The sequence below is a fragment of the Salvelinus fontinalis genome, chromosome 34 (assembly GCF_029448725.1).
Source record: "Salvelinus fontinalis isolate EN_2023a chromosome 34, ASM2944872v1, whole genome shotgun sequence".
In the NCBI taxonomy this organism is placed as follows: Eukaryota; Metazoa; Chordata; class Actinopteri; order Salmoniformes; family Salmonidae; genus Salvelinus; species Salvelinus fontinalis.
In genome coordinates this window covers 27,875,357-27,947,445 of record NC_074698.1, presented here as the reverse complement: position 1 = coordinate 27,947,445, position 72,089 = coordinate 27,875,357, and the positions used below count along the sequence as shown (strand labels likewise).

At 44.1% G+C, this 72,089-nt stretch overlaps 1 protein-coding gene across 1 annotated transcript; it reads left to right on the top strand.

The window, feature by feature from the left end:
• The first annotated feature begins 25,291 nt into the window (after positions 1-25,291).
• Positions 25,292-50,649, top strand: LOC129833660 (protein mono-ADP-ribosyltransferase PARP14-like). Its single transcript, XM_055898376.1, has 17 exons — positions 25,292-25,475; positions 34,938-35,041; positions 35,373-35,406; positions 38,231-38,506; positions 38,629-38,853; positions 38,940-40,657; positions 43,947-44,177; positions 44,412-44,633; positions 44,798-44,873; positions 45,715-45,861; positions 47,068-47,145; positions 47,497-47,664; positions 47,896-48,168; positions 48,436-49,041; positions 49,357-49,496; positions 49,857-50,031; positions 50,346-50,649. Exons 1-17 carry the CDS (start codon positions 25,292-25,294, stop codon positions 50,627-50,629), a joined length of 4,941 nt encoding a protein of 1,646 aa, XP_055754351.1. The 3' UTR covers positions 50,630-50,649.
• The last annotated feature ends 21,440 nt before the right edge of the window (positions 50,650-72,089 follow it).

Below are 72,089 nucleotides of genomic sequence, written 5' to 3'. Positions count from 1 at the left end.
ACCTGTCTGATTAGGATGAATAATATCTGACAAAACTTTTTTTATTCTATGCGCCAAGCATTTTGCTAGGATTTTTGCATCACAACACTGAAGTGTAAGAGGTCTCCAATTTTTTAAATGGACTGGATCTTTATATATACCACTTGGGTCCTGTTTCAGTAATAATGATATCACACCTTCTTGTTGCGTGTCTGATAATCTATCATTTATATAGGAGTGGTTAAAACAAGCTAATAGTGGTCCTTTGAGTATATCAAAAAAATGTTTGTATACTTCCACTGGTATGCCATCCAGTCCTGGAGTTTTCCCATCCTTAAAGGCCCCAATTGCATCAAGTAGTTCCTCCTCTGTAATTAGGCCTTCACATGAGTCTTTCTGTACAGATGTTAATTTTACATTATTATTAGGGAAAAAATCCATACAATTAGTTTCAGTTAGTGGAGATGGAGGAGCCTGAAACGAAAATATATTCTTAAAGTACTTTACTTCCTCTTTCAAAATATCATTTGGTGAATCATGCGTGACTCCATCATTTGTAACAAGTTTTAATACGTTTTTTTGGTAGCATTTCTATATTGAAGATTGAAAAAGAATTTGGTGCATTTTTCCCCATATTCCATCCAGTTAGCTTTATTTTTGTAATATATTACACTGGATCTTTCTTGAATAAGTTCCTCCATTTCTTTTTGTTTTTCCTCTAACTTATTCTGTGCCTCTATAGTACCGTTTTTATTGTTATCTAACTGTACTGTTAGTCCTTCAATTTCCTTTGTTAATATGGACTCTTTTGATCGAAATTGCTTTTGTTTTATAGATGAGTACTGAATTGCATGGCCTCTAAAGGCACACTTAAAAGTGTCCCATACAATATGGGGATCTGCTGTACCTATGTTATGTCTAAAAAAGTCAGTTATAAATTCTTCTGTCCTAGTTCTAAACAATTTATCATCTAGTAGGCTTTGATTAAATTTCCAATATCCTCGCCCACGTGGAAATTCTGTAAGAGTAATATATATGCCAATTATGTGATGGTCCGACCGCATTCTGTCCCCTATCAAACACTTTTTAACTTTTGGTGCCAGAGAGAATGATATAAGAAAGTAGTCAAGGCGACTAGCTTGATTAAGCCTCCGCCATGTATATCTCACTAGGTCAGGGTATTTAAGTCTCCATATATCCACTAATTCCAATATATCCATGACATTCCTGATTTCCTTAAGTGCCTGAGGGTGATAGTTTGTAGTGTGATTTCCTTTCCGGTCCATAGAGGTATTTAAGACCGTATTAAAATCTCCCACTATAATAATAGAGTCTAGTGTTGCTTGTAGAGTTGATACATTCTTATATATATTGTCAAAGAAGCTTGGATCATCATTATTCGGACCGTATAGGTTAATAAGCCATATATGTTTATTGTCCAATAACATATTTAAAATAATCCATCTACCTTGAGGATCTGTTTGGACAAGTTGCACATTTGGATCAAAGTTATTATTAATTAAAACCATCACCCCTTTTGAATTTCTTTGCCCATGGGAGAAATATATTTCGCCCCCCCAGTTCTTTTTCCACAAAACTTAATCTAAAACTGTTGAATGGGTTTCCTGTAAACAGTAGATATTATAATCCTTCTCTTTTAGCCAGGTAAATACTGATCGTCTTTTCTTATTATCTGCTAAGCCATTACAATTGTAACTGGCTATACTTATTTCACCACTTACCATAATGAGACACACCTTTCAATTATTTTTATCAAAATATATGTTTGTAAACGTCCTATTAAAAAGTAACATAATGATTGAGTGTCTATATAGTTGTACCATGACATTTGCATCTCCACTAAGCAAACCTCCAATTGGTCCCCACTATTCCACCCGCCAAAAGCCCCCATCTCGAGTTGGGTTGTCATCCCAATGCCCGGTAGACCACCCCCGACCCCGCGCATCGCACAGCCCCGGACCGACTGGGATCCATCCTTCGAAAAGTGCACACAGCACCATCCACCGAACCGAAGCAGATCCATTGCCAAATGCATTTCCATCGCCCTCACCTCGATTTTTATTACATATTGCTGTGAATCATCCTCTATAGTCCCTAACATCTTTTACTTCTTCCTTCGCAACAGTTGTGGGATACACACATACACCCACACACATTCAGCCCTTACCCCCACACAACCATAAGCTCACCCTCTCAACAATTGCACCATCCCAGAGCCCAACTCAAGATGGGTCATGATTTACAAATGTACTTGCAGTTGCAGCTGCATGAGAAGGCCTGCAAGACCGCGCAAAAAATGAGCATAAATGTAGAGATTTATTTACCATTGTCACATCCTAGATGATGGAGGTCAAATGTACACCTTCTTCCTGAAACACCCACAATACGGTCATCCATTTTGACCATGTTCCCAAGCCTCTCCATGCAGTCCGATTGGTTTCGTGCCACCAGGGCCACAATAATATACCCCCTCTCTGAATGTCCGAGTGTGACCCCCTCCCCATGGGTTACTGCAGCTAGTGGTGCCAGCACTGCCACTGCCTGGGTGGGGGCACCCCACCGGAATCCCCACCGGCTAGGTACAAGGTCATCAAGGTTCTCATTAGCAGCTTTGAGAATTTCCTTGTTTATTATGCTCTCCCTTTAGGGGGCTTTGGCTTTGCAGGACCAACCCTGCCAAGCAGGCTCAGAATCTTAAGGGGGCAGTGCTGCTCTTGGTCCCTGACCTCATTTTGGCTGCATACAGACCGCATACAGCATGCACATAAAACAGTTAGGGACTTCTCCTTAGTATCTGGGCTATTCATGTGGGTGTCTAGGGTATAGGGCCATGGACCGTACCATTAAAATAGGATAATAAATAATTAGATATAATTTATTTAAAAAATGTAGTTCCCCATGATAGGACAATAAATAAATAAGACGTGTAATTCATTATAAAAGTATATCCATCATCTGAACAACATTGAAAGCCCTCTCATACCCGGCCCACAGCAATACACTGGCTCTGGGATATGCAACTATTTCATTACTCACTCACTCAACTTTTCAAACATAACAAATAAAAATAAACACACACCACACCATCCACACATACTGTGCCTTCTGTTTACTTAGTTTTTATCTTCACTATATAGAAATAGTGCTTGTGTTCAATTAGTTATATGTGAAGATTTATAGAAAAGCTATATTTTGTATTGTATTGTTACAATCAGTAACCGGGCTTGAATTGTGTTTATTTTCCTCATCTATGAGAACTTTGTAATTTTTAAAATATCCATGGAGTAATCTTTGTGTCTCTGAACAACTGGTTATCAATATATAGTTTATCAACGACGAGAGCTACTCGTTTCGCTTTTAATCTATTTTCTTTGAAAATTGGATACAGAACTTTGCGCCGTTCTGCAATTTCTTTCGGAAACTGATCATTCATGCCAATTTTGGTCCCAGCAAGTCTTTTACCCAGGCTTTTAACCATTATTTTATCTTTAAATGAACCAAATTTGGCAACGATTGGGCGTTCGTACCTCTGCCCTCTCTGTCCGAGGCGGTGTACACGTTCAAGTTGGATCTTATCGATAACTTCGTGCGGTATCTGAAGCGCTGCAAAAAGGAACTCTCTAACTTCAGATTCAGGAACCTCTCCTTCTTTCTCTTGGATACCTGTAAGTACCAAATTCTCTCTCATGGATCTAGTTTGTATGTCCAGTAAGCATTCCTTCAGAACGTTGTTCTCCTTTTTAAATTCATTCATTTCGGTTTCAATCTTATTGACCGTCCCTTTTAGCGCGTGTGTTTCCTTCTCCAAAGCCGCAGCTTTTTCATCACTCATCTCTAGGCTTGCCTTCAACTCTTTTATATCTTTACTAACTAATTCAAGTATACCCAGTTTGTCATTTATTGATTTTAACAGATCGGTTTCGACCTTTACCATTGCCGGTGTTGAGAATATTAGATCATCCGTGTCGGTTGAGGAGTCACGTTTTCGTTTTTGATTCGGTTCCCCTGTCTTATTCTCCGTCATGTTTGGGTGTTGCTTGTTTTCGTAATATTTGTCGATAAATGTCTCTAGTCTTAGGATTTGTTTTGTGTTATTATCCAGATTGAAGGTTATCACCCACCAGATTATTTAGTGCTAATATTTTAGTCTAATTTAGCAGATATTTCGAATATTATGTTTTATCTTGAGGTGCTCTACATAACTTCGTTCAGTCCGCCATTACCTTTACGTTACCTTTATGTCCGCCGTCTACGTCCCAGTTGGCTTTTTTAGCACGTCCGGTGAACAGGTCAGGGTTCCATAGCCGCAGGCAGAACAGTTGAAACTGGAGCAGCAGCAAGGCCAGGTGGACTGGGGACAGCAAGGAGTCATCATGCCAGGTAGTCCTGACGCATGGTCCTAGGGCTCAGGTCCTCCGAGAGAGAGAAAGAAAGAGAGAGAGAAGGAGAGAATTAGAGAGAGCATACTTAAATTCACACAGGACACCGGATAAGACAGGAGAAGTCCTCCAGATATAACAAACTGACCGTAGCCCCCCGACACATTAACTACTGCAGCATAAATACTGGAGGCTGAGACAGGAGGGGTGAGGAGAGGCTGTTGTTTATTTCAGAATACACCATCCAACTTCTAGGGATTTTTTCACCACTCACAAGGTCTTCCTGAAATAATGGTGGTGGCAACTTCTTCCATCAATCTCATTCCTTGGGAAAACAAAGTTAGGTGGTACCTCACTTGGTCCTCTGCAAACTAGTTGTGTCCAAATTCTGTCAGTCAGAACTGAAGGCCATTCAGCAGGGTCTGTAGACAGTGGTTCATCCTCATCAGCAGGATTTGGTGGGGATGCTGCTACAGGCATTTCTAATAGAGAGCACATGGGCATTAGTTTACACACGTTATTCACAGCATTTACATGTATAGTGGTGTAACATCCCACATACATACCCAGTAATAATACAATCATCATTGTTACCCACAATATGGAAAATTTAAACTTTGCAAAAGGGAAATTATTTATTTTGTTTATGTTATGCAGGAATGCACACACACACACGTGCGCACAAAAACAACTGAAGAACCCTGCTGGGGAGAAGTGGAAGCAAATCCTTATCCTCAGGCTCAGACAACATTTATGAAGACACTTGTGTGGCTGAGGAGGTGGATGGCTCCTCATCCTGAAGCGCTGAGATAATTTATGAAGAGGCCTGTGTGGCTGAGGAGGTGGATGGCTCCTCATCCTGGCCAGTGCCAGATGGTGCTCCAAAATATTTCAGAAGTGCCCCTGAATTTGCATTGAAATACTGTATAGGAGTCTGACACCCTAAATACATTTGTTGCACAATAAGTATACATGTCATTATGCACAATTTATCAAACCTTTACCAAATTAATTTACCAAATGAACCATAAAACCTCCTTGGCTAATTCTAGGCATAAGACACCCCAAAAGACTCAATATTTCACAGAAGATACAAATATCAGCACAGGAATACATCCAAAACAAACACTTATACAAAACACTGGGATGTACCCAAACAAAAGAGCGAGGGCAGACCTCGTAGAAAGACACAGGACGAGACCCGTAATACACAATGCACAAAACACGCAGCACAAAAGCTGAAACAATGCATAGGTACTCACACGACCAACGGACATGGGAACAATAACCGACAAGGACAATGGGGAATAGAGGGCACATATATAACGTACTAATCAGGGGAAATGGGAACCAGGTGTGCGTAATCAGACAAGACAATCCGGGGTTGATGATAATGAATTCAGTTCAGTGAAGCCTAGAAGGCCGGTAACATCGACCTCCGGAACTGGTGAACAGAATGAGCAGCAGTACCGGCGCGATCCGTGACAGCATAATATAGACGTCTTTTAAGTTAGACTACAGCATTGGACATTTTTGTCAATACAATCGCAGAAAACCTTTATGATGTCACCTCAATGAAAGTTAACCAACTCAATAATATGCTAGTTAGGTTGTAATCGTTTTGCTGCAGGCTACACACATTATCATGATGAAACTGTGTGAAATTATATCCAATGTTATGTAAGCTAGTTGGACAGAAAACGGAATATTGTCTCCTTATGTGTAATAGCATAGCAAGTAACATAGCAACATAGCAACATAGCCTAACAAACATACACTTGAAGTCGGAAGTTTACATACACCTTAGCCAAATACATTTACACTCAGTTTTCACTATTCCTGACATTTAATCAGAGTAAAAATTCCCTATCTTAGGTCAGTTAGGATCACCACTTCATTTTAAGAATGTGAAATGTCAGAATAATAGTAGAGAGAATGATTTATTTCAGCTTTTATTCCTTTCATCACATTCCCAGTGGGAAGTTTACATACACTCAATCAGTATTTGGTAGCATTGCCTTTAAAATGTTTAACTTGGGTCAAACGTTTTGGGTAGCCTTCCACAAGCTTCCCACAATAAGTTGGGTGAATTTTGGCCCATTCCTCCTGACAGAGCTGGTGTAACTGAGTCAGGTTTGTAGGCCTCCTTGCTCGCACACACTTATTCAGTTCTGACCACAAATGTTCTATAGGATTGAGGTCAGGGCTTTGTGCTAGCCACTCCAATACCTTGACTTTGTTGTCCTTAAGAAATGTTGCCATAACTTTGGATGTATGCTTGGGGTCATTGTCCATTTGGAAGACCCATTTGCGACCAAGCTTTAACTTCCTGACTGATGTCTTGAGATGTTGCTTCAATATATCCACATCATTTTCCATCATCATGTAGCCATCTATTTTGTGAAGTGCACAAGTCCCTCCTACAGCAAAGCCCCCCCCCCCCCCCCCCCACAACATGATGCTGCCATCCCCGTGCTTCACGTTTGGGATGGTGTTCTTCGGCTTGCAAGTCTCCCCCTTTTTCCTCCAAACATAACGATGGTCATTATGGCCAAACAGTTCTAACTTTGTTTCATCAGACCAGAGGACATTTCTCCAAAAAGTACGATCTTTGTCCCCATGTGCAGTTGCAAACCGCAGTCTGGCTTTTTGATGCCGGTTTTGGAGCAGTGGCTTCTTCTTTGCTGAGCGGCCTTTAAGGTTATGTCGATATAGGACTCGTTTTCCTGTGGATATATAGAAACTTTTGTACCTGTTTCCTCCAGCATCCAGTAACAAGGTCCTTTGCTGTTGTTCTGGGATTGATTTTCACTTTTCGCACCAAAGTACATTCATCTCTAGGAGACAGAACGCGTCTCCTTCCTGAGCGGTATGATGGCTGCGTGGTCCCATGGTGTTTATACTTGCGTACTATTGTTTGTACAGATGAACGTGGTACCTTCAGGCATTTGGAAATTGCTCCCAAGGATGAACCAGACACTGCTGGCAGTGAAATAGTTAATTCAGCCTCATTTACTGCCTTTTTTAAAAACAGACCCTTTACTCAGTACTTTGTTGAAGCACCTTTGGCAGCAATTACAGCCTCGATTCTTCTTGTGTATGACGCTACAAGCTTGGCACACCTGTATTTGGGAAGTTCCTCCTATTCTTCTCTGCAGATCCTCTCAATCTTTGTCAGGTTGGATGGGAAGCGTCAATGCACAGCTATTTTCAGGTCTCTCCAGAGATGTTAGATCGGGTTCAAGTACGGGCGCTTTGGAGCAGGTTTTCATCAAGAATCTTTCTGTACTTTGCTCCGTTCATCTTTCCTTCGATCCTAGTCTCCCAGTCCCTGCCGCTGAAAACATCCCCACAGCATGATTCTGCCACCACCATGCTTCACCGTAGGGATGGTGCCAGGTTTCCTCCAGACGTGATGCTTGGCATTCAGGCCAAAAAGTTCAATATTGGTTTCATCAGACCAGAGAACCTTGTTTCTCGTCGTCTGAGAGTCTTTAAGTGCCTTTTGGCTAACTCCAAGCCTTTTACTGAGGAGTGTCTTCTGTCTGGCCACTCTACCATAAAGGCCTGATTGGTGGAGTGCTGCAGAGATTGTTGTCCATCTGGAAGTTTCTCCCATCTCCACAGAGGAACTGTAGAACTCTGTCAGAATGACCATTGTGTTCTTGGTCACCTCCCTGACCAAGGCCTTCTCCCCTGATTGCTCAGTTTGGTCAGGTGGCCAGCTGTTGGAAGAGCCTTGGTGGTTCCAAACTTCTTCCATTTAAGAATGATTGAGGCCACTGTGTTCTTAGGGATCTTCAATGCTACAGACATTTTTAGGTACCCTTCCCCAGATCTGTGCCTCAACATAATCCTGTCACAGAGCTCTACAGGCAATTTCTTCGATCTCATGGCTTGGTTTTTGCTCTTACATCAACTGTGGGACCTTTTATAGACAGGTGTGTGCCTTTCCAAATCATGTCCAATCAATAGAATTTACCACAGGTGGACTCCAATCAAGTTGTAGAAACATCAAGGATGATCAATTGAAACAGGATGCACCTGAGCAAAATGTTGAGTCCCATAGTAAAGGGTCTGCATACGTATTATAGAAGGTATTTCAGTTTTTCATTTTTAATACATTTGCAAACATAAAAAAAACGTTTTCGCTTCATCATTATGGGGTATTGTGTGTAGATTGATGAGGAAAATGTTTTTTTTTAAACCATTTTAGAATAAGGTTTTAACGTAACAAAATGTGGGAAAAGTCAAAGGGTCTGAATACCTTCCGAAGACCCTGTATTCAATCTTTTCTGAACAATGGTGTTGCATGTGAATGTTTTTAATTTTAAACTTGGAAAAGAGACCCTTAAACCCAGGCTTGGACCACACACCCTCTCCACTAAATAGCAAACTAGTGATTGCTTTGAAGCGCTTGCAGTTAGATTTTGAGGTGACGTAGTGTCCCCATGAGTTACAGAACACTGAGACAATCACGGCCCAACTAGAGAACATTACCAACCCAGGTTCCCGCGCTTCAGCCGGCTCGTCAGGTTCCCGCGCTTCAGCCAGCTCGTCAGGTTCCCACGCTTCAGCCAGCTCGTCAGGTTCCGCGCTTCAGCCGGCTCGTCAGGTTCCCACGCCTCAGCCAGCTTGACAGGTTCCCGCGCAGCAGAGGCGACCGGTCCACTCCTGATCCCCGTAATCGTCCCTTTGGTCAGCGTCCTGCTGCAGGAGCCGTGCATCAGGGAATGGGGTACTGTCACATATACTCCCTCTCTGGCGCTCTAGGTCAGGTTGCTCATTATTATGCACACCTGTCACCATCGTAACACGCACCAGCGCTTCATCAGACTCACCTGGACTTCATCACCAGCCTGATTACTTTCCCTATATATGTCACTACCTTCGGTTCCTTCCCCAGGTGTTATTGTTTCTGTTCTGTTGTTTCATGTCTGTGCGCTGCTCATGTTTCTTGTTTTGTCCATGTTTGTTTATTCATTAAATTATTCCCTGAACTTGCTTCCCGTCTCCCAGCATACACGTTACAATATGTTTCACACTTTTTCTGTTACTACATGATTCCATATGTGTTATTTCACAGTTTTGATGTCTTAACTATTATTCTACAATGTAGAACATTTTACAAAAAAAGAAAAACCCTTGAATGAGTAGGTGTTCTAAAACGTTTGACCGGTAGTGTATATTATTTTATAATAATACAATTTCACTTCTTTTTTTTAGGTGCACCTGTGTAATGCTCATGCTGTTTAATCAGGTTCTTGATATGCCACATCTTTCAGGTGGATGGATTCTCTTGGCAGAGAGGCTCACTAACAAGTACTTTCGATTGCAAAATGTCCTTCTACTGGGTAACATTCATGATGCCTTTGACCATAACAAGGGCCCCAGGACAATAATAAATGATAACTATAATAATAATAATACTTTTACAAATAATAATAATAAAACACTATAATAATTTTCATACAAAATACAATTATATTAATATAATAACACCATTGCAATTATTCATATTATCATTATTAATAATAATACATTTTATGATATGGGGGTAACATTTGCATTAGGACATAGACAAGAACACTACCATTCCCTTCCACACTCCATCCCCAGGTGGCAGCACCAACCGGGTCACAGGCTTTGCCAGGAAGCCTAATAAGCATAATAGGTGGTAGCAATCAGGATGATTGGCATCCTGTGAACAGCGGCCTCTCCTCCAGCCAGTGTTTGGTGTTGTTTTTTTGTTACTTACCCTCTTTAGTTTAGCCTCTTTGTTGTTTTCTTTTTATATACACTACCATTCAAAAGTTTAGGGTCGCTTAGAAATGTCCTTGTTTTTAAAAGAAAAGCACATTTTTTGTACATTAAAATAACATTGAATTGATCAGAAATACAGTGTAGACATTGTTATGTTGTAAATGACTATTGTAGCTGGAAACGGAAGATTTTTATGGAATATCTACATAGTTGTACAGTGGCCCATTATCAGCAACCATCACTCCTGTGTTCTAATGGCATGTTGTATTAGCTAATCCAAGTTTATCATTTTAAAGGCTAATTGTTCATTAGAAAAAACTTTTGCAATTATGTTAGCACAGCTGAAAACTGTAGTTCTGATTAAAGAAGCAATAAAACTGGCCTTCTTTAGACTAGTTGAGTATCTGGAGCATCAGCATTTGTGGGTTCGATTACAGGCTCAAAATGGCCAGAAACAAAGAACTTACTTCTGAAACTCGTCAGTCTATTCTTGTTCTGAGAAATGAAGGCTATTCCATGCGAGAAATTGTCAAGAAACAGAAGATCTCGTACATCGCTGTGTGCTACTCCCTTCACAGAACAGTGCACACTGTCTCTAAACAGAACAGAAAGAGGAGTGGGAGGCCCTGGTGCACAACTGAGCAAGAGGACAAGTGCATTAGAGTGTCTAGTTTGAGAAACAGATGCCTCACAAGTCCTCAACTGGCAGCTTCATTAAATAGTACCTGCAAAACACCAGTCTCAATGTCAACAGTGAAGGGGCGACCCCCGGGATGCTGGCCTTCCAGGCAGAGTTGCAAAGAAAAAGCAGGCGCTCTGATGAGGAATTTCTGAAGATAGTGATACCAGAACTGCGTTCTGATTAAGTGTTTGAGGACTAGGTCCTTATGAAATATTACATGGTTTAGAATCGTAAGATGTAATTGCATGAGCTATGTGATTTTAGGACGGGGTCCTGAGGTAGAAATACACCTGCAGGTGAGAACGATCAGATACTGATCAATGATCAGGGAGAGGAGTATGTCGTGGATGGGAAGTAGTTGGGCATTGTTATAAGAAATATATAGTAATGTGTATTGGGGAAATTACTGTGTGGAATCAGAATCCTCCATAAAATATACAAAGTATTATTTTGAGGGTAAAACAACACCCCCCTTTGAAATTGGAAGACGTACCTAATCAAATCTGGGTTTTTTTGTGTATTTTGAGTGTGCGTGTGTAGACAGAGTTTCACAATGGGAGCCAAGAGCGGTAAACCTGAGAAGGGCTGCCTGCCTGACATGCTGACTGGACCAGTGAAGGTAATGGTGGATAAGTGGCGCAGGGACATTCTGGAGCAGGTACCATTGTGGCACGAGGTAGCTGACTTCCCATTTAAAGGCACATTGAGTGAGGCTTTACTAGCAGAAATTACAGAATTTTGAAACAACAAAGAAAGGAAAGGCAAGCAAGATATACTGGGATGTTTTTAGGAAGTGGGATAGAGACTGATAAGAGAGCAGATAAGAAAATTAAAGGTATTATGGTGAAGGAAAGTCAGAAAGAAGGAACAAAGACAGAAGAAGAAAAAATTACGAAAAGAAATAGGGATGACGATGAATGACTTTCCACCCCCCTACTGTGCCCCACATCAACTGCTCTGGCACCACTAGTCCTACCAACACTTCCTCCACTCCCTCCTCCACTGCCAGCAGCACCAGTATACCCGAGAGAAGACCTTGACGACCTCATTAAACGCATGGCAGACAGACTGAGTCCCCGGACCTCTACGCCAAAAAATAATGACAGAGGATCTGGCCCCTCTTCCCCCACCACTGGCGGCAGCACATCATTCAGTGTGAACAACCCAATTTTTGAAGGGGTGCCACTAGGGACCAATTTTGCTACATCCTTTCCTTCCACAAGAAGCGGAAGGAAAGGCAACCCTAATGACAACATGATTGGCAGCCAGTAGTCGACATCCAAAGACCTGGAGAAACAACGAAATTAAGGACATGGCCAAAGATGTCACGTTCCTGACCTTATTTTCCCTTATTTTGTATTTATTTAGTATGGTCAGGGCGTGAGTTGGGGTGGGTTGTCTATGTGTGTTTTCTATGTTGGGTTTTTTGTGTTCGGCCTGGTATGATTCTCAATCAGAGGCAGCTGTCAATCGTTGTCCCTGATTGAGAATCATACTTAGGCAGCCGGGGTTTCACGTGTGGTTTGTGGGTGTTTGTTGCCGTGTTAGTGTTTTTTCACCACACGGTACTGTTTCGGTTTTCTGCATATCGTTTATTGTTTTTGTATTTCAGTGTTCAGTTCGGTTTTAATAAATCATCATGAGCACTTACCACTCTGCATATTGGTCCGATCCTTCTCGCCTCTCCTCGTCCGATGAGGAGGACGAAATAGACAATCGTTACAAAAGAACTCCCTGACCCTACAAAAGATGCAGGCGGCTTCACAACAACTCCTTAAACTAGTACGGCTGTACAAGCCATCTGCCGCCCACATCTGTCGCATCAAGATGCAGTTACAGTGGGCAGACGTGGAAGGGGGATTTGATGAAAACTACTTGTGGCAAGGGGAGGAATGATACCACACACAACTGACTGAGTTGTGTGACCACGTAAATGTACATTACCCACCCATTACCTACTGGGCAGCTATTCATAGTTGTACGCAGAAAGATAAAGAATCATTGGAAGATTACAGGCACCGGCTGGAGACCTGTTTCCGCAAACACAGTGGCCTTAAACCAATTAACAATGGCCAGTGAAATAATGACTATGACAGTCTTTAAGAAGGCTGCCCTCATGAATGGACTTCTACACGCTCTGGGTAAGCAGGTAAGACGAAGCGTTGTTGAACACTGTAAACATGCTGAAAGGCAGCAACTAACACAGGAAGAAAAAACTAACAGAAAACGGAAAAAGAAGGGGTGAAACTACAAGCTGCACAACTGGCTTTCTACCAGGGACATGGTCAGCAACAGCAAGGGCGTTTCCCAGACAATAGCCAGCAAGGACATGGAAGGGAAAAGGAAGAGGACGAGGAAGAGGAGACAACAGTGGATCAAGAGATAGGGGTAGGGCATGTTACACCTGTGGAAAAGAAGGACACTTTGCAAGAACGTGCAGAGAACAACCAACCCGTGGACAGGGAGGTGCAGTAGGTAGTGGCTGGACGAATGGACCCCCTCCACAGACGACTCTTTACATCCCACATACTGACTGACATGAGGAGGAAACAGTTGATGCAATCGGCCAACACTTAAGGATTTTTTCCAGTCCCCGTGAAAAACCATTGGTTCGTCTCTTCGTCAATGGTTCGTCACTTGATTTTCTAATAGATACTGGTGCTGCAATGTTTGTCATAAATACTGGCTCAATGTTTTACCCTCCCATGTCCAATGAATCAGTCAGCACAGTAGGGGCCTCGGGAACAAGGGCGGAGCCAGAGGGGTGTCCGGGGTGGCACTGGACACCCCTGACATCTGATTGACCACCCCGTGTGCCACCCCAAAATTTCATTCGCTGCTGGCAAGTTTGATGCTGATTGACATCTTATTTCACGTCTTGTTGAAAGAATCATTTATTTTGACATTTATTTTGACGTTATTTCGGCGGTACATTTTTCAAATCGAGGACGAGGAACACAGAATCTGTTGGCTGCGAGATACAGAATAAGAAGAACATACAGTTGAAGAAGAGAGAATATTTCCACAACTCCACAAGCTCTTTTCGCAATTGGCGAAAGCATCATATTTGAAGTAAGTTTTTAAGGTTTAGCATCGGGTTTAGGTTTCCTGAACAACTTTTACAAAAGTTGAGTCGCTGTGTAAGTTAACGTTAGACATTTGACTCCATTAACAGAGAGTTAATCAGATAAGAGAGATCGGTTCCCAATTTAGTCTAGCATTATGTTTACATCTGTGCTAGTTTTACACGCATATACAGTGCAGTGTCGTAAGTTACAGTATACAAATGTGTTCAGCAAGTTAACATTCAGCAATTTGAAATCCATTAAACAATGTACCATTCGCAACCCTGCCACTCTCCTGCCAACAGATGATGATGGTGAGTCCGATGACTGTGCTGTCCTTGTGGATCAGGCCTGTAGGATACACCCTGATTTATCTGAAGGGCCCCTTTCCAGTCCTGATCTGGAAATGTTTGTTGATGGTTCAGCTCAGAAATCACCTCAAGGTGAACCCTTGGTAGCTTGTACTGTAACTACTGCTGCTACCGCCCTCGAAAGTGCCAAACTTCCACCACACCTCTCAGCACAGCCTGCAGAGCTGTTTGCTCTGACCAGAGCATGTATTTTGGCTAAAGACAAAACAGGTACCATCTACACGGACAGCAGATATGCATTCGGGGTTGTGCATGACTTTGCTACCCTCTGGAAGCGCAGGGGTTTCCTCACATTGTCTGGAAAAATCTCACATTGTTAAAACTGGTTGAAAACCTGTTGGAAGCTATTTTGCGCCCAACCTCCATTGCTGTTTGTAAATGCCAAGCTCATACTAACTCCTCTGACCCCATTTCTTAAGGAAATGCTGTGGCTGATAATGCTGCTAAAGCAGTGGCAACCTCAACTGTCTCGCTCACCCTACAGATGGTATCACTTTCCCTTTCTGCAGAAAACATGTTTTCTTTGCAGGATGTTTCTGATCTTCAACTAAGGGCTCCGCCTGAACAAGAAACGGAAGTGGAAAAGGAAGTGTTCTTTTAACACTCACCAAAATCTGTGGTTAGGCCCCAATGGCCTTCCTGTGTTACCACGCTCTGGTTTCGCTATGTTGCTAAATGAACATATAATTATGGATTTCATTGAACTCACGCACTGCCTGGTAGTGGTTGAGGCCTTTTCCAAATGGATAGAGGCGTTTCCGTGCAAGAGAGAAACAGCTATGGTTGTTGCAAAGAACCTACTAAGGGAAATCATTCCTAGGTTGGGCATGCCATCCAAATTTACGTCTGACAATGGCTCTTATTTTGTGAACAGTGTGATCCAGAACATCTCTGAAAGCCTACAGTTTAACCTGCATACACACTGTAGCTACCACCCTACCAGTGGAGGCCTTGTGGAGTGAGCCAACCAAACGCTGCAAATTGAACTGATGAAATTGATGGCTCAGGCTGGATTGCCATGGGTAACTGTTATGCCCCTGGCTCTGATGTACATGCGCGGAAGAGCACATCGTACCACTGGTTTAGCTCCTCATGAGTTTCTCACAGGAAGACCGATGAGAATGCTAAACACCCCCTTCCCTCAGAACAGACTGACACTGACAGGTTGTTAGGATCAAATGGTAAGCTACTGTGCTACACTTAAAAAAGTATATCTTTCCCACGGTAAAAGCGGCTTTGCCTGAACCAAAGGGAGGACAGCTCCACAAGCTACAACCAGGTGACTGGGTGGTCATCAAGGACCTCCGCAGAAAGACTTGGCACCAGCAGCGTTGGACTGGTCCATTTCAGGTGCTCCTAACGACCCAGACAAGTGTAAAGGTCACGGAAAGGTCTACGTGGGTACACGCCAGTCACTGCAGGAAGGTGCCCCACAACCCGGACGAGAATGTATCAGCTGATGAATCATCATAGGCGACCCCAGTGGCCATGCGAGGACCAGGACCAGACTCTACACATCATGTTTGTTGCTTTCGTGGTCAGTCTTCTCATTGCAGCTGTGATATGGGTCCTGGGAGGAGCAGAACAACACAGAGCAGTGAAAGAAACCAGTCCAGATGAAAGAAACACCAGCATAGTCACTTAAATAACATCTGCTCCAGCTTGAGCCAACGGAAGGCTCAGGATCGGAGTCCAGCAAACAATTGCAGCTCCACCGCAAGATGAAATAGACGATCCACCCCAGGAATAACAGTAATCAGGCAGCAGGGCACTCTGGGAGAAGTAGTCTCACTGAAAACAGCTGGTATCAATTCATCAAGTTTATGTTTGACAATTGAGTTCCCCAGAATGTGTCATGTTTTGTTTGTGCTGAAGTTCCTAATGCATCCACAAAACCATATTATTCCTGTAGCCTTGCCCAATGAGGAACTTTCATGCGGAATGATAGCATTAAGAGCTTTGGCTAAGCATTGTGATGGTCCAAGTAGTGTTGAGTGTTGTGTGAATGCTACCCAAGCCCTCCAGGACACCGGCATAGAAGCTAATGATAAAAGCAGTGAGGGTGAAAGTTTAAACTGTACAACCATGTGTTACAATCTGTTCTCAGGTGTAACCACCTGAAAGGGCTCTCGCCCAGCGCTGCTAACTGTTGAAGAACCATCCTCGCCTCATGCACAGTACGTGTGCTGTAGTGTTACTGATACATCATATCTTTGGTGGTTAGGTCAGTCTCGCTGTCAAAATTATTCACATGGGTCTAACCCTGCGGATTGTATTGCCTGTAATATCACCATTAGATATGGGCAGGTTAAGTCCTTCCCCATTAGGTTCAATGGCCTTAATGAACAGACATTGGCTCTGCGGAACAAATGTGTGGCCTAGTCTTCCTCCTGGTTGGTCAGGATGTGCACCCTAGCGAGACTAAACACTTCCCTTATGATAATTCCAACGCAGCAACCAAACCAATCTCAAAGGAAAAAAGAAGTTTGAGCAAACCCAACTCAGTTACCCTAGGCCATAGGCGATCAACCCTTTGGGACAAATTCATCAGCTCGATCTTTGTCCCCATGTGCAGTTGAAAACCGTAGTCTGGCTTTTCTATGGCGGTTTTGGAGCAGTGGATTCTTCCTTGCTGAGCGGCCTTTCAGGTTATGTCGATATAGGACTCGTGTTACTGTGGATATAGATACTTTTGTACCCGTTTCCTTCAACATCTTCACAAGGTCCTTTGCTGTTGTTCTGGGATTGATTTGCACTTTTCGCACCAAAGTACATTCATCTCTAGGAGACAGAATGCGTCTCCTTCCTGAGCGGTATGACAGCTGCGTGGTCCCATGGTGTTTATACTTGCATACTATTGTTTGTACAGATGAACGTGGTACCTTCAGGCGTTTGGAAATTGCTCCCAAGGATGAACCAGACTTGTGGAGGTCTACAATTTTTTTTTATGTCTTGGCTGATTTCTTATGATTTTCCCATGATGTCAAGCAAAGAGGCACTGAGTTTGAAGGTAGGCCTTGAAATACATCCACAGGTACACCTCCAATTGACTCAACTGATGTCAATTAACCTATCAGAAGCTTCTAAAGCCATGACATAATTTTCTGGAATTTGAAAAACTAGTTTTAATTACTCCAACCTAAATGTATGTAAACTTCCGACTTCAATCAATTGTCTAAACTGTGGCACAAATGTACTATATTTTCGTAGATTAATGGAGGTGTTTTTAGTCTGAGAGTCTTTCTTCTCTGGCACTAGAGCCCTGCATCAGACAAAAACAAAAAAACTGTTGGTGGTCCTGGAGTTAAGAGAGAACTTGGGTAAAGAAACGGAATGAAAGACTCCAGCGAGGATTTGTCAGCATAAAGCTGAGTGACTCACTCATTCATGGCTTTGGATCAAAATAAATAAATAACAACATTCTTTCTGATAGTCTTTAACAAATAAATGTTTTGACTGTTTTTACCAAGTTAATCTGTTCATGTTGTGTGTGTTCAAATTATTTGTGACATTGTGGTTACAATGAAGAATGTAAACAAAATAAATCCTATTCATAATGAATAATCAAATGCGTGTTGCAAGCTTTATTTTTCCTTATTCTTTTTTGTACTCATTTATTTTATCTCCAGCTCCCGCACATCACTCTCCGTCCCATGGCCTCAAACTGCACCATTTTGTTTCTCTCTGTCGCCCACACACACTATAAACATTTGGATAATAAAGCATTTAAAGGCTGACATTGGTTGATTTTAATACTTCTGACAGCCAAAATTCTAACTCCACCCATAACTTTTGGACTTTTTAACATTCCCAGAAGGCATGGATGATTATAACATACTGCAGGTCTAAAACCTATGGGTTTAACCTTCCGAATGAATGATTATATTGAAGATAGAAGCCACCTCTTAATGAGTTCCGATCTGTTATCCAACGATTATTATTATTATTATACATTTTTAACTCAATATCACAGACCAGATTAGCTCTAACGAAAAATGCTCCTTAGATATTAATTTAGAATCCTCCAATCCTCTAAATTTAATTCGATCTACAGGGACATTTTGTTGATCTGCAAGTATTTTCATTTAGAAGCCGCCTCTTTATGAGTTCCGAGAGCAGTATCATACCAATTATTATTGGATTATTCACCACTTGTTAGTATAAAATTGAAAATTATGTGCGTTTACATTTTTTTATAATAATAATATATTTGTACCACTGTAGATGCTGTCTTTTTATTTACAGTAGTGCTAGAGGCATTTTGTTTTTCACAAGCGTAGCAGGCTGTGAATTCTGCAAACAATGTTTCCATGGTGGGCTATTAGCAGGTGTTGTGGTAATTTCCTGTATTACTCAATAATAAGAGCCAACCACACACAAGTCAGAGTTATATTATAAAGTCCATCTTTAATATATATATGAGCTTCACCATAGCCCTATTTGACTCTCAGATCAATTCAGTGTCTATAAATGAATTCTCTGAGAGTCCTTACAAAACAATTCTTAGTTTCATTTATAGCCAAGATACACCCCTCTCAACTTACAAAGAATCCTTTACCCGAATGAGGAGTATCCCATAGCTAGACAGCATCAGCTATAAATCATCGTTCAGTTTGGTCTCCCAAGACGAGGTTTCAATCTCATGCTTGGTACCACAACATCACCTCATCCAATGGCATACATCAATTGTCAAGTCTAGATACTCCCATCCAAAATACAACCCCTCCTGGATAAGCTCAGAAAAGACAGTGAGCCTCTTAGGTCATATACCAGATCAAGATAAGGGCAACCTCAGAGGGGACATACAATGGTTCCAAACACTGCCTTACTCCTTACCCCCATGAGAAAAGTAGGGAGTGACTGGCTTACAGACATTGTATGAGATAACTAACTGGTTCCCCATTAATAACGCCATCCCTTCACATGGTTTAGGAATAGTTACAGACACATTCCCGTAAGAAGACAATGTTCCATGCTGTCCTCCTCCCCTTCTGATATTCTACATAGCACCACATGGTTTAACAGATACATTGACATATGAAGACAAGCCTGACCTCTCCCCTCTCTGGGCCCCAAGTGACTAAGCCCTAGCTCAGAAGGGGAAAATGCACTGCCAACCCTATAGTCCAAAGGGCACCATTCTAATGACAAGTATCTCACAAGCATATGATGAAAATAACATCTTATCTATCTATGTTACCTAACTAATTATGATTCAGCCACGACACAGGACAATAGACTCTTCATACATTTACAAAAGGATAGTCTAATAGCTCAGCTAGGTGTTCCCCCCCAACTTGCAAGCATTAAGTATTCTAAAGTTTTACATTTCTAACTCCAAAACCTCATGCAACCGCAAAATGTCGGGTAAAGCACATACTGTACAGTATTTGTTCATCAACATCTTTATGCTTTCGTTAATAAAATAGTGATTAAAATACTCTTTCAAAATGCATATGTTTATTTCAACTATCAGCAGGACAATAGACTCTTGCCGAGTTTAGGGACTTTAAATGTATTAATGGATGTTTGCGAGGCATGTCACTTCTCCCATCTCCCATTCGCCCATCCCATTCTCTGCACTGTTTTCTAACCACATCTGGATGGAGCCGTAACGAATTACTATGGGAATAAATATCACTGAATGACATGGGGGACTGGTCTTAATAAATCAATCAGATTTTTTATTTGGAAATGTTAGGATTATTTTGCTCCTCACTATCACAGTATTAAAAACGTTCAAATGCATTCATGAATTAAATCGCTTTAGCCGACATGTTGCTGTTCATCTGATGAAGGTGCACATGGATCAGATTCAAACTTTGAAGACCGAGATCGAGTCGTTGAAGGCCGACTAGCAGAAAGAGAAACATTCTCCCAGGCCAGAGATACGGGCAACAGCAGATGCATTGGTCCAGAGCCAGGCGGTATTGGCGGAGATTCAGGCAGAGAATGACGCGTTGAAGAGGGCGAGGAACGAGATGGAGTCACAATCCATGCCAGACACAACTGTGAGCTCTGGAACTCCACCTCTTGTTTGTGAATTCTGCAAACAACGTGTCCTTGATGGGCTAGAAGCCATCCACCCTTGATGGGCTATCAGCAGGACAATAGACTCTTGCCGTGTTTAGAGACTTTAAATGTACAGTATTAATGAATGTTTGCGAGGCATGTCACTTCTCCCATCTCTTTTGCATAGCCCATCAAATGCACTGTTTTCTAAACACATCTGGATGGATCCATAATGAATTACTATGGGAATAAATATCACTGAATGACAGAGCATGGGGACTGGTCTTTATAAATCAATCAGATTTTTATGTGGAAATGTAATGATTATTTTGCTCTTCACTCACAGTCACTTAGTAGCCCAGGCCTTCTCTAGACCTGTCACGTTGTACAGCGCCATATTTTCCTAACAGAAACCCTTAATTAAATCGCTTTAGCCGTGATTGTAAAATTAATCGAGGCTCCCTTTGTTATTCAGTTTTATAACTGAAATTTAAAGACTTGGATGACTTGTATGCTGTGTGATGACATGCACAAATTAATGAGTGATTGATTGATGTGCTGTATATTTAAGTAGGCCTTTATGCCAATAAGTAAGTTATGCTAAAACAGCTACAGTAACAAATGCATTTTCGTTTTTCTTGGAATAGAAACACGTACAGTGCCATATATTCCTAACGGAAACCCTTAGGCCTACCGTACATCGGCGACAGTAAGAAAAAGAAAAACATAATATTCATCAAATTAATTAAGATACATTTCTAAAAATCAATCCCATACAGTATGTTCTATTCAAGGCTCCCTTTGACTCTTAGGCCTACAGCTCCATGTCATTGTCACGAATACTACCGAAGGTGGCTCCCCTTCCTGTTCGGGTGGCGCTCGGCGGTCGTCGTCGTTGGTCTACTAGCTGCCACCGATCCCTTTTTCCTTTTCGTTTATGTCTGTCTAATTGTTTTCACCTGTTCCTTGTTGGGGTTTTGGGATGGGTACTATTTAGGTTCGTTTTGCCCGCTAGTGTTTGTGCGGGCTTATTAGTTGTTACGTGTGGTGATGTTACGTGTCTGTTTTTGGGTTTCGCTGTCCAGTGTTGGTAACAAGGTTTTGTGGTTTTGTGTTGCGCCAGTGTTTTGGGCATTCACCCATGTTGGGACCTGTTACTTTTTTCGAAGGACATTAAAGCATTTTTCCCGTACATTTCGCTCTCTGCAGTTGACTCCTCATTCATTACACTCACCCGTCATTACAGTCATTTCAATAACTTCTCAAAGATGCCCTCTGGTGGGCAAACTAGCACTAACTACCATTAATGGCAGCAATGGATGACACTTAAATAACGTGCCATAGAATTTTGCGTCAACCCGCAAGCTGTGCTGCAGTACGACATAACTTTTAAAGGAAGAACCACTGTCTGTTCCCATCATGATCTCACACACCTGCTAAACTGCCACGTAGACAAAGGTCATAAAAGCTGAGACCCAACTCTTGTTCGTTGGGCTCTTGACTGTTGCACCTGTTGTGCGATTGTTAACCGCTCCAGAACTGCAATTCTTATAATAAAATAATTTGTTTAAAGAATCTACAGTCTCTCTCTCCCTTTCTGGTTAGAATTTCCACCACAGCCCCATTGCTCATCTTTATACCAAAATAAGTGACATGGACCCCGTTTTCAAATATCAGAATGTGTCTTTAACCTGAGAGGGAATTGTTTCAAATTCCTCTCCCCTGAAGTAACAATTTGATATTATACTAAACAGTCCAATGTCTGTGATTTTATTGACTAATTTCAAACTTTGAAGCTTTATTACAAGGCAAAAGTTTTTTTCTTTTCCACACACAGCGAGGCAGAGGGTTCTTGAAAAGCAAGAACACAAGATCAAGTTGGATCAAGGTGAGCTGAAACTGATTGTTCGTCTACCATCAGATGAGGTCCCAAGCGCACAGGTGAGCTTGCATTACAGGCTGACAATATTGCAGACATCATCATCTGCGCAGTGAGGCATCAGATTGCTATATCATATGACGTTGTAAGCTGATATCTTCAACATCCATCAAGTAGTCACCCTGGAATGGGGCCACTATCCAAGCATGCATTTCAGACCCTATAACAACAGCAAGGCCACATTTACTGCCGCTGTCTTTTGTTCTGAATTGTATATACAGCAGTGTGATTTTGACAGTAAATTGGTTTTCCTGAAGACTTGCTGGATTACATGTGTGTTCTATGGACAAGCCCCATCAAAGATAAAACTTAACACATGATTTGTATGTTTAGAAAATACCATCTGCTGTCAACTCAGGCAAACAATGTAAGTACAAAACATTTAATTTGAGGTCAATATGGGAGAGGTTTAGGGTTATTATAAATTATTGTATTATAAACTGGGTGGTTTGAGTCCTGAATGCTGATTGGTTGAAAGCAGGGTTATATCGTATACCACGGGTATGACAAAAAAATAGTGTTGGTTACCAGTTTATAATAGCAATAAGGCACCTCAGGGGTTTGTGTTTAATGGTCAATATATCACAGCTAACGGCTGGATCCAGGCACTCTGTGTTGTGTCATGCTTAAGAACAGTCCTTAGCCGTGGTATATTGTCCTTATTGCTTAATTAGAATATATGTTATTGCAAGAAAATGATGTCATCACCTTTTACAAAAAATTAACATGGGGTCTCTCATGTGATATTATGGGAGTGGTTGCCTTACTGATATGCCTGTTGTCTGGAATTTAAGGTCTGTCCACTCAGATTTCTTATATCAGTTATAACAGATTGAGCCAAGGGTTATTCAATAGGTCTCATTCAACTTTGGACAAATAGACAGATGCCTAGTGTAATATTCATGTACACTGACATTTTTTTTAAGTTCAGTCAACTTTTTAAAAAAAGGCAACCAGCTGCAATACAATTTGTAGTTTACTCAACTTTGTGGTAGGAGAATTCTACAATAATACACTCCTGAGTTGTTTCAACACATTTGCCAAAGTTGAGCAAACTAGAAAATCGTATCGCAGCTGGTTCCCAACATTCTGCTCCATGTTCTCTGTGTCATTGCCAAACAATGAAACAACGTGTTAGGCATTTCAAGGTGTGGCAAGGAGGGGAATGTTAGCACATAAAGACTGGATTTTCCCTGGCTGGACCAGACATTGGGTTCTATCAAATCTGTCCTGAGTAACTTCAGACCAGATAAACGGTGGCAAGGAGCGGAATGTTATGAAAAGACTGAAATGTACTGGGGGGGGCGGGGTGGTCCAAAATAGGGGAGGGTTGTCAAACTTATTTTTTTTGCTTTGAGGAGGTTGTGTGTTTTGAGGGGGCACAGGGGAGGGTGGTATGTTTTTTACCTGGTTTACATTCACTCTTCTGCTCATATTTTCCCGATAAAACAATGGCTTGACTTAATTTTGATACTACCCTAGTAAGGTTTAGAAATGTTTGTGAAGGTTTGGTATGGTGTGGCTATTATTAAGCTTTAGCTACTTCAGGCCTATGATATGAAGACAGTGCGCCCCGGCTCTCCAACGGACTGCGACAGTTGAAGTTGAGGTGAAGAAAACTGTTTCAGGCCTACCAGAGTTATTCCTATAACCTAACAATATAATGCTTATCTTTATACAAAATAATCGGATTGAAAATGAACAAATTACCCTCCTGTACGTCTATATCTATATAGCGGAACACCTAAGATTATAGGCCTTTGCATGCAATGCCCTGATACATTTAGTTCTCAAATCTCTGACAGCTGAACCGTGAGGTGAACAATTATTGTTTTAGGAAAGAGGCATTAAAATGCCCCCAATAATAGGCTATAAAGTTTTGTGACCGACCGCCTCGATTCGGTCTTACGTAGCAAATGTTGAAATTGAGTTTTTTACATTGGATAAAAGTAGAGACTCAGAGCTAGAAAATGTAATATCACACACTGTGGTTGAGGAACAAAGGGAAAGTAAATTCTGCTTTGAATGTTGATAAACTTGTAACCCCACTTTTGAGAAAATGCCCGTTGAATGTTTTGGTACACATACTGGAGAGCTAATTTTTGTCTACACCCATTCAGCATTGTTCACACCCTCTTCAGCCTTAGCCCCACCCATCTCTTTAACCTCTCTAGGGTAGCGGGCACTATTTTCACCTCCGGATGAAAAGTGTGTCCAAAGTAAACAGAAGCTGGGATATGCATATGTAGATTTGGATAGAAAACACTCTAAAGTTTCCAAAACTGTTAAAATAATGTCTGAGAGTATAACAGAACTGATCTGGCAGGCGAAAACCTGAGAAAAAATCCATCCAGGAAGTAGGAATATTTTATTTTTATAGTTTTCTATTGAATGCCTTTACAGTATCCAATGACTTAGGACTCAATTTGCACTTCCTATGCCTTCCACTAGATGTCAACAGTCTTTAGAAATCGGTTCAGGCTTGTATTCTGAAAAATGAGGGAGTAAGACCAGTCTGAATGAGTGGACACCGCAGTGGCCTAGAGATTTTTCATGCGCGAGACCGCCTTTCTTGTTTACCTTTTATATTGACGATGTTATTGTCCGGTTGAAATATTATCGATTATTTAGGCTAAAAACAACCTGAGGATTGATTTTAAAAATCGTTTGACATGTTTCTACGAACTTTACGGATACTATTTGGATTTTTCGTCTGCATGTTGTGACTGCGTTTGAGCCTGTGGATTACTGAACAAGACACGTGGCACCGTCCTATGACAGTGCCACGTTGAAAGTCACTGAGCTCTTCAGTATGGGCCATTCTACTGCCAATGAGTGTCTATGGAGATTGCATGGATGTGTGCTCGATGTTATACACCTGTCAGCAACAGATGTGGCTGAAATAGCTGAATCCACTAATTTGAAGTCGTGTCCAAATACTTTTGACCATGTAGCGTATGAATGACTTGTGCCTTTGTTACATTTTGTTCTCATCATTTGAATAGAGCAATAAGCAAAAGAGAAACTAGAAACAAGACCTACACCCTGCAGTAAATTTGTTCAGTTGGTGTCCAGCAGCAATGGCAGAAGCATACTTATTTGCCATGCTTGTCGAGCTCGAAGGAAACCCAGATATTCCTAAACTAAAAAACAAGTTGGTTAAATATTTTCAGAGTAAAAAGTCATCTAACGGCGGTGATTGTCTGGTTGAATATGAAATCTCAAAAGGACAAGGAGCAGTTGTGCGGTTCCGGACTGCAGAGGGTAAGTTTTAAGAAGTTATGTAAATCAGTATTTTTGTTTTTTAAACTACTGCAAGGTATGATACTGTTCTTGTAAAATAAAAGTTTGTCAAAACACACTAACATTTTTCACATGATTTCAAAGAAAAAGTGAAACTGTGTTTAAAAACAGTTTAACTCGCAGGGTGTGGTGTGTTCTTTCTAGTTTAGCTTTGAGTGTACTTGGCAGACCTGTATATCATGAGCTCCACTTTTTTAGATTGATGGAAACCATGATAAACCCTGAACTACAAGTTGTTAAGATATTGTATAAGGTTTGTGAGGGGGAAATTATGTATTTACCTGCTTTGTTGTTTATATCTGTATGAATTTTGATAATTAACAACTATGTGCTTGGCAATAGTAAGAGATCTCTTACCCATGATAACAGGATTTCATAACAACCAATGCTGCATTTCTGTTAAAGGATGGTTCCCGTTTAGTTCCCCGCAGCCGGTCTGGGCGTATAGTCAAGGACATGGTGCGACTCGAGAAAGAGATAGCTTGAGGAACAGAACAAACCTGTTATTGTTTCTAATAATTTTTGCTCCTGAGAAACTAACCCGGAGGGGGGTGGGGGTGGGGGGGGGGGGGGGGGGGGGGTAAACAACACCCGGTACACATAACCACAAGAGGAACACATAGTAGCTTATGATGCCCCGATCTGCCGGAGAGGGGTGGAACCAGCTATGACTAAGCATTTTTAGGTCTGCTATATAAGACCTCTGTATTTCTGTACTGTTTAGCTCTCAGCCTTCCACTTCAGTGTATGGTTGACCAGCTCCATTTTTGAAATTTTTAGTAAATAAAAATAATTGTTTGAAGAAATGACAAAGTCTCTCTCACTTGGTTAGAATTTCCATGAAGGTTACATTGGTAATTATTAAGCCAGCTGCTGACTAACCTAAGATGAACTTGGAAAATTAAAGTTGCACACTTATCTCCTTGTGAACTTCTAATAGGTAACCTAATTTTTCACAGATTTTTTTTGTCTCTGATAATATATCAGGTACAAAATTATTAGCACCCTTGATAAAGATGAGCAAAAAAAGACTTTAATACAAGTACCGAGCTATAGTGTATGCTCAAAAAATTGGGGAAATTATATTATTTCCTACTAATACAATTGCTCAGAGATGTTTTTTCTTCTCAAAAGGATAACGGTCAAAACTATTGCCACCACTGTTTTCCTTTCAATACCTCACCTTCCAAAGATAATGGCACTGACCCTTTTTCTAAAATGTTTTATGAGTTTAGAGAAGATATTAGGAGGGATCATAGACCATTCCTCCATACATAATATTGATTTTGTGTTCAATTATCAATTTCCTTCTGGATTTTGATGTGTGTTTGGGGATATACATTTTTTAAATCTTTGCCACAAAAATCACATTATGTACAGTTGAAGTCGGAAGTTTACATACACCTTAGCCAAAAACATTTAAACTCAATTTTTCACAATTCCTGAAATTCAATTCTAGTAAAGATTCCCTGTCTTAGGTCAGTTAGGGTCACCACTTTATTTTAAGAATGTAAAATGTCAGAATAATAGTAGAGAGAATGATTTATTTCAGCTTTTATTTCTTTCATCACATTCCCAGTGGGTCAGAAGTTTACATACACTCAATTAGTTTCAGGTAGCAGTCCACAAGCTTCCCACAATAAGTTGGGTCAATTTGGCCCATTCTTCCTGACAGAGCTGGTATAACCGAGTCAGGTTTGTAGGCCTCCTTGCTTGCACACGCTTTTTCAGTTCTGCCCACAAATGTTCTATAGGATTGAGGTCAGAGCTTTGTGATGGCCACTCCAATACCTTGACTTTGTTGTCCTTAAGCCATTTTCCCACAACTTTGGAAGTATACTTGGGGTCATTGTCCATTTCGAAGACTCATTTGCGACCAAGCTTTAACTTCCTGACTGATGTCTTGAGATGTTGCTTCAATATGTCCACATAATTTTCATTCCTCATGATTTCATCTATTTTGTGAAGTGCACCAGTCCCTCCTGCAGTAAAGCACCCCCAAAATATGATACTGCCAGCCCCGTGCTTCATGTTTGGGATGGTGGTCTTCGGCTTGCAAGCTTCCCCCTTTTTCCTCCAAACATAACGATGGTCATTATGGCCAAACAGTTCTAACTTTGTTTCATCAGACCAGAGGACATTTCTCCAAAAAGTACGATCTTTGTCCCCATGTGCAGTTGTCTGGCTTTTTTATGGAGGCATTGGAGTAGTGGATTCTTCCTTGCTGAGAGGCCTTTCTGGTTATGTCATATAATATAGGACTTGTTTTCCTGTGGATATAGATACTTTTGTACCGGTTTCCCCCAGCATCTTCACAAGGTCCTGTGCTGTTGTTCTGGGATTGATTTGCACTTTTCGCACCAAAGTACGTTCACCTCTAGGAGACAGAACGCGTCTCCTTCCTGAGCGGTATGATGGCTGCGTAGTCCCATGGTGTTTACACTTGCGTACTATTGTTTGTACAGATGAACGTGGTACCTTCAGGCATTTGGAAATTGCTTCCAAGGATGAACCAGACTTGTGGAGGTCTACAAAGGTCTTGGCTGATGTCTTGATTTACCCATGATGTCAAGCAAAGAGGCACTGTGTTTGAAGGGAGGCCTTGAAATACATCCACAGGTACACCTCCAATTGACTCAAATTATGTCAATTAGCCTATCAGAAGCTTCTAAAGCCATGACATCATTTTCTAGAATTTTCCAAGCTGTTTAAAGGCACAGTCAACTTAGTGTATGTAAACTTCTGACCCACTGAATTTGTGATACAGTGAATTATAAGGAATTAATATATTCATATATATTCATATAATAACACCATTGGAATTATTATTATTATTATTATTAATAATAATACAATTTATGATATGGGGGGAAATTGACCATTCACCAGAACACTACCATTCACTTCCACACTCCATCCCCAGGTGGCAGCACCAACCGGGTCACAGGCTGTGCTCTGCCAGGAAGCCTAATAATTGGCATTCTGTGACCAGCGGCCTCTCATCCAGCCAGTGTTGGTGTTGTTGATTTTTTTGTTACATACTCTCTTTAGTTTAGCCTCTTTGTTGTTTTCTTTTTATGTATTTTTTGGGGGGGCTACGACTTTGAACAAATAATAATCCACTTGGACTGGCCGACCAAGAGGTCAAGAAGGAGCTGGCTCTGGACTTAAGACCTCACATTTATGCACACACCCAATCAGGTTACAGACCATGTAGCTAGGCTTAATAATAACAATAATAATAATACAATTAATGCAATTATACTATCCCTAATGGGTTAATACCATATACACAAAGCTAGAAAGATCTATAAGAAATATATTATGGAATTATTATGGAAATATTTATAATTCCCTTGTAAAACAGTGATAAGAAATCTTTCAAGATATCCCTCATTCTACATAATATTATAAACATGGTTAATACTGTAATGACCCGGCTGGGTCATAAAGGGAAAAGAGACGGACTCTAGGTGTGCAGGTCAGAACACAGGTTTATTCATAAACTGGGCTATTGTTCCGGCCACAACCCACGCCGCTAAATGCCGAACATACACAATGTTACCCTGTCGGGTTAAGAGTCACTCTCTTAGGAACAGATCAAGGCCCGAACAGAAGAGAAAGAACAATGAGACAGTAATCCCTATTTATGCATTTCCAAATCCCGCGGTATTACCCATCATACCCCCCCAACCTTTCCATCTGTCCTGACATATTTAACCCCTGCTAGTAGCCATGAGAACCATAACACACCCACAAACACAGAACACAATACCGGGTCGTTACATAGCCCCCCCCTTTCTAAACCCTAGCCCCTAGGGTTACACAACAAAATCCTTAAAACGACCCGGAGGTCGCATCAGTCTCTTGGGCCTCCCTGTGACTCTCAGCGGTGACCCCCCAGAACGCTCCTCTGCCCCAATGTCATTTCCAGCGCCCTCCGAAGAAGCAGCCCCCTCCCCAGGCTCAGGTTGTGCTAGAGTCTCCTCGTTAGACTGTTCCCGTGGGCTCACATCAGAGCCCTCACTCCCATTCCCTACCGTTTTCCTCCCTCTGTAGGGTGCCAATCGATCCCGGTGGACCACCACCTTCCTGCTCCGTGGGGGAACCTCCACCCGGTACGTCACCTCCCCCACTCTCTCTATCACCAGACACGGCCCCACCCATGCACTGTCCAGCTTTGGGCACCGCCCCTTCTTGCGCGTGGGGTTGTGAAGCCACACACATTCTCCCGCTCCAAAGTGCCTCCCCCTAGCGTGCGAGTCGTAGTGGCGCTTTTGGCGCACCCCTGCGTTCTCGAGTTGCTCTCTCGCGAAGGTGTGAGCCGCTTCTAACCGGTTCTGCAGACGACACACATAGTTCGGGCCAGGCAAAACCCCGTCGTCATTATCAGGAGGGTGGCCAAACGTCAGTTCGGCTGGGGTGCGCAACTCACGACCTAACATTAGTAGTGCTGGGGAGCACGCAGTCGATTCTTGAACAGCCGACCTACACGCCATAAGAATAAACGGTAAGTGGGTGTCCCAATCTCTCTGGTGTTTTGAGGTAACGATGGCCAGCTGCTGTGCTAATGTTCTGTTAAATCTTTCCACCAGCCCATCACTCTGGGGGTGAAGCGGAGTAGTGCGCGTCTTCTCCGCGCCTAACCGCCTACACAACTCTGAGAACACCCGTGACTCGAAGTTTCTTCCCTGGTCGCTGTGAATAGACTGTGGCACCCCAAACCGACTGATTATTCCCCCCACCAACGCATCAGCTACTGTCTCCGCCTCCTGGTCCGGGAGAGCGTAAGCCTCCGGCCACTTGGTGAAGTAGTCCATAGCGGTTAGAATCCACCTGTTACCGCTGTCTGTGATTGGAAACGGCCCTACTATGTCTACCCCCAGTCTCTCCATGGGCTCCCCTACTGGGAATTGTTGTAGGAGGGCGTGTGACTGACCTGGAGGTCCTTTTTTAGCAGCACACTCGTCGCACTGCCTACAAAAGTCCTCAACATCCCTCCTGTGCCTGGCCCAATAGAAGCCTTTACGCATGCGCTTTAACGTTTTGGAGACCCCAAAATGCCCTGCGCCTACTCCCCCATGAAGCTGCTGTAACACGCTCCCCTGCAGCCTTTTGGGCACCACTACCTGCCACGTAATTTCTCCAGTCGCTGGCTTTTTCCACCCCCTCTGGAGCACTCCCTCAGCCACTCTAAGGACTGTGAATTTAGCCCACAGTCCTTTGGTGACTGGTGATAGAGGGGCTACTTCCCCCCACGGCGGTCGTCTTCTCTCTTCCACCCACCGCAGCACAGGACGCAGCTCTGCGTCCTCCTCCTGGCGACGCCTCCACTCCCCAACGTCCACAGCCTCCAGCTCCCGGCACTCTGTCACCCTCAGCTGACTCACCGTGGCGGTGACTCCCTCCTCCCTGCACAGTTCTCTCTCTCGCTCCACCCGTTTGGCGCAGTACCCACAGCCATCCTCAGCACACGGGCGGCGGGACAAGGCGTCTGCATTGCTGTGGCGAAGGCCGGCTCTGTGCTCCACCTGGAAGTCGTAGGGTTGCAGCTCCTCCAGCCAGCGGGCAATCTGACCCTCTGGCTCCTTGAAGGAGAGAAGCCACTGCAGGGCGGAGTGATCCGTCCGGACCACAAACGGCAGGCCCCCCAGGTAGTACTTGAAATGGCGTACTGCTGCCACGACAGCCAAAAGCTCTCTCCTTGTCACGCAGTAGCGTTTTTCAGCCTTATCAAAAGTTCTGCTGTAATAAGCCACTACGTGTTCCCCATCAGGGCCACGCTGAGCCAGCACAGCCCCCAAGCCCTCATTGCTTGCGTCGGTGTCCAGGATGAACGGACAGTTCGGGTCTGGTGAGGCCAGGACAGGGGCCTCCATCAGGGCACGTTTGAGGGCCTCAAACGCCCGCTGGTGCTCTTCAGTCCACTGAAAAACAGTGTCCTCCTTGAGAAGGTGGTTCAAAGGAGCCGCTACCCCCGCAAACCCCTTCACAAACCTACGATAGTAGGATGCCAGACCCAGGAAGCTCTTAACCTCTTTTTTCCCCCCTGGGACTGGCCACCCCCTCACAGCCTCTACTTTGTCTGGCATCGTGCTGATGCCCTCACCACCCAGCTGATGCCCCAGGAACGCCACCTCCCTTTGCATGAAATGGCACTTTCCCGGATGTAATTTTAGCCCCGCCCCCGAGATCCTCTCCAACACTCGCCTAATTGCCCCCAGTGCCCCCTCAAACGATGTGCCGTGCACCAATATGTCGTCTAGGTACACAACACACTCGTCTCTCGGAACCCCCGCCAGCACTCTGTCCATGAGCCTCTCAAAGGTGGCAGGAGCATTACAGAGCCCGAAGCACAGCACTTTGAACTGCCAATGGCCCCTATCTGTGGAGAAGGCCGTTTTTTCACGTGCCCCTGGCGAGAGGGGCACCTGCCAGTAGCCACTGCGCAGATCAAGGGAGGAGAACCACGAGGACCCTCTCACGTGGTCTAGCGACTCATCAATCCTCGGTAGGGGATAAGAGTCTTTAGTGGTGACAGAATTTAGGCCCCTGTAGTCAACACAAAACCTAAGTTTACCCCCTTTCTTAGGCACCATGACGACCGGCGCGGACCATGGGCTATCTGATGGCTCAATGAAATCAGCCCGCAACATGTCAACAATAGCTGTGTCTGCTGCTTCCCTCCTGGCAAGGGGAATACGACGGGGCCGAATTTTAATGGGTCGGGCGTCCCCAGTGTTTATTTCGTGCTGGACTAGGTGCGTTTGTCCTACCTCATCTTCCCCCCAAGCGAAGCTATCTTTAAAGTCCAACAGCAGCTGCTTTAACTGTCTCTGTTGTCCCTCATCCAGACCCTGACAGTTCTTCAGCCACACAGCCTCGACGGCGTCGATAGCTTCCTCCTTCCCCCCGTCGGGCTGATGGGGTGAAGGAGCCAGTGTGTTTTGGGCTACTGGGCTGCCTGTGTTTGCACCATGATGGGGAGTGAAGGCCGTCGCCGCCGGAGACAGCTGCTGGGATGGCACAACGACCAAGGGAGCAGCCGGTATGACCGGTGGAGTCTCTGCAAGGTTGGAGGAAGACGGAGGGGCAGCCCTGCCCCCTGCTGGCCCTCCCGAAGGCGACATTCCCACTGTGGGCCCCCCCGACAGCCTCAAAGTGCCCGACGCTAAGTCCAACTGAGCCCCACAGTTTTTCAAAAAGTCCATTCCCAGTATACAGGGGTCCTGCACCGCTGCTACCCACACCGGACACCCCACAGTTCTCCCCCCCACAGTCACAGATAGCTGACACTTCCCTAACATGGGGGCTAGCTCCCCCGTGACAGTCCGTAGCTGGACAAGTGTCGGCTCCACCCGCACCCCAACAGGTAGTATGTCTGGTCTCACCAGGGTTACTGTAGAGCCCGTGTCGACCAGGGCCAAACATTCCACCCCCTCTACCTTGACGATGACATTGCAGAAGTCCCCAACGGTGGTACGTCCCACCACAACTACCGGACTAGGAAACACGGCGGCAGCTACACCCTGGGGGGGCAGGTCCCCACCCTCCTGTCTGCGCTGCTGGGTACCTCCTTTGCTTACAGTGGGTTCGGGGGCGGGGGGGTGGGTCCGCGCTGCCCCCTGCGCGAGAACCCGCTGTCGTTTCCCTGGTGACGGGGGAATCTGCCACACTCCCGCTGAATGTGGCCAGGCTGGCCACAACCCCAGCAGACAATAGGAGTTGAGCTGACACTGCGACGTTGCCTGGAGCCCCTCTCCATGACAAGCGAAGCAGTCTTGACTAGCCCGCCCAGCTCGTCAACCCACTCTGGTTTTGTGACCCCTGGCACCCCAGCCACCGCTGCTCTCACCTCTGGTTGACTGGCGACTTCCACTCTCACTCCATCACCCCAGATCAGCTCCCTCTTCCTGGCTATCTCCACTGCAGCCCGCAGAGATGGTGGGTCCGCCATCTGAACATGCTTACCCAGTTCGGTGGAAGAGAGCGCTCTAATAAAACTGTCCCGTGCCAGCTCGTCTTGCACCCCAATCGGCATAGTTGCATAAGCCCGCCTGGTCAGGCTCAGAATACCACTTGCCAACGCCTTTAATGATTCCCCCTGAAGTCTCTTTTTGTTACACAGTTCAATCCGCAGCATGTTGGGCTGCGCGTCGCTGCCGAAACGGCCCCCCAATGCCTCCACTAGCGCACCGTAGTCGCCCCTCTCGTCCGGGGCTAGCGTTAGCAGGCATTCCGACGCCTCCTCTGCCAGGCTCAGGGCAAGCTGTAACGCTTTCGTCTCGTCAGACCACCTCCCGGCTCTAGCCAACAACTCGAATTGAGTGAAAAAAACTTCCCATTTACCTTGTCCATTGAACTTTGGTAGTTTAGCCGCTACCGTGGCTAATGGCAATAGGTCGCTGCCATCTCTGTTTACATAAGCAGGCCCAGCCATTTCCGCACCCGGTGACGTCGATATCCCCGTCGCCGTGACGTCAGCTCTCGAGCGGTGTGAAGGAAAACCCGCCAGTTCTGCCATCTTGCTGACTGACAATTTAACTCCCGCCATGTGGCTCTCCAGCTTCCCTACGGCAGTCGCCGCCTGACCCTCCCGACCGGGTACCCCCGAGCCCACAACGGACACTTTGTCCGACTCTTCCTTAATTTTCCGCCTCGCCCCAAGCGACATGACCGTAGATGCGAGTCACGCTAAAGCCAACCCGGCCTATACTGAACAGCTAACTCGCCTAGTCACGATCCCGTAGTTCGAAAGCACTTCTGACACCAATGTAATGACCCGGCTGGGTCATAAAGGGAAAAGAGACGGACTCTAGGTGTGCAGGTCAGAACACAGGTTTATTCATAAACTGGGCTATTGTTCCGGCCACAACCCACGCCGCTAAATGCCGAACATACACAATGTTACCCTGTCGGGTTAAGAGTCACTCTCTTAGGAACAGATCAAGGCCCGAACAGAAGAGAAAGAACAATGAGACAGTAATCCCTATTTATGCATTTCCAAATCCCGCGGTATTACCCATCATACCCCCCCAACCATTCCATCTGTCCTGACATATTTAACCCCTGCTAGTAGCCATGAGAACCATAACACACCCACAAACACAGAACACAATACCGGGTCGTTACAATACTATCTGTTGGATGACTCTGTCTTTGCATATAGAATGCTGTCTATGAATTTGAGAGGGGTTACATTTGGCCCCATTGCTCATCTTTATACCAAATCAAGTGACATGGACCCCGTTTTCAAATATCAGAATGTGTCTTTAACCTGAGAGGGAATTGTTTCAAATTCCTCTCCCCTGAAGTAACAATTTGATATTATACTAAACAGTCCCGTGTCTGTGATTTTATTGACTAATTTCAAACTTTGAAGCTTTATTACAAGGCAAAAGTTTTTTTCTTTCCCACACACAGCGAGGCAGAGGGTTCTTGAAAAGCCAGAACACAAGATCAAGTTGGATCAAGGTGTGCTGAAACTGATTGTTCGTCTACCATCAGATGAGGTCCCAAGCGCACAGGTGAGCTTGCATTACAGGCTGACAATATTGCAGACATCATCATCTGCGCAGTGAGGCATCAGATTGCTATATCATATGACGTTGTAAGCTGATATCTTCAACATCCATCAAGTAGTCACCCTGGAATGGGGCCACTATCCAAGCATGCATTTCAGACCCTATAACAACAGCAAGGCCACATTTACTGCCGCTGTCTTTTGTTCTGAATTGCATATACAGTAGTGTGATTTTGACAGTAAATTTGTTTTCCTGAAGATTTGCTGGATTACATGTGTGTTCTATGGACAAGCCCCATCAAAGATAAAACTTAACACATGATTTGTATGTTTAGAAAATACCATCTGCTGTCAACTCAGGCAAACAATGTAAGTACAAAACATTTAATTTGATGTCAATATGGGAGAGGGTTAGGGTTATTATAAATTATTCTATTATAAACTGGGTGGTTTGAGCCCTGAATGTTGATTGGTTGAAAACCGAAGAATATCTTACCGTATACCAAGGGTTTGACAAGAAATGACTTTTTAACTCTTCTAATTATGTTGGCAACCAGTTTATAATAGCAATAAGGCACCTCAAGGGTTTGTGGTATGTGGCCAATATATCACGACAAATGGCTGTAACCAGGCACTCTGCGTTGTGCATAAGAACAGTCCTTAGCCGTGGTGTATTGGCCATATACCATACCTCCTCTGTCCAGTGTCTGTGTTCTTTTGCCCATCTTAATCTTTTATTTTTATTGGCCAGTCTGAGATATGGCTTTTTCTTTGCAACTGCCTAGAAGGCCAGCATCCCGGGGGTTACCTCTTCACTGTTGACGTTGAGACTGGTGTTTGCGGGTACTATTTAATGAAGCTGCCAGTTGAGGACTTGTGAGGCATCTGTTTCTATAACTAGACACTCTAATGTACTTGTTCTCTTCCTCAGTATTGAACCGGGGCCTCCCACTCCTCTTTCTATTCTGGTTAGAGACAGTTTGCGCTGTTCTGTGAAGGGAGTAGTACACAACGTTGTACAAGCTCATCAGTTTCTTGGCAATTTCTCACATGGAATAGCCTTCATTTCTCAGAAGAAAAATACACTGACGAGTGTATTCTTTTTACAAATAGTTTCATATTTAAACATTTAAATTTCACAACAATTCCATGTGAATCTGATGGAGTGTGTAGACTTTCCAAGATACAGTTTCTGTCGCCCTATCATCAGTAATAATGTCTCAGACGACAACTGATCTGACATCATATCCTTTAAGTACCAATGGATACTTTCATCTGGTTGGATTACCGAAATATTGTTCCATTCCCCAACCTTTTGATGTTACTATACTCTCTCTATGTTAACAAAGGGCTTTCCAAGAGTCCATTCTGTATAGTAGAGAGAGAAAAGGGGGAAAGGTATTTATGGGGGTTATAAACCTCACCAACAGGGCAATGTCATGACAACACTTACCCGAAACACTTGTCTAAATTGATGGGTCATGTGAAGGAATTGCTATAACCACCCCCCAGCCACATCTAGTGGATGGGTCACTATTGTCTAGACATGTAAACATACACATTAAATACAATAGATGGCCATAATCACACCCAGACACCTGGCTAATTTGGTGGGTCATGTAATTACATTTACATTACATTTAAGTCATTTAGCAGACACTCTTATCCAGAGCGACTTACAAATTGGAAAGTTCATACTAATAATACATCTATTGGAGAGTATTTTCATACATGTCTTTTTTACCGTTTAGAAATGAAGGCACTTTATGTATCTATTTACTAGATACAGTGGGGCAAAAAAAGTATTTAGTCAGCCACCAATTGTGCAACTGTATTTAGGTCTAAGGAATTTCCTTCTTTATGAAGATGGGTCACTCGGGCACATTTCCATACAAAAGGTATTTCACCAGTCATTGAAGACGTGAGACATGAGAAAGCAGTTAACTGTTAACTACTTTTTGTCACTCTAAACTCCAGCAAAATTCAAGGAACATTATTAAATGTAAATAATCTCTCCTGTCTTATATTGGATGAGGTTGAAGCACTTCTGACACCTTGTTATAATCTTAGTCAGATATGACTGCACTGCGCAGAAGAGCACGAGCAAATGGCTCAGCTTCAAAATGTATTTTGCCCTCAGAACAACCTCAATTCATCGGGGCATGAACTCTACAAGGTGTCGAAAGCATTCCACAGGGTTGCTGGCCCATGTTGACTCTAATTCACACAGTTGTGTCAAATTGGCTGGATGTCCTTTGGTCGGTGGACCATTCTTATTAAACACAGGAAACTGTTGAGCGTGAAAAACCCAGCAGCGGTGCAGTTATTCACACAAACCTGTGCGCCTGTTTTCTTTTTGTCTTGCCCATTCACCGTCTGAATGGCACACATACACAATAACGTAATTGTCTCAAGACTTAAAATCACATTTTTACCTGTCTCTTTCCCTTCATCCACACCAGGGGTAGGCAACCCTGGTTTTGCTTACCCCTGATCTACACTGATTGATGTGAATTTAACAAGTGACATAAATAAGGGATCATAGCTGTCATCTGTATTCACCTGGTCATTCTATGTCATGGAAAGAGCAGGTATTCTGGGTTGTCTTAGCTAGTTGTTGTGGCCGACCTGGATGCTAGGTGTTTTGATAAAAGATACTAATGCATTTACTTGATATCTTAAATTTAATACTATTAAGGCTTTGGGAAATCCATATCATTTTGGTCCCACTTAATAATTAGTGTTCCCATAATACCTAGGCCTATGTAACCTATTCAATGGCAGTTATATAGTTAGGTAAAGTGTAATTATGGCCTATAGTATATGCACATTGTTACATAGTACTTTCTGTTTTTACCTTTATTGAGATTGTGTGATTACATGTTTACCTTTTTATAGGTGCTGTACTTAATCTGCAAATACAATGAATTAATTATGGTTAACTGCATCTCATTTGGGAGAAAACCCATAATCATCTTGTTTGGACACATCAGATAAAGCTATGGTAGCTACAACCATCTGTCATTAATATTGTTATTGATATTCAAGTACAACAATGCCACATCCTGTTTTCATGTTTCTTTTTCCATGGGGTGGAAAGTCTTCATTTCTTTATTAATTAACTGTGCCCACTTTCTTTGTCCACGTTGGACTGAAGCCTGTGGAATATGCATTGCTTACATTTCATTCTCAGCTGCTGTTGTTCCAAAAGACTTACCTGAGAGTGGGGATGGAAACACAACCTATCCTGGGGAGAGTGCAAGTGCAGCAACAGAGAAGACAGAGCTGGAATCCACCTCAGCAGTGTTGGGAAACATTCAGGAGAGTATGAACCAGGCACTTTTGGAGATGTTGGTAAAGAACATCATGAATGCCCAAAGCTCAGTTTCCGCTACTGCATCACAGAGATTCAGTCTGGAGATGCTGCCTGACATCAGTATGGCTGTAGTGACTTTCCAAAATGTAAAAGGTAAACAATACAACTGGGGGCCGGGGGTGGTGTAGTGTCCCTGTTATTGTCACATCTTTGCTCAGTCATTGAAACCTAAGCAATATCTTAAGCGCATAATCTACCCTTTTCTTATTTGGCAGATACTGAGTACTTTATCTCAAACTGCACCAGCCACAAGATATTCAAGCAGAAAGAATTATCAGTAAAACTACTGGAAATCACAGCAAAAGTGAAAGTTGAAAACATACCTCCAAATTGTAGTTCAGACTATATCCTCCTGTACTATGAAAAAGAAGGTGAAGTTGTCGATATTGAAATGTGTGAAGAGGACCAATCCGCTATCATCACTTTCCAAGATCCAAACGGTAAATGGTCATTCTTATACTCTATGTTGTGACAGAGTTTTTCATAATGCAGGATGATATATTGACAAATATTTATGTGTAATTAGCTGTTCACAGAGTCACAAAAAAGTACCACGATGAGAAGCAGCCTATCAAAGCTTTCCCATTTTATGAATCTCTGGGAACGGCCCTGTATGACAAAGATCAACCCACATTGAAACTCCCAGCTGCCTTCACTGAGAACATCAACCAGGCCATTTGGAGATACCTTTGTGACAAGCATGAAGCTACTGCAACCATCAAGAAGATTCTGGCGGAAAACTTCTGCAAAGTAGACCTGCAACACCATGCTGTCCAGTTAAGCCCCCTACCATCTCTACTCAAACAGAAAGATGTCAAAGCCAAGCATGTCCAGCAGTGGAAGGACACTGTCAAGGCGACCTTCACTCAAGCCTTGTCTAAATTCAAATCCTTGGAGCTGAATGTACAGGACTGTGCATGGGAGGAGTCTGAAAATGAGATCTGCAAGGCAATGTCTGGTGAGGCGGTGGTTGTAGTCCCTGATAAGGCCAGAGGTGCACTCATAGTGGTGGGCTTGGTAGATGAAGTGGATAGGCTCAGTCAGTCACTAAATGAAATCATGGACAAGATTGCCAGAATAATTGAGAGGGAGAAGACTAGCAAAACAGAGGAGCTCCACCTGCCTCCATCTGTCTACCATGTACTTTCGCAAGATGGTCTGCAAGACAAAATTGCAGGTGAATACCCAGAACTGAAGATAGCATACAACCGTGAGAGCCAGAAGGTGACCTTAAAAGGCTTAATGCAAGAGGTTTGGGGGGGTAATAGGAAGATTATGGATGGTGGGTTGGCACTGAAACGGAAGAAGGTGGAAGTGAGCAACTATGTCCTTGAGTTTCTGCAGGAGGAAGACCAAGAAAAGCTTAGCAACTCTCTTTTCACATCGCAGAGTATTAATGCAGCACTAGAAATAGATAGAAATGGAGTGGAGCTCCTGGCTGTCTCAGACAAGGCCCTGAGTGAAGCAAAACGCCAAATTGAAAAATGTTTCGTTTCTAAGTACATAGATGTTGAAGACTCCAATGCCCTGGAGACATTGTCAGGGTGGAAGGACCTTATCTCCCGTTTGGAAAAAACATACAACATTTTGTCTAGGACTTTCATGGTTAAGACATCTGGCGACCATCCTAACATAAAAGTGGTAGTGGCTGGCAATACGGACACTGTCAATTCAGTGCAAATGGAACTTGAAGGCTTCTTATGCCAAAACGCTCCAATTGAGGAAATTCTTCAGATTAAGTCAAACGCCATTGTCAAATTCATCCAGGAAAAAAAGAGTGCTTGGTCCGATATAGTCAAAAGTGGAGTAAAGGTTTCTTTCAAGGATAGGGCCATTTGCCTTAGTGGCATCAGGGTTCATGTCTCTGACTGCTTGACCTTATTTAAAAACCTGGTATCATCAACATACTTTGATACTTTGCAAGTCCCCAAGCCTGGAGCAAAGAAGTTCTTCCAGGACGAGGAGGCCATGTATGTTGACACCGTCAAAATGAAGACAGCTTGTGTAATCCAGCTGGTTGATGAGATGCATCTGGTGAACAATGACAAGACAGTCCAGGCTATAGAGGAATCGCTGCCGAAGGAGATTGGGAGCCATGGGACAAATAATCTGCAACAAAATCTGGCCATATCCACCGAGAACCAGCAATATAGATGGGAGCAGAGAACAAATGGGTCAGAGAGAGTGCAGACCAAAGAGGGGCTGACCATCACACTGATTAAAGGAAACATCCAAGATGCTTTGGTAAACTGTTATCATTATGTCTTTGCTCTATTGTAAATTTCAGTCTTATTAAAATCAAATCAGATAATTATTTTGCATAGTCTGGTGTAGCTTACCCTGAGTATCATACATGTTACTTGTGTATATTATATTTCTGGTTATCCATTCATTTAATCAATAGTTTATTTTATCCATATATGCAATTCATTTACTAACTAATCAACCACGCAACTAGAATGCTTAATATTCTGATTTACAGTGCATTCGGAGAGTATTCAGAACCCTTGACTTTTTCCACATTTTATTATGTTACATCCTTATTCTAAAATGGATTAAATAATTTTTTTACCTCATCAATCTACACACAATACCCCATAATGACAAAGCAAAACAGGTTTTTAGAAATGTTTGCAAATGTATTTAATATATATAGATACAGTGGGGCAAAAAAGTATTTAGTCAGCCACCAATTGTGCAAGTTCTCCCACTTAAAAAGATGAGAGAGGCCTGTAATTTTCATCATAGGTACACTTCAACTATGACAGACAAATTAAGAAAAACAAATCCAGAAAATCACATTGTAGGATTTTGTTATGAATTTATTTGCAAATTATGGTGGAAAATAAGTATTTGGTCACCTACAAACAAGCAAGATTTCTGGCTCTCACAGACCTGTAACTTATTCTTTAAGAGGCTCCTCTGTCCTCCACTCGTTACCTGTATTAATGGCACCTGTTTGAACTTGTTATCAGTATAAAAGACACCTGTCCACAACCTCAAACAGTCACACTCCAAACTCCACTATGGCCAAGACCAAAGAGCTGTCAAAGGACACCAGAAACAAAATTGTAGACCTGCACCAGGCTGGGAAGACTAAATCTGCAATAGGTAAGCAGCTTGGTTTGAAGAAATCAACTGTGGGAGCAATTATTAGGAAATGAAAGACATACAAGACCACTGATAATCTCCCTCGATCTGGGGCTCCACGCAAGATCTCACCCCGTGGGGTCAAAATGATCACAAGAACGGTGAGCAAAAATCCCAGAACCACACGGGGGGACCTAGTGAATGACCTGCAGAGAGCTGGGACCAAAGTAACAAAGCCTACCATCAGTAACACACTACGCCGCCAGGGACTCAAATCCTGCAGTGCCAGACGTGTCCCCCTGCTTAAGCCAGCACATGTCCAGGCCCGTCTGAAGTTTGCTAGAGAGCATTTGGATGATCCAGAAGACGATTGGGAGAATGTCATATGGTCAGATGAAACCAAAATATAACTTTTTGGTAAAAACTCAACTCGTCATGTTTGGAGGACAAAGAATGCTGAGTTGCATCCAAAGAACACCATACCTACTGTGAAGCATGGGGGTGGAAACATCATGCTTTGGGGCTGTTTTTCTGCAAAGGGACCAGGACGACTGATCCGTGTAAAGGAAAGAATGAATGGGGCCATGTATCGTGAGATTTTGAGTGAAAACCTCCTTCCATCAGCAAGGGCATTGAAGATGAAACGTGGCTGGGTCTTTCAGCATGACAATGATCCCAAATACACCGCCCGGGCAACAAAGGAGTGGCTTCGTAAGAAGCATTTCAAGGTCCTGGAGTGGCCTAGCCAGTCTCCAGATGTCAACCCCATAGAAAATCTTTGGAGGGAGTTGAAAGTCTGTGTTGCCCAGCAACAGCCCCAAAACATCACTGCTCTAGAGGAGATCTGCATGGAGGAATGGGCCAAAATACCAGCAACAGTGTGTGAAAACCTTGTGAAGACTTACAGAAAACGTTTGACCTCTGTCAATGCCAACAAAGGGTATATAACAAAGTATTGAGATAAACTTTTGTTATTGACCAAATACTTATTTTCCACCATAATTTGCAAATAAATTCATAAAAAATCCTACAATGTGATTTTCTGGAGAAAAAAAATCTCATTTTGTCTGTCATAGTTGAAGTGTACCTATGATGAAAATTACAGGCCTCTCTCATCTTTTTAAGTGGGAGAACTTGCACAATTGGTGGCTGACTAAATACTTTTTTGCCCCACTGTATATTACATTTACATAAGTATTCAGACCCTTTACTCAGTACTTTATTGAAGCACCTTTGACAGCATTGAGTCTTCTTGGGTATGACGCTACAAGCTTGGGGGAGTTTCTCCAATTCTTCTCTGCAGATCCTCTCAAGCTCCGTCAGGTTGGATGGGGAGCATTGCTCCACAGCTATTTTCAGGTCTCTCCAGAGATGTTAGATCGGGTTCAAGTCCGGGCTCTGGCTGGGCCACTCAAGGACATTCAAAGACTTGTCCCGACGCCACTCCTGCGTTGTCTTGGCTGAGTGCTTAAGGTCGTTGTCCTGTCGGAAGGTGAACCTTCACCCCAGTCTGCGGTCCTGAACAAGGATCTCTCTATACTTTGCTCCGTTCATCTTTACCTCAATCCTGACTAGTCTCCCAGTCCCTGCTGCTGAAAAATATCCCCACAGCATGATGTTGCCACCACCATGCTTCACTGTAGGGATGGTGCCAGGTTTCCTCCAGACATGATGCTTGGCATTCAGGCCAAAGAGTTAAATCTTGGTTTTGTCAGACCAGAGAATCTTATTTCTCATGGTCAGAGTCCTTAAGGTGCCAAGTGGGCTGTCATGTGCCTTTTACTGAGGAGTGGCTTCAGTTTGGCCACTCTACCATAAAGGCCTGACTGGTGGAGTGCTGCAGAGATGGTTGTCCTTCTGGAAGGTTCTCCCATCTCCACAGAGAAACTCTGGAGCTCTGTCAGAGTGACCATTGGGTTCTTGGTCACCTCCCTGACCAAGGCCCTTCTCCCCCGGTTGTTCAGTTTGGCCGGGCGGGCAGCTCTAGGAAGAGTCTTGGTGGTTCCAAAATTCATCCATTTAAGAATGATGGAGGCCACTGTGTTGTTGGGGACCTTCAATGCTGCAGAAATGTGTTGGTACCCTTCCCCAGATCTGTGCCACAACACAATCCTGTCTCGGAGCTCTACAGACAATTCCTTCGACTTCATGGCTTGGTTTTTGCTCTGTCAACTGTGGGACCTTATATAGACAGGTTCCGTTCCAAATCATGTCCAATCAAGTTGTAGAAACATCTCAAGGATGATCAATGGAAACAAGATGCACCTAAACTCAATTTCTCATAGCAAGGGTCTGAATACTTATGTTAATAAGGTATTTCTGTTTTTTATTTTTATAAAAACAAAACTTGTTTTCACTTTGTCATTATGAGGTATTGTGTGTAGATTGATGAGGGCAAAACTTTAGGCTATAATACTTTCCGAATGCACTGTATCTGTTACAGACTGAAGTTGTTGTGAATACAGTCGGTGATGACCTGATACTGGATAGTGGAGCAGTCTCAACTGCACTCCTTAATGCTGCTGGCCCCCAACTTCAGGAACTGATAAACCAACATGCCACTGCTGGCAAGGTTGGGGAAGTCATCATCACCAAAGGCTGCAACCTCAAAAGCAAGCTGGTCTTTCATACCATTGCTCCTAGATGGAGTAATGGACAAGGAGCAACACAGAAGGTATAATGCTGTTTACCTTTGACTGTCTACCTTCACAAAAAAAATTACTGAAAAACCATTCTCTTAGATGTTGTTTCTCAACTGAGAATTAAAATGTTTCTTTGTAATTCACATACCATGCCAATACAATGTAAACACACAATACTATACCAACATGCACAACAAAACTACAAAGATTTAAACAAGTTTGCAGCAATTCCTATATGAAAAACATGCCTATATGACATCTTGCAGACATTGAGTGAGATTGTGAAGAAGTGCCTGGTTCTGGCAGAGCAGCAGCAACTTGTGTCAGTGACCTTCCCTGCCATCGGCACAGGAAACCTGGGCTTCCCCAGAGACCTGGTGGCCTCTCTGATGCTGGATAAAGTCCTCAAATTCAGCAGTAAGATGAACCCCAAGCATTTGAAGGAGGTGGTGTTCATCCTCCACCCAAGTGATGTGCCGACTTTCAAGGTATAAGGCCAAACTGAGTGCCTTTAAATATACACAATAATGTTTGGAGTGCGTTTGATAACCAGGAGGTGGTGATAAAATAAGTAATATGTGAATGCAGTTGAATTGGTCAAATGGTATTGTATTGAATTAGTATTTTAATATGTTCTCTATTTCCCTGTCAGGCTTTCACTGACGAATTTAACAAGAGGTTCATGACCCAGTCTGCAATTTCAAAGGGCTCAGCATCCACTCAACAACGTAAGGGTGCAGCTCATATAATCCTCATAACAAACACGCGTTCGAACCTGATCCTAAGTTGTTTTGCAGCTGTTAGCACGAAAATCTGGAGATTTACTAAATTGAGCGTGATGGTACGGAGTGATCAAATCTCATGTCAACCCTCAGTTTTAGAGATGACCGAGCAGCTGGTCATTTTAAATGGGTTATCCCGATCAATGAGTTTAGTTTGTGTGCACGCATCTTTTCTCAGAGTTGCAGAAGTGTCTACAGAGCTGAAAGCTTTTTCATTTTTACGTTCCAATAATTCAGTTGAGTATCAATATAATCACCAAGGTATTACACTGTCTGACACAATGCCAACTGTCTCCTCCTTGAGTTTTAGCAGTATAATCACCAAGGTATTACACTGTCTGACACAATGCCAACTGTCTCCTCCTTGAGTTTTAGCAGTATAATCACCAAGGTATTACACTGTCTGACACAATGCCAACTGTCTCCTCCTTGAGTTTTAGCAGTATAATCACCAAGGTATTACACTGTCTGACACAATGCCAACTGTCTCCTCCTTGAGTTTTAGCAGTATAATCACCAAGGTATTACACTGTCTGACACAATGCCAACTTTCTCCTCCTTGAGTTTTAGCAGTATAATCACCAAGGTATTACACTGTCTGACACAATGCCAACTGTCTCCTCCTTGAGTTTTAGCAGTATAATCACCAAGGTATTACACTGTCTGACACAATGGCAACTGTCTCCTCCTTGAGTTTTAGCAGGAGGAGCTTCTTCTTTTCTGAAGTCAAAGATGATTTATCTGCTATTATTTATCGGCTTTTACACCATTTATATCCTACTGTTAGGGATTTTCTCTAAGGTCACTTCAAGCTCAGGGATGCATGAGACAACGATGGGAGGGGTGGTTATACAGGTCGTCACAGGAGACATAACCAAAGAGACTACTGACGTCATCGTCAACTCCACCAATGGGACCTTCAACCTTAAGACAGGTACATCCAACCTTACCTCTGTCTCACCTGAGGTTCCATGTTTTAGGTTAAACGTTCAACAACAACAGCAGTTTTATTGGTTTTATCAGTAGGTTTTATTGGCGATTCAATATGCATTGGATTCAGCAAGTCATTATTTGTGTCCCCTCCCACTGGGCTCACACTGGTTGAATCAACGTTGTTTCTACATATTTTTTATTAAATTACATTGAACCAACATGGAATAGAAGTTGAATTGACTTCTGTGCCCAGTAGGCTGTAATGTGCAACAATGTAGTTTATCTTAATTAGCTGTGTTAGTAATTGAGAATTACGTCTCCCACTTTATTTGAACATTACCCTAGAGATGGTTTATGTTCAAATTTGTCACGTTCCTGACCTTATTTTCCTTTGTTTAGCTTTGTTTAGTTGGTCAGGACGTGAGCTGGGTGGGCAGTCTATGTTATGTGTTTCTATGTTTAGGTTCATTGGTAATTAGCCTTATATGGTTCTCAATCAGGGACAGGTGTTTGACGTTTCCTCTGATTGAGAACCATATAAAGGTAGGCTGTTCACACCGTTTGTTTGTGGGTGATTGTCTTCCGTGTCTGTGTTGTTACCACACGGGACTGTTTCGTTTGTTTAGTCTGTTCCTGTTCGTGCGTTCTTCGTTATATGTAAGTTCACATGTTCAGTTTGGTCTTTGTTGTTTTTGTAATTTATCAAGTGTGCTTCGTGTTCGTCTTGTTTCAATAAATTCATGTATTCCACTAAAGCTGTGTTTTGGTCCGATCCATGCTCCTCCTCAGACGAGGAGGAGAACAAGCGTTACAAATTACTATCAGCAAACTGCTCAACTGACTATCAACTAACCTTAACCCTAAGTTGTTGCATATTTGCAGAGTTGCAGTTGATTGTTTATTGATAGTTTGACCATCTATAGGGGATCATCCCAAAAAAGTGGGACCAAAATATATTTTCCAATAACAACCTGCCTGGTGAAGACACTAAGATTTGTGACTCCAAAAGACAAGCTTGACTGACACTATCTTAATAATACTGTGATTCTCCAAATAATTGGCACTGCATTCTCAGTGTATTTGGTCATTATAGTGAAATGTAGTGTAGCATCCCTTAGCTAGGAAAGATACGTCATTCATGCAGTCAAGACCAATAGATGTAGAGGTGTGTACTTTGAAAAAACATTCTTCTCTTATTCTTCTCCAGGGGTGTCGAAAGCCATTCTGGAAGCGGCTGGTCCAACTGTGGAGGCAGAATGTCAACAACTCAGTAAAACCAGTTGTAGTTTTGTCATTTTGTTTTTATTTATTTTGAGACACTTCTACCCCAAAACTCTGCATGAATGCAACCATGTGGCAAAATTGGGTTACGGTATACTTCTGATTTGAGAAATTAGTTTGCACTGCCACTTATATGCTGGTCCGGGAAATGGTTGTCCCCTTATAAAATTCAAAACATACCCTTATTTATCTTGAATTACATACACATTTGTATGGAATCTAAATATGCTATTAAAGTCAAGATTCTGGCAATTAGGCCATTTTTCTACTTACCGAGAGTCAACTCTTTATGTCTCTGCGTGCAGTATGAAGTATGTGTTATATTAAATAAATGACCCACAAACTATATTTCCAGTTGACCAGCCGATGATTTTGACTGAGCCAGGCAACCTGCAGAGTAAGAAGATCCTTCACCTGGTTGGCATCAGTGACCCTCAGAACATCCAGGAGTGTGTCAAGGATGCACTTAAAATGTGCACAAGGAAAGACTTCACATCCATCTCATTTCCTGCTCTCGGCACAGGTGAGTCACACAAACAGAGAACACGACTGACTGTATAAAGAGTATAGGAGAAATATCAAATAACATTGATACAGCATTTGTTAAACAGAATAACACTTAACTTAAATCCTAATGCTTTTTTACTTCTTATAAGCATGTATGAACCTTTACAAAGTAGTGTTATATTGAATCCCAATTCTAATTCAAACAGTTACAATTTCCATGTTAATTCCAATTCATATATACCTTAAGGCCAAGGCAATGTACAGGTGAGCCAGGTGGCGGACGCCATGTTCGATGCGCTAGTGGAAGTGGTGGCCAAGAAGTCAGTGAACACCTTGAGGCTGGTCCGGATTGTCATCTTTCAGAGTGCCATGCTGACTGAATTTTACAACAGTATGCTGAAGAAGGGAGGCACAGATGTTCAAGAAAAGGAGGACACTGATGCACAGGAGGCGGTCACTGACCTTCAAGATCAAGGCAGCCTGTTTAAAGCCTTTGAAAACGTTGGCACCAAAATAAAATGTATGGAATGCCTTTATTAACTTAAGTATATACCGTATGCATAATGTATCTAATAAACATTTTAGGTTCGCTAAGTTTCTTCATTCTGTGTTACAAGAAACGTTTATTTCTATATATTGCATGATTACTTAAACACTTTCAATGTCAGTTTGTTTGTTTTCTGTTTACATTTTTTTACAGAAACAGTTTTAGATAAACAGCTGCATTAACTGGGACTTGCATTTACAATCTGTTACAATCTGTTACAATCTGTTCATATTCTTACAGCAATTTTCAATAGGAGTAAAGGTGGTAAGCCACAAAAGCATGAGAGATTTGTCTTCATGGATAAAGAAGTGGATCCGGCTTGCTTCCACATCTGTGGGGATTCTCAGGCTAAAGTAGATGAAGCCAAGCAGTGGGTCAAGGACCTGATCTTGAAGGACCAAGACAGCTCCATCATCACTGACGATGCCATCATGAACTTAACCACTTCTGACCGCCAGCGCATTAGTAACATGATCAACACCATGGGAGTGAGAGTGGAACAGGAGTCATCTCAAGCCAAGCTGACTATAGAGGGTATCACCAAAGATGTGCTCAAAGTTACTAATGAAATCCAGAAGATGCTCCAAAGGGTCCGTGGTGAAGAGGAACTCAACAGGAGTGCTGAGCTAGCCAGCACCATGGTGGAATGGCAGTACCAGCAGCAGGGGGGGCACTACCAAAGCTTCGACCTCATCCACAACTTCCATCTGGAGCAGGCAAATGAGACCAAGAAGCAGCATGTGGAGGTCACTATCCAAGGTCGGATGTACAAGGTCACCCTGCCAAATGGGCCTGCGACAGATAGCCATGGCAACAGCCTCGATATCAGACGCATTGACAAAGCAGGTACCTATCGTTTTGACCTTCCATGTAAACTTGATCAACAATTTTCAAGAAATCAATACACCAGATTCACATTCTCTGAAGTGTTCTCTTGGGAGTTTATGATTGGCTAAGATTGATATTGATGCATGCGTATTCCAATAACTTTTATTTTGATATTGCTTGCTCATTAGCTATGGTCCTCTTGGTTGGGAGTAAGCCATGCATACACATGAGGATAGCATTCCCACTGTTGTATTCCCATTATAGTACTAACAATAATTTACAACAAAATCCTGTGTGTTTGTCTGACCTTCATTATCCAACTGTATTCTCCAGCTCATGACAGTCTTCCTCAGTGTTGGGATGCCATGCCAGACAACCGTTTATGCCAGTCCTTCCCCATCCAGCCAGGAACCTCTGAGCATGATGAGGTCCTATGCCTGTTTCAGGCCACTTGCCAAAACACTGTTCTAAAGGTATCTATCTCTGCTGCTAAATGTATTTCAATACAAGTTAAATGAAGAGGTGCAATTAAAAAAGACACAACTCTGAGATCTCTCCACTGTTATATCACCAAGAATCACACAATCCCCTTCAATTCCACCCCTGGTTACATACACATTCTTGCTGGGCCTGCCAAATGGAATGGTTACAGTTGTTATAGTGTAATCATTTGGCCATGTTCTTAATGGAATGAGTTGTGCTTTTTAATCCAGATCTAGGCTTAATCTGGGTTTTGAAAACAGGTCGTATTAGAGTAGGACGTCTAGCTGTATTGACAGTCTTTTACAATGTTTTTTTGCATATGAATGTGTGGTTTTTCCCCCTTCCTTCAGATTGAGAGGATCCAGAACCCAAGCCTGTGGAGGAATCTCCAGATCAAGAAACAAGAAATGGATTCCAAGAACGGTCACCAGAACAATGAGAAGAGGCTGTTCCATGGAACTTGCCCCCTAATCATAGATAAAATTAACGCAAATGGGTTCAATCGGAGCTACGCTGGGAAAAATGGTAATATGTACAAAATGCAAACACCAGAGTTATAAAGTAGGGCCAAAAACGTCAGTTTTTATATGAGTGGTACAAAATCAGATCAAATAGTAAACAGGTATGAGTATTAGGAAAGTGTACTCATTTTGGTTTTGCCACTAACGTAGCAACTACATCTGTAACAGACTGATCGCTCACCAACGAAAGTCATTCAGAAAGTTAGGCTAAAATAACGAACGCTAGTTAGCCAGCTAGCTAAGTTCTCTGACCCCTCCTACCACTCAGTAGAAGTCTATAGATCATTTATGAGATAATAATGCCATCACTTTTTGCAGCGGCAGCGTATGGAAACGGCACCTACTTTGCAGTTGAGGCCAGCTACTCTGCCGATGACACATACTCAGTCCCAGATTCCCAAGGGCAGAAGCACATGTACCTGTGTCATGTTCTGACCGGAGATTTCACTGAAGGACAACAAGATATGATTGCGCCTCCAGCTAAAAGCACATCAACTACTCAACTCTATGACAGCGTGACAGACGACCCAACAGCGCCATCCATGTTTATTGTATTCAACGACATTCAGGCTTATCCTGCGTACTTGATCACTTTCAACTAGACATTAAAAGGAGCATTTACTATCTTATTATCATAAGTATAACTTTTCATCTGATTCTTTAAAAATGTTTAGGCTTTCCCTGTGGTTATAGTTATCTCTTTTACAGATTATTATATAGCAAATCAAGATTACTTTTTTTTCTCAATAAATCAGGATCCACCTCGTTTACTTACAGTTTTGGTTCATGTACAGTAGGTGCATTTTCAGAACGCTTAGTACAAAAATCTAAACGGATAATTAAAAAAAGCTGTTTTAAGACTCTAAGCACATTTTCAATTGACTAAGTACAACACACAAAATCATAGTAACTTTTTTGCCAAACTTAATCAGTTTCATCTATAATACATGTTCATAAGGTAATTACTCTTCGCTCAAATTACTTGATATGATTGTCTTCTAATTGATTAAAACACAGTTTACTATTACTTAATCTGACTGTTCTCACTTGATAATCACTTAACCGTTTGGTAAACCTATAGATTTTAAACTGGTTTGTCTACTACAGACTTTGAGAACAACACAAATGAAAATGTAGGTTTGTAAAGTAGAAACATATAAAGCATGATATATATTGTAATGGACCGTAAGTAAGCATTTCACTGTTAGTCTACACCTGTTAACGAAGCATGTGACAAATAGCATTTGATTTTGAAGTACTATTATGATGATGACTATAATGATTTTACTTCACAGTAAGTTTGACAAAATCTGATATTGACAAGATCAGAGATGTACTGTATTTAACAAATGCATCCTCTATAAAGTCAACAGGTATCCAAAATGAAGTTGGTGTGGTCTTTCATAAAATTGTATTGGCCACTACAGTACTGTACTATATGTAATTTACGCAGCAGGCACTTTAACCAAAGTGACAACACTCTTGTATGTGACCCCAGTGGGTATTGAACCCACAACTCTGGTGTTGCTAGTGCAATGCTCTTACTAGCTAAGCCACATAGGACCACTACAATACATACAGTATATACAGTTGAAGTCAGAAGTTCACATACCCCTTAGCCAAATACATTTAAACTCAGTTTTCACAATACCTGACATTTAATCCTAGTAAAAATTCCCTGTCTTAGGTCAGTTAGGATCACCACTTTATTTTAAGAATGCGAAATGTCAGAATAATTGTAGAGAGAATGATTTATTTCAGCTTTTACTTCTTTCATCATATTCCCAGTGGGTCAGAAGTTTACATACACTCAATTAGTATTTGGTAGCATTGCCTTTAAATTGTTTAACTTGGGTCAAACGTTTCGGGTAGCCTTCCACAAGCTTCCCACAATAAGTTGGGTGAATTTTGGCCCATTCCTCCTGACAGAGCTGGTGTAACTGACTCAGGTTTGTAGGCCTCCTTGCTCGCACATGCTTTTTAAGTTCTGCCCACACATTTTATATAGGATTGAGGTCAGGGCTTTGTGATGGCCACTCCAATACCTTGACTTTGTTGTCCTTAAGCCATTATGCCACAACTTTGGAAGTATGCTTGGGGTCATTGTTCATTTGGAAGACCCATTTGCGACCAAGCTTTAACTTCCTGACTGATGTCTTGAGATGTTGCTTCAATATATCCACATAATTTTCATTCCTCATGATGCCATTTATTTTGTGAAGTGCACCAGTCACTCCTGCAGCAAAGCACCCCCACAACATGATGCTGCCATGGTGTTCTTCGACTTGCAAGCGTCCCCCTTTTTCCTTCCCCTTTTTCCTTCAAACATAACGATGGTCATTATGGCCAAACAGTTCTATTTTTGTTTCATCAGACCAGAGGACATTTCTCCAAAAAGTATGATCTTTGTCCCCATTTACAGTTGCAAACCGTAGTCTGGTGGCCCGTCAGAAAGTCCAGGACCCAGTTGCACAGGGCGGGGTCAAGACCCAGTTGCACAGGGCGGGGTCAAAACCCAGGGTCTCGAGCTTAATGCCGAGTTTGGAGGGTACTAGGGTGTTAAATGCTGAGCTGTAATCGATGAACAGCATTCTTACATAGATATTCCTCTTGTCCAGATGGGTTAGGACAGTGTGATTGCGATTGCGTCGTCTGTGGCCCTATTGGGGTGGTAAGCAAATTGGAGTGGGTCTAGGGTGTCAGGTAGGGTGGAGGTGATATGATCCTTGACTAGTCTCTCAAAGCACTTCATGATGACGGAAGTGAGTGCTACGGGGCGGTAGTCGTTTAGCTCAGTTACCTTAGCTTTCTTGGGAACAGGAACAATGGTGGCCATCTTGAAGCATGTGGGAAAAGCAGACTGGGATAGGGACTGATTGAATGTGTCCGTAAACACACCAGCAAGCTGGTCTGCGCATGCTCTGAGGAAGCGGCTAGGGATGCCGTCTGGGCCGGCAGCCTTGCGAGGGTTAACACGTTTAAATGTTTTACTCACGTTGGCTGCGGTGAAGGAGAGCCCGCAGGTTTTGGTAGCGGACTGTGTCAGTGGCACTGTATTGTCCTCAAAGCGAGCAAAGAAGTTGTTTAGTTTGTCAGGGAGCAAGACATCCTGGTCCGCGACGGGGCTGGTTTTCTTTTTGTAATCCGTGATTGACTGTAGACCCTGCCACATTACGTCTCGTGTCTGAGCCGTTGAATTGCGACTCTATTTTGTCTCTATACTGACGCTTAGCTTGTTTGATTGCCTTGCAAAGGGAATAGCTACACTGTTTGTATTCGGTCATGTTTCCAGTCGCCTTGCCATGATTAAAAGCAGTGGTTTGCGCTTTCAGTTTTGCCCGAATGCTGCCATCAATCCACTGTTTCTGGTTGGGGAAGATTTTAATAAAATCTTGGCTGATTTCTTTTGATTTTCCCATGATGTCAAGCAAAGAGGCACTGAGTTTGAAGGTAGGCCTTGAAATACATCCACAGGTACACCTCCAATTGACTCAAATGATGTCAATTAGTCTGACAGAAGCTTCTAAAGCCATGACATCATTTTCTGGAATTTTCCAAGCTGTTTAAACGCACAGTCAGTGTATGTAAACTTTTGACCCACTGGAATTGTGATACAGTGAATAGGTGAAATAATCTGTCTGTAAACAATTCTTGGAAAAATTACTTGTTTCATACACAAAGTAGATGTCCTAACCGACTTGCCAAAAACTATAGTTTGTTAGCAAGAAATGTGTGCAGTGGTTGAAAAACGAGTTTGAATGACTCCAACCTAAGTGTATGTACACTTCCGACTTCAACTGTACACTACAATACTGTAAAATACAACACATGATTACAATACAGGTGAAAGGTATATGATTGCCATCCCCATAACTGTGCCATCCTCCTTCAAGCCATGGATAAGGATAACATGACATCAATCCAGACCAATGTCAGGATTGGATTCGCACTGCCAAAAGGTTTTTCCCCAGGTGCATGAACAATGAGGACATTTACTGCAATGGCAAAATGCTCAAGACAGGCTTGATGCAAACTAGTACCTGCTAAACATTGTTTCTTTCATTCATTAAAATGTTTTCATTTGATTAAAGTACACCAACTATATGTCGTAATTACATCTGGACAATATATTTATTTTGCCTGTGGAAATGATGGAAATTAGATTTCCAGTCAATTTTGATGGGTAGTGCAAGTGTATTGCCTAATGTGAAATTAATTTTATAATTGTACCTTTATTTAACTAGGCAAATCAGTTAAGAACTAATTCTTATTTTCAATGACAGCAGGTTAACTGCCTTGTTCAGGGGCAGAATGACAGATTTTTACCTTGACAGCTCAGGGATTCAATCTAGCAACCTTTCGGTTACTGGCCCAACGATCTAACCACTAGGCTACCTGCTGGTTACTAATCCAATACTCTGACCACTAGGTTACCTGCTGGTTACTAATCCATCACTCAGACCACTAGGTTACCTGCTGGTTACTAATCCATCACTCTGACCACTAGGCTACCTGCTGGTTACTAATCCAATACTCTGACCACTAGGTTACCTGCCACTGTAGCATATTACATTCAAATGGCAGTTTTGCTATTCGATTAACTGGTTATAAAAACAACTAAATTGAGAAGATACAGTATCATCATGTTCTGTTGGTATTTCATATTAATGTATATTTTAGATCAATGGTTGTGTGGTGAAAGATGTCTGGAGACTACATTAATGCACAGTAAAAGGTTTGCTGCATTACAAGTGTTACCAGTTTGGAGTTTTCAACTGAGTTTTTAAAAAGGCATCAAAGAGATTGAAAAAAACTAACTCGCCACAGGTTTGAGTGAGAATAGACACTAGGGGCTGGATTCAATCCCTATCACCGAAGTATCGTGGAAGATCCGTGTTATAGCTCGATTGAAATTTAAAGGAAATGTTACCTTAACATTTTAATACGGATCTTCTGCGATACTTCCTCAATACAGATTGAATCCAGCCATAAATTTTACTTTGTGCATAGTATAACTTATACTTTGAGTCAGGTAGAATGTAAATAAAAATCTGTTGATAGTTAGACTATATCTACACTTGTTGTGTGGCTATCAAAAGGGATTCAGTTGATGTTTGAAAAACTACACAAATATTATTTAGTAAAACACCAAGCAAACAAAATTAACTGCCAAACTCCATTGGTGTATTTTAACTCGCCATAGGTTTAAGTGAGAATGGAAACCAAGTATATGTGTACTGAACATTAATTTATGGTATAGACATTGATACTGTGACGTTCGTCGTCGGAATGAGACCAAAGCGCAGCGTGGAAAGTGTTCATAATTTAATGTTCACAAAAACACTCAAAACAAAATGACAAAAGGAGAAAATGAAAGCGCACAGTTCTGTCAGGGAAACAACCTAAACAGAAAACAACACCCCACAAAACCCAAACGGAAAATGAAAACTTATATATGATCCCCAATCAGAGACAACGATAGACAGCTGCCTCTGATTGTTGTTTTGCCGTGTATGTGGTTCCCAAAGAAATAGAAAACATAGATTTTCCCACCCGAGTCACACCCTGACCTAACCAAACATAGAGAATAAATAAGGATCTCTAAGGTCAGGGTGTGACAGATACATTTGCCCAATAAGCACTTGTTGTCTCTCAAATTGTTACAGTTGTTGGTTAGCTAGCTAGCAAAATTTAGCCACATTAGAATAGACTTGACATGAGTCGAAACACCTCAAAACAAGATATGGTATCAAAAACAAGATACAGCTAACGTAAACTCACCCCATTCCGTACAAATGTGCGCAACCGAGACATTCAAACGAGGCTGCAAAGAAAACTAATGGGACTGTAGCGACTGTGTTGACTTCAAAATCTGGGGTATGAACTACGTTTCTATTCAAGCGTTGATCGACATGGTAATGGCTCTATAGTATTGGAGAAAGTTTAAGAAACTGACACTACGTTACATCGTGACGAGTCATGCCGTAACGTACAGCACGCATAAAGCAACTATTTCTGTCTTACAATCTCTCTCCACCAGGTGTAGCACTTCTCTCATCGTTTAAAAACAAGAAATGGACAGTGACGGGGGTAAGGGGGGGATACCTAGTCATATTTTGCGTAGTCACTGCAAGCGATCACGACTCTCAAAAAAAAACAGTTTACTTCTGAAGATCACTTTTGCACCGTCCTAAAAACCCGATTCAAATTCGACACAAACCTTCAAATAGGTATGTAATCACACATTATATAAACTCTTTATAGTGTTTTATTTACATTTACATTTTAGAGGCGAAAGTTGGACAGATCGAGTGAAAAAAAGCAATTTTCCCACTCTCCTTCTCATTATCACGCATTATATTCGCTTCCCCACCCGCCATTTTTAAAAAGACCCGACGGGGCTCATTGCCATCATGAATCATGCAGAAACAGGCAGCGTTTAGGTCATGTCATTTATTTTGTTGGAAAGGGGAGAAAGTGTGCTAAAATACGGTCAATTGTACGGACCAAGGCGATGTACAAAAATGAGTGAGTTTACGTTAGCTGAAACAAGAAATCTACAATTCACCACACAACAGCTTCTTGTCATTGATGCTAGCTATCTTACCATTCATAATCATAACAACACACAGCCTTTAGCCTCCGTTACAAGTGCATCATTGTTGTAATGTTGTCAACACACCCGTCTATACTGCAGCTTGAGCTGTGTGTCCAAGGTGTGACGGTAGAGGGAAGCATAGTTCTACGTTTGAGCCTATAACTTTTCTGTGTCTCCAGTGACTGATAGGGATATTTCAAACAACCCCTCTCCTGTCCACCCCCACCCACAAACACACACGCACACACACACACCATCAAACACATACCCTCAGATATCAGTCACGCACGCACGCACGCATGCACACACGCGCGCACACACACACACACCTTCAAACACATACCCTCAGATATCAGTCACGCACGCGCGCGCACACACACACACACCATCAAACACATACCCTCAGATATCAGTCACGCACGCATGCACACACACACACACACACACACCATCAAACACATACCCTCCCCATCATTCCACATGCTGCCGCACTACAATCCGAGCTCAGGCCCGGTTTCACAAAGTGACCCATTAACCCTGTACAGGGAGTTGCTGAGAGAGAGAGGCATGGAGGAGGGAGAGGACAAACAGAGGGAGGGGAGAGGACCACCCAGCACAGTGCTATGGAATACAAAGGGCATGGGGAGACGAGCTGTGTGTGTGTGTGTGTGTGTGTGTGTGTGTGTGTGTGTGTGTGTGTGTGTGTGTGTGTGTGTGTGTGTGTGTGTGTGTGTGTGTGTGTGTGTGTGTGTGTGTGTGTGTGTGTGTGTGTTTGCGCGCGTGTGGGTGCGTGCGCGTGTGCGCACACCCAGGCATGTAAATCTGTATTTTTGCCCAGCAACTCTCGCTGCCCCCGTATTGACATAAAGCAGGCAGGCCCAAAAATAACACCAACATGACCAGTTTGGGTTCGCCGGGGCAAATGATTAGTCTAAACAGCAGGTAGCCAGGTAGGAGGGTGCAGACAGACAGGAAATGGCCAGAGTCTCCGTATGACCCGACAGTTTCCTATTTACAGTATGCATTTATAGGCAACCATTATGTTTCTCCACCTAGCTATTTTGTTCAGTGGAAATAGAGTACCTGGGCGTAACGTGTTTGGATCATCTAAGAGGAAATAACTCAATATTCTATTTAAACTTTATGTAAACTCATTACATGCAGACTCAAGCAGACAGAGATAATGTATTAGCATTGGAGAGTTCTGGAGATGGAGAGAATGAGAAGCAATGGGAGGAAAAGAAGAGTGAGTACGAGGGATGAGAATTACGTCTCTAAATCTGTCTTTCCCATAGACTTAGTTAGACAACTCGTCATTGTATCTGTCCCTTTATGGCATCTTTGGGCAGCGCCATTGAAGCCATTTTTATTTTGAAGTAGTCAATTTTCTTCTTCTTTTGTGTTAGAAAAAAGCGTTAGGCTAATATTGGTGATTTACAGCCACCTGCATTGCTGGAATCTTGTCTGACATTAATTTATTGTGGCCACTAGATGGCGGTGATATATCTTAAAGACATCTACAAACTATGCAGGTAGCCTAGTGGTTAGAGCGTTGGACTAGTAACCGCGAGGTTGTAAGATCAAATCCCCGAGCTGACAAGGTAAAAATCTGTCGTTCTGCCCCTGAACAAGGCAGTTAACCCACTGTTCCTAGGCCGTCATTGAAAATAAGAATTTGTTCTTATTAACTGACTTGCCTAGTTAAATAAAGGTTAAAAAAATCTAAATAAAGGTTAAAAAAATCTGAAGAAGAAGACAATGGCTGTCATTGGCTGATCACTCCCCAAGCCACAGAATCCCCACCCTGTTGACTACTTTACAATGGTGAAAGCCCTCAGTAGCAATGTTCATGCTAAAATGGGTTGTTTCCTAAATGAGTCCTCTAACTATCTCTATCGTCTGTCCTTTTTCAGAACTCACACTACAGTTGATTGTGAGTGAGCAGGAAGAAGAAGAAGGGAGAGGAGGGGCAGAGGAGGTGATGATGGACAAAAAGAAAGACAGAGGGAGGGAGAAAGAGAGAGGAGGAGAGGGATTCAATAAAAGAGACAAATGGAGGTATACAGACATGTCAAGGTGGGGGAGTCAGTGTATGATGAATGGTTGGAACCTGTCCGAATAACAGACAAGGTTCGACTAGCCATTTAAACAGAGCCCTCATCTTCTCCCTCCAGTCCAGGGTTGTGTTCATTAGTCACCAAACGGAAGAAAATGGACTGAAACAGGGAACTACCTGAATGGTCATTTTCACTTTCCTTTGCAAAACGTTTTGCTACGGTGTGCCCTAATGAACATGACCCTGGCGATTACTCAGTGTCTCTCTGCTGGTCATCTTGCTTCCCTCAGGCCCAGCTGACCTTTCCATGACCCTGGTCTAGTCAGTGGTGACACCCAGGAACACCCAGCCACCGCTCCCACTGAACAACAGCCTCTTTAAGATCCATAGCCCCAGACAGCCTTGACTGCAGGGACAGGGGGCTGAGGACCGGGGCTAGCCTGACTCAACTATCCCCGTCAGGGTGTAACCAAACCCCCAGGTCAGTCCCGACACAGCGGCCCCTCTATACGGCCCGTTTGTGTACCTGCTTGTTTCCCCTTATTACCACATGACCACATTACTCATTACCCATGAGCCTCAGGGTGTTTCTGGCTATATTTAAGAGTCGGATAATGCTGAATCTCAGGGGGATTTTTCCTGTCAGGCTATTGGGCTGATTTAGAAACTAAATCCAGGAAAACAGACAGACTGACTGAGCCTCAGTGGTCAACCAGAACGTGTTAATATGAGAATAAATAGCAGTTTCATTAACACTTAAGAGTTCTTGAGGGGGGAAAGTGGCTTCCACAATAGAGAGGAAGGTGAATGGTGTAAGTAAATAAATGGTGCAGCTGTTTATTTGTGTGTGTGTGTGTTGTGGGTCTCAAACAAAAACCTGACCCTCGGTGCCCGTAGCACCTGTGTTTGCTCTCGCCTGTGTGTTTGCGTATGTGTGTGTGTGTGGTTGTGCGCTCACTGTGTGACCGAGGGTCTGACCTGACCACTTCTAAATCCACTGGGGTCAATAACAGGTCTCTGTTATTGAGAGATCTGAGATTAAACTGTACTGTGCTGTCCACCTATATGACTCATATCCTCCCTGTTCCTCTCCTCTGCTAAGACTCAGCACTATTAGAGTGTTAAAACTGTTTGATATCACTTGGAGGTACTAATATGTAGAGAATAAGCTGAAACACAGATTTACAGTACACCCCCCCACACACACACACACACACACACACACACACACACACACACACACACACACACACACACACACACACAGGCATGCAGAGACTCACACACACCCTCACAGGCGATGTCATTCTTCTGCCAGCGTATGAATGCTGTTATTGTTCATAGTGCCCTTGATTTGTCCTCTATCCTCTTTTCAAGTCCTCGAACTTCAGATAATATTGTTTTTCACGAGCGGGACAGAGGACAGAGACCAGAAAGAGATCCAGCTTTCATTTTGCATAGTGATACGGTGGATATGGATGTGACAGACAGACAGGCAGACAGACATAGGCTGGCAGACACAGGTGCAAACACGCACACACACACACACACACACACACACACACACACACACACACACACACACACACACACACACACACACACACACACACACACACACACACACACACACACACACACACACACACACACACACACACAATGGGATGAGGGGAGAACCCTGGAAGAAACAGAATAGAAAATGTAAACAGCTTTAACTGCCAAATCTTCATTAAGTATTACAGACCTGCAGGCCAACCTGCTGCAAAGCAACCAGATTAATGACAGGACACGGTTTAGGATTTAGGAATCTTCTTTACATCCATGCAATTCATCAGAGGTGGTATGATGGAAGCTACAACTGACAGCATAAGTGCATATAACTCTTGGTAGGCTAGTCCCAGATCTGTCTTTTTGTTGTCTGGCCAACTGTGGGGTTGGAGACAGCACAAACATATTCAGGACCAGGCAATACAGCATAAACAGATCTGGGATCAGGCAATACAGCACATACAGATCTGGGACCAGGAAATACAGCACAAACAGATCTGGGACCAGTCACAACTGCTCAAAACAATCTGGGACCAAGCTACCCAGCAAACATGTCCAAATTGGCACGATGTGGGTCCAATGTGGGTTAAAACATTGGACCCATGTAGGCTGCCCACATCGGCCCCAAGGCACATAGTCCCAAGGGCAGCCCTCACTTCACCTGAAATCAGCCCAACCTTTTGGATCAGCTGCACATTATTTTGTATCAGAAAGACAAAGTTGTTACTATCATATACATGTTTTCACCAGACATACAGTATGTCACATGCACGTATCTAAGTCATTTTACAGACTTCATCATTGGCAGTGTACAATGTTGTTTTCTGTTGACGTCACACAACAGAACAGTTAAACTGGAACGACACTCTCAGTAATGGTTTCACTAAAATGCCTTGTGAACTCAGAACTATAAGGTTCTATCTGGAAAAAAAGATGATTCTGAACCCTCAATGGTTTGCATGGTGTCAGCAATTATTATCCTGTATTATTTTTTTTACTTAACAACATGAATTGGGATTGGTGTGGGCTAGCCTGTGTTGGGCTGGTGTGGGCTAGCCTGTGTTGGGCTGGTATGGGCTAGCCTGTGTTGGGCTGGTATGGGCTAGCCTGTGTTGGGCTGGTATGGGCTAGCCTGTGTTGGGCTGGTGTGGGCTAGCCTGTGTTGGGCTGGTATGGGCTAGCCTGTGTTGGGCTGGTATGGGCTAGCCTGTGTTGGGCTGGTGTGGGCTAGCCTGTGTTGGGCTGGTGTGGGCTAGCCTGTGTTGGGCTGGTATGGGCTAGCCTGTGTTGGGCTGGTATGGGCTAGCCTGTGTTGGGCTGGTGTGGGCTAGCCTGTGTTGGGCTGGTATGGGCTAGCCTGTGTTGGGCTGGTGTGGGCTAGCCTGTGTTGGGCTGGTATGGGCTAGCCTGTGTTGGGCTAGCCTGTGTTGGGCTGGTATGGGCTAGCCTGTGTTGGGCTGGTATGGGCTAGCCTGTGTTGGGCTGGTGTGGGCTAGCCTGTGTTGGGCTTGGTGTGGGCTAGCCTGTGTTGGGCTGGTATGGGCTAGCCTGTGTTGGGCTGGTATGGGCTAGCCTGTGTTGGGCTGGTGTGGGCTAGCCTGTGTTGGGCTGGTGTGGGCTAGCCTGTGTTGGGCTGGTGTGGGCTAGCCTGTGTTGGGCTGGTGTGGGCTAGCCTGTGTTGGGCTTGGTGTGGGCTAGCCTGTGTTGGGCTGGTATGGGCTAGCCTGTGTTGGACTTGGTGTGGGCTAGCCTGTGTTGGGCTGGTGTGGGCTAGCCTGTGTTGGGCAGGTGTGGGCTAGCCTGTGTTGGGCTGGTGTGGGCCAGCCTGTGTTGGGCTTGGTGTGGGCCAGCCTTTGTTGGGCTGGTGTGGGCCAGCCTGTGTTGGGCTGGTGTGGGCCAGCCTGTGTTGGGCTGGTGTGGGCTAGCCTGTGTTGGGCTGGTTGTGGGCTCGGTTTGGGCTTGGTGTGGGCTAGCCTGTGTTGGGCTGGTGTGGGCTTGGTGTGGGCTAGCCTGTGTTGAGCTTGGTGTGATCCAGCCTGTGTCGGGCTGGTGTGGGGTTGGTGTGGGCTTGGTGTGGGCTAGCCCATGATGGGCTGAAGTGGGATTACTGTGGGCTAGTGTGGGGTTGGTTCGGGCTAGCCTGTGATGGGCTGAAGTGGGATTACTGTGGACTAGTGTGGGCTTGGTGTGGGCTAGCCCGTGCCCACCTTGCCCACTGAATACCCACATGGTGCCAATGGGGTCATGTTTGTTGGGTAATTGCATGGTACCTTGAATTCCGATTCGCGTACAACTGATCATGTCATTCTTGTGAGTTTACGTCCAAATCTAATACTAACTAGAAGTGTCAGTGCTGCTTTCTCTCTCCTTGACTCTTCAATTTCATCTGAATTACACATCGACCAGATACGAGGGATGATGCTCTACAGACAAACATTCTACATGTTTAATCACTCAACATAGTTAACATTATTATCAAGCTTTCTCTCTCTCTGTGTGTTATTGCAGACGTTACCTCCGGCTCTCTCTTTAATGTCGATTTACTGACGTCTCTCTGGCTGCCTGGTTACTTGTGTTGCGCCACACAATCCTTGTTCCTACTTGCCACCCGTTAGTGGGCGCCTCTCTCTCTCCCTCTCTCTCTCCCTTTCTCTCTGCCTCCTGTCCCTTTCTCTCTCCCTCTCTCTCTCTCTCCCTCTCTCTCCCTTTCTCTCTGCCTCCCGTCTCTTTCTCTCTGCCTCACTCTATTTCTCTCTCCTTCTCTTTATCTCTCTCTTTCTCTCTCCTTTCTCTCTCTCCCTCCCTCTGTGTGATTGGCTCTGAGTAATCTCCTGTGTAGGCGGACGGAGTGTGTTGGTATTTCGGGAAGCTGGTAAACATTCGGCCCTGGCCAAGAAAAGCTAGGGATGTTGTATTTGGTGTTGACTTAATTGGAGAGGAGACAGGCCTCTGTCCCACAGAGAGTTCCAGCTTAGAGTTTACTGTATATCCGACCTGGATCGGGTTCATTAGGCACCAAAGACTAAAATGGGAAGGGACTACATTGACTCGTCCAATAAGAAACTCAAATTTTATTTTCCATCAAATGTATTTATAAAGCCCTTTTTACATCAGCCGATGTCACAAAGTGCTGTACAGAAACCCAGCCTAAAACCCCAAACAGCAAGCAATGCAAATGTAGAAACACGATGGCTAGGAAAATCTCCCTAGAAAGGCTGGAAACTAGGAAGAAACCTAGAGAGGAACCAGGCTCTGAGGGATGGTCTGTCCTCTTCTGGCTGTGCCAGGTGGAGATTATAACAGAACATGGCCAAGATGTTCAAATGTTCATTGATGACCAGCAGGGTCAGATAATAATAATCACAGTGGTTGTAGAGGATGCAATAGGTCAGCACTTCTGTTGCAAGCTGTGCCATTCAGAGGGTGAATGGGCAAGACAAAATATTAAAGTGCCTTTGAATGGGGTATGGTAGTAGGTGCCAGGCGCACCAGTTTGAGTGTGTCAAGAACTGCAACGCTGCTGGGTTTTTCACACTCAACAGTTTCCTGTGTATATCAAGAATGGTCCACCACCGAAAGGTCATCCAGCCAACTTGATACAACTGTGGGAAGCATTGGAGTCAATATTCCCAGCATCCCTGTGGAATGCTTTCGACACCTTGTAGAGTCCTGCCCCGGCAAATTGAGGCTGTTCTGAGGGCAAAAGGGGGTGAAACTCAATATTAGGAAGGTGTTCCCAATGTTTTGTACATTCAGTGTACATACCAAACAAACAGACGTTCTATACTCTGAGGGACTAGGGGCTCTGAGGGACCAGGGATTCTCTCTGCAGTAGAAGAGGTGAATGTCGGTGCGAGGCATGACTGGAAGGATGTTACCGCAAGCTAAACGATCAGCATGGTTTAGGAGGATTCTCTCTGCAGTAGAAGAGGTGAATGTCGGTGCGAGGCATGAATGGAAGGATGTTACTGCAAGCTAAACGATCAGTATGGTTTAGGAGGATTCTCTCTGCAGTAGAAGAGGTGAATGTCGGTGCGAGGCATGAATGGAAGGATGTTACTGCAAGCTAAACGATCAGCATGGTTTAGGAGGATTCTCTCTGCAGTAGAAGAGGTGAATGTCGGTGCGAGGCATGAATGAAATTATGTTACTGCATGCTAAACGATCAGCATGGTTTAGGAGGACGGGTTGTTGAGAACGTTTGCTACTGTTAGAATATGTTAGGTTGTTACCTGGTTACCAAACACCAGCACATCAGACTCAGAAGGGATCCTCTCTTCAAAAACAGGAAATACCAAAAAAGAAGGTGGAGGCATATCTTGCTCTCTCCCGTGTCTCTCTCTGAGACCGTAAAAGGCCCCGCAGCAGTGGGTGATGGATGGCAGAGAGAGGACAACCGTCTCAAACTCCACTGTGAAGCTGCCCTGTAGGGTCCATTTCCCTCTCTCTCTCGCCCCCCTCTCCTTCCCCACCGAACCACCACTTATTCACAGACAGGTCTCTTCCTCTTATCCACCCCTCACCCCCTCTTCCCGTCCTCCATTTCCCCCTGTCACTACCCACTACCCAGAAACTCTGCTGTGTTTATCATGGTACAGTACAAACGGCTCTCTAGCAACTGTCTCCAGGCTCGGCAAGGCAGGCGCCCCTGTCGTCTGGGTCCTGCTGTCACCACATCCGGGCGGCAGGTATCCGCCCTGATAAGTTGAAAAATCTGACGATGTGCCCTTGAGCCTGGCCGTGACCCCACCCTGGCCGTGACCCCACCCTCCGAGGGTGTCTCAGGGAGAGTTGGGATATGCAACAAACAAAACAGTAATCCTATTCACACATATTAATACACACTATTAGTATGTGTGAAATAGGACAAATATAAGTACCCACCAAATCTCTATTATTACAGGTATTCCTCATACCTACATCACTGCAGGGCACAGACTGGTAAACAAACAGCACCCAAAAGATGAAGCTGAGTTTCCCCTTATATGCTGATCTAAGATCAGTGTAAAGCTAATACCCCCTTCCCCTGAATAGTAAAGGTTAGGATGTGGGGTGGTTAAGCTGATCCTAGATCTGAACTCTATGCTATATGTTGGTCTGCCGAATACCCACAGTATACCTGCTTTGCTGAGGAGAATCAAGGTGGATATGGTCTCACAGCAGATCACAGAACATGGACCACAGTGTGCGAGCCGTCCTAAGACAACATCCTAACAGCCCGGAGGCATACGTATCTCACATAGGCGGAGAGCTAATCTCTCCTGTAACTCTCCCCTATCTCACTATCTGGCTTTCTGGGGCAGGGATTAGGGTTTGGCCTGGGGGATAATGGGACAGGTGTGTGTTTGCGTGCATGCGTGTGTGTGTGTGTGTGTGGTGGGGTGATGGGAAAAGGTGTTTTGTTTCTCCCAATGACTAGTCCGGCCAAAAGAGTTCACAAGACACATAACAAAAACCACCAGACCCTTAAAAACGCTTGGTTCACCTGTCTATCTTATAACTCCCCTCCTCTCTAGCTTCAACCTGGAGTTTACAGGACGCTGTTACTCAAGTCTAAGCCCCGCCTCTTCTCTGACACTTCCAACCAAACTTAACGCTGGAGAAGAGGAGTGGTTTTCATCTATGTAAAATAGAGTTTACAGGACTGTCACTCAATCCTAAACCCTGCCTCCCCTAAACATGCCTTAATGTGGAGAGGAGGGGGTTCATCTGGAGTTAGAGGAGGGGGTTTTCATCTGGAGTTAGAGAGGAGGGGGTTTTCATCTGGAGTTAGAGAGGAGGGGGTTTTCATCTGGAGTTAGAGAGGAGGGGGTTTTCATCTGGAGTTAGAGAGGAGGGGGTTTTCATCTGGAGTTAGAGAGGAGGGGGTTTTCATCTGGAGTTAGAGAGGAAGGGGTTTTCATCTGGAGTTAGAGAGGAGGGGGTTTTCATCTGGAGTTAGAGAGGAGGGGGTTTTCATCTGGAGTTAGAGAGGAGGGGGTTTTCATCTGGAGTTAGAGAGGAGGGGGTTTTCATCTGGAGTTAGAGAGGAAGGGGTTTTCATCTGGAGTTAGAGAGGAAGGGGTTTTCATCTGGGGTTAGAGAGGAAGGGGTTTTCATCTGGAGTTAGAGAGGAGGGGGTTTTCATCTGGAGTTAGAGAGGAAGGGGTTTTCATCTGGAGTTAGAGAGGAGGGGGTTTTCATCTGGAGTTAGAGAGGAGGGGGTTTTCATCTGGAGTTAGAGAGGAGGGGGTTTTCATCTGGAGTTAGAGAGGAGGGGGTTTTCATTTGGAGTTAGAAAGGAGGGGGTTTTCATCTGGAGTTAGAGAGGAGGGGGTTTTCATCTGGAGTTAGAGAGGAGGGGGTTTTCATCTGGAGTTAGAGAGGAGGGGGTTTTCATCTGGAGTTAGAAAGGAGGGGGGTTTCATCTGGAGTTAGAGAGGAGGGGGTTTTCATCTGGAGTTAGAGAGGAGGGGGTTTTCATCTGGAGTTAGAGAGGAGGGGGTTTTCATCTGGAGTTAGAGAGGAAGGGGTTTTCATCTGGAGTTAGAGAGGAAGGGGTTTTCATCTGGGGTTAGAGAGGAAGGGGTTTTCATCTGGAGTTAGAGAGGAGGGGGTTTTCATCTGGAGTTAGAGAGGAAGGGGTTTTCATCTGGAGTTAGAGAGGAGGGGGTTTTCATCTGGAGTTAGAGAGGAGGGGGTTTTCATCTGGAGTTAGAGAGGAGGGGGTTTTCATCTGGAGTTAGAGAGGAGGGGGTTTTCATTTGGAGTTAGAAAGGAGGGGGTTTTCATCTGGAGTTAGAGAGGAGGGGGTTTTCATCTGGAGTTATAGAGGAGGGGGTTTTCATCTGGAGTTAGAGAGGAGGGGGTTTTCATCTGGAGTTAGAGAGGACTGGGTTTTCATCTGGAGTTAGAGAGGAGGGGGTTTTCATTTGGAGTTAGAAAGGAGGGGGTTTTCATTTGGAGTTAGAGGAGGGGGTTTTCATCTGGAGTTAGAAAGGAGGGGTTTTCATCTGGAGTTAGAGAGGAGGGGGTTTTCATCTGGAGTTAGAGAGGAGGGGGTTTTCATCTGGAGTTAGAGAGGACTGGGTTTTCATCTGGAGTTAGAGAGGAGGGGGTTTTCATTTGGAGTTAGAAAGGAGGGGGTTTTCATTTGGAGTTAGAGGAGGGGGTTTTCATCTGGAGTTAGAAAGGAGGGGTTTTCATCTGGAGTTAGAGAGGAGGGGGTTTTCATCTGGAGTTAGAGAGGAGGGGGTTTTCATCTGGAGTTAGAGAGGAGGGGGTTTTCATCTGGAGTTAGAGAGGAGGGGGTTTTCATTTGGAGTTAGAAAGGAGGGGGTTTTCATCTGGAGTTAGAGAGGAGGGGGTTTTCATCTGGAGTTATAGAGGAGGGGGTTTTCATCTGGAGTTAGAGAGGAGGGGGTTTTCATCTGGAGTTAGAGAGGACTGGGTTTTCATCTGGAGTTAGAGAGGAGGGGGTTTTCATTTGGAGTTAGAAAGGAGGGGGTTTTCATTTGGAGTTAGAGGAGGGGGTTTTCATCTGGAGTTAGAAAGGAGGGGTTTTCATCTGGAGTTAGAGAGGAGGGGGTTTTCATCTGGAGTTAGAGAGGAGGGGGTTTTCATCTGGAGTTAGAGAGGAGGGGGTTTTCATCTGGAGTTAGAGAGGAGGGGGTTTTCATTTGGAGTTAGAGAGGAGGGGGTTTTCATCTGGGGTTAGAGAGGAGGGGGTTTTCATCTGGAGTTAGAGAGGAGGGGGTTTTCATCTGGAGTTAGAGAGGAGGGGGTTTTCATCTGGAGTTAGAGAGGAGGGGGTTTTCATTTGGAGTTAGAGAGGAGGGGGTTTTCATCTGGAGTTAGAGAGGAGGGGGTTTTCATCTGGAGTTAGAGAGGAGGGGGTTTTCATCTGGAGTTATAGAGGAGTGGGTTTTCATCTGGGGTTAGAGAGGAGGGGGTTTTCATCTGAAGTTAGAGAGGAGGGGGTTTTCATCTGGAGTTAGAGAGGAGGGGGTTTTCATCTGGAGTTATAGAGGAGGGGGTTTTCATCTGGAGTTAGAGAGGAGGGGGTTTTCATCTGGAGTTAGAGAGGAGGGGGTTTTCATCTGGAGTTAGAGAGGAGGGGGTTTTCATCTGGAGTTAGAGAGGAGGGGGTTTTCATCTGGAGTTAGAAAGGAGGGGGTTTTCATCTGGAGTTAGAGAGGAGGGGGTTTTCATCTGGAGTTAGAGAGGAGGGGGTTTTCATCTGGAGTTAGAGAGGAGGGGGTTTTCATCTGGAGTTAGAGAGGAGAGTTTTTTCCTGTAGAAAAGGAAGGAAACAGAGGTAAATCCCATGTCATAAATTGCACAGGGACTTCTTTACTCCATGCTGCTCTGGGATCAACAGCTTCAATTCCTCAGTTTGTATTTGACCTGGGTTGAACCCCTTCTACATTACTACTATTTTTATCATATATTTTTTATATGAAACAAGCATATAAATCTGAGTGGGGATGATTGTGTGTGGTTGACCGCCTGTGTTTCCCAGAGTGGAAAGCAGCTCTCGCTACGCGGGAACAAACACAACCACACACATAGACACGCATGTACGCACACACATAGACACGTATGTTGATGGAGCCGTGGTTCTCCCACACTTCACAGGGTTCTAGGAAAACTCACAATCCCCTCCTCATATCTCCTCACGCCCTCCCAGCTTCCACCTAACTCGCCTCCCCCATCCATTCCCCCGCCTTAGCTTCTACTGCCTCACGCCCTCCCAGCTTCCACCTAACTCGCCTCCCCATCCATTCCCCCGCCTTAGCTTCTACTGCCTCACGCCCTCCCAGCTTCCACCTAACTCGCCTCCTCATACATTCCCCCGCCTTAGCTTCTACTGCCTCACGCCCTCCCAGCTTCCACCTAACTCGCCTCCCCATCCATTCCCCCGCCTTAGCTTCTACTGCCTCACGCCCTCCCAGCTTCCACCTAACTCGCCTCCCCATCCATTCCCCCGCCTTAGCTTCTACTGCCTCACACCCTCCCCACATCAATCCCCATTATGACACAACTCCCTTAACATACATTGGTACACACACACACACACACTGTGCATACCAGTGAAGGCCATTAGCATGGCTACCTGAGCCAAGACCAGGAAGGGAGTGTGTGAGAGGTACAACACACCCCCCCCCCCCTATACCCTCCCACCCACGTCATCCATCCTCTATCCCACTCCCAACGTCTGGTCTCTTCGCTGCCTGCCTCCCTGTCCATGAATAAAGACACTTGTTTCCCCTCTTTCTTTCCCTCTGTGTGTTTAATGTCCCAGTTTATCCTCTCTAACATGCCTGCCGCCTCCCGTTCTCAGAACACTGGCCAGGCAGTATGGCACCAATCAGGCAGAGAAAACACTTCTAACACACTCAGGAATCCACTCACTCCCTACGCTCCTGGTGTGAGGAGGTTATGTTACATGATGTCGTCAGTGATATTACGGATAAAAGGCAGAGATATGGATACGAGTGTAGCTCCATGTTATATAGTCCAGCATAGTCTAGTGTGGACTCCTGCTGTTGCTGGGGCCCTGTGTGTGTGTCCAAGGCTCTGCAGTGTAGCTCTATGTTATATAGTCTAGTGTGGACTCCTGCTGTTGCTGGGGCCCTGTGTGTGTGTCCAAGGCTCTGCAGTGTAGCTCTATGTTATATAGTCTAGTGTGGACTCCTGCTGTTGCTGGGGCCCTGTGTGTGTGTCCAAGGCTCTGCAGTGTAGCTCTATGTTATATAGTCTAGTGTGGACTCCTGCTGTTGCTGGGGCCCTGTGTGTGTGTCCAAGGCTCTGCAGTGTAGCTCTATGTTATGTAGTCTAGTGTGGACTCCTGCTGTTGCTGGGGCCCTGTGTGTGTGTCCAAGGCTCTGCAGTGTAGCTCTATGTTATATAGTCTAGTGTGGACTCCTGCTGTTGCTGGGGCCCTGTGTGTGTGTCCAAGGCTCTGCAGTGTAGCTCTATGTTATATAGTCTAGTGTGGACTCCTGCTGTTGCTGGGGCCCTGTGTGTGTGTCCAAGGCTCTGCAGTGTAGCTCTATGTTATATAGTCTAGTGTGGACTCCTGCTGTTGCTGGGGCCCTGTGTGTGTGTCCAAGGCTCTGCAGTGTAGCTCTATGTTATATAGTCCAGCATAGTCTAGTGTGGACTCCTGCTGTTGCTGGGGCCCTGTGTGTGTGTCCAAGGCCCTGCAGTGTAGCTCCATGTTATATAGTCTAGTGTGGACTCCTGCTGTTGCTGGGGCCCTGTGTGGGGGAGGGGGGGGGGGGACTGCTGCCTGTGTGTGTGGGGGGGGGGGGGGGACTCCTGCCTGTGTGGGGGGGGACTGCTGCCTGTGTGTGGGAGGGGGGGGACTGCTGTCTGTGTGTGTGGGGGGGGGGGGACTTCTGCCTGTGGGGCAGGGGGGGGGGGGGGACTGCTGCCTGTGTGTGGGGGGGGACTTCTGCCTGTGGGGCGGGGGGGGGGGGACTGCTGCCTGTGTGTGTGGGGGGGACTTCTGCCTGTGGGGCGGGGGGGGGGGGGTGGGGGGGGGAGGCTGTTGCCTGTGTGTGGGTGGGGGGGGGGCTGCTGCCTGTGTGTGTGGGGGGGGACTGCTGCCTGTGTGTGGGTGGGGGGGGGGGGCTGCTGCCTGTGGGGCGGGGGGGGGGGACTGCTGCCTGTGTGTGGGGGAGGGGACTGCTGCCTGTGTGTGGGGGGGGTTACCATCACTCAGCCGGTTACCATATCCTTCCTCCCGCCTTCCTCTCCCCCGTCTCTCACCCCACCACCGTCACGGCTTCTTCACATGTGGCTCAGGAACCACCATAGAACCTCCATGCCAAAACGTTTAAAGATACCTTCAAGCATCACATTTTAATGTGGCTCTGCGCTCAGTCTGATATCAAGTTGTCACCGGGCTACCCGTTAGTAGCGCGTGTGTGTGTGTGTGTGTGTGTGTGTGTGTGTGTGTGTGTGTGTGTGTGTGTGTGTGTGTGTGTGTGTGTGTGTGTGTGTGTGTGTGTGTGTGTGTGTGTGTGTGTGTGTGTGTGTGTGTGTGTGTGTGTGTGTGTGTGTGTGTGTGTGTGTGCGTGCCACCGTTTAAAAGCAGATACTGCGTAAATTAGATGAATTAGTGATGGTTAATTTTGATAAGAAGGTTCAGGCACCCGACATCTTGTGGTTGCCCCAAACACACACACACACACACACAGACACAGACACAGACACACACACACACACAGAGACACACAATAATCCTACATCAGATGACATGGTTGTGATTCATACGAGGGCTATATAGCCCTTATTATTTGATGCTCACTTCTCCATCATGATTTAATGTCCACAGAGGCTCAGAGAAGTTAGGCAGCTGCTTTGCTTTCACAGAGGACAGGAAGCAGTGCATCACACCCCCTTCCTCTTCTTCTCCTCCCTCGTTCCTTCACAGCCCTACCTTGACAGGAGTCATCCAGGCTGTATCACAACCGACCGTGATTGGGAGTCCCATAGGGCGGCGCACAATTGGCCCAGCGTCGTCTGGATTTGGCCGGGGTAGGCCGTCATTGTAAATAAGAATTTGTTCTTAACTGACTTGCCTAGTTAAATAAAGGTTACATTGAAAAAATCTAAATAAACAATTTAATATCTACTGCCCTTTGGTTGGGCCTAGCTGTCCTGGACCCGCCTATCTGTCCCATTCCTCCTTTCTCTTGCTTTAACTAATCATAGCTGTCCTCAAACCCCTCTCCTGTCCTACTCCATCTCTATTGTATACCTTCCTCTTTCCCTCCCTCTCTCTTTCTTCTTCTTTCACTTAAACTAGGCCATCCTGGACTCTGCCTCACACCCTCTCTCCCACCCTCTGTCTCTCCTCCTCACATTC

Excerpts from the sequence above, each read along its gene's own strand:
- LOC129833660 (XM_055898376.1), top strand. The coding sequence starts at position 25,292 with ATGGCAGAAGCATACTTATTTGCCATGCTTGTCGAGCTCGAAGGAAAC. Across the intron at positions 35,042-35,372 it reads ATGAGGTCCCAAGCGCACAG|AAAATACCATCTGCTGTCAA; the intron begins GTGAGCTTGCAT and ends TTGTATGTTTAG. Across the intron at positions 47,146-47,496 it reads ACTCAGTAAAACCAGTTGTA|TTGACCAGCCGATGATTTTG; the intron begins GTTTTGTCATTT and ends CTATATTTCCAG.